The sequence below is a fragment of the Oryctolagus cuniculus genome, chromosome 20 (genome assembly GCF_051225735.1).
Source record: "Oryctolagus cuniculus isolate XC-2025 breed Fujian yellow rabbit chromosome 20, ASM5122573v1, whole genome shotgun sequence".
Taxonomy (NCBI): Eukaryota; Metazoa; Chordata; class Mammalia; order Lagomorpha; family Leporidae; genus Oryctolagus; species Oryctolagus cuniculus.
The window spans coordinates 2,620,217-2,692,305 of record NC_142886.1 but is presented as its reverse complement, the minus strand read 5'-3'; positions in this window follow the sequence as shown (position 1 = coordinate 2,692,305).

Sequence of the window (72,089 nt, the reverse complement as noted above, 5' to 3'; positions counted from 1 at the left end):
TTCCTAGAAAACTCGAATGTGTGGAGGATTTGACTCCAGGTGGAACCAATTAGTGTTTGCCAGCAGAAAACAAAAAGGGTCCTGCTAAAATGCATTCAAAACCGTAAAGTCCATAGAGAATGTCCAGAAAACACAAACACACACAGAGGCTGTAGCAAGATCTGGGATTGAGATAACTAACAATCACCAGATAGTGTCATTTTCATCCAGGAGTATCTGGAGAAATTGTTGTGGATTTCGGGTGAAATTTAACCAAAAATCACCGTGAAAGTGGTTTTGGAGAAAAGGACAATGTTTCTGTTCAGCAAATGAATCCAATGTCATGTATACAAATACAAATTTCATGTTTTCTCTGCTTTCTGGAGTTTTTTTCCTAGAAAACTCGAATGTGTGGAGGATTTGACTCCAGGTGGAACCAATTAGCCTTTGCCAGCAGAAAACAAAAAGGATCCTGCTAAAATGCATTCAACACCGTAAAGTCCATAGAGAATGTCCATAAAACACAAACACACACAGAGGCTGGATCAAGATCAGGATTGAGATAGCTACAAAACACCAGATAGTTTTGTTTTCATCCAGGAGTATCTGGACAAATTGTTGTAGTTTTGTATCGAAATTTAACCAAAAATCACCGTGAAAGTGGTTTTGGAGAAAATCACAATCTTCCTGTTTGGCAAATGCATCCAAAGTCATGTTAACAGAAGGAAATATCATGTTTTCTCAGGTTTCTGAAGCTTTCTTCCTAGAAAACTCGAATGCGTGGAGGATTTGACTCCAGGTGGAACCAATTAGTGTTTGCCATCTTAAAACAAAAACTTACATGTTTAAATGCATTCAAAACCGTAAAGTCCATAGAGAATGTCCAGAAAACACAAACAAACACGGAGGCTCTAGCAAGATCTGGGATTGAGATAGCCACAACACACCAGATAGTTTTGTTTTCATCCAGGAGTATCTGGACAAATTGTTGTGGATTTCGGGTGAAATTTAACCAAAAATCACCGTGAAAGTGGTTTTGGAGAAAAGCACAATCTTCCTGTTTGGCAAATGCATCCAATGTCATGTTTACACAAAGAAATATCATGTTTTCTCAGGTTTCTGGAACTTTCTTCCTAAAAACTCGAATGTGTGGAGGATTTGACTGCAGGTGGAACCAATTAGCCTTTGCCAGCTTAAAACAAAAACTTACATGCTGAAATGCATTCAAAACCGTAAAGTTCATAGAGAATGTCCAGAAAACACAAACACACACAGAGGCTGTAGCAAGATCTGGGATTGACATAGCTACAAATCACCAGATAGTTTTGTTTTCATCCAGGAGTATCTCGGCAAATTGCTGTAGTTTTGAATTGAAATTTAACCAAAAATCACCGTGACAGTGGTTTTGGAGAAAAGCACAATCTTCCTGTTTGGCAAATGCATCCAATGTCATGTTTACAGAAAGAAATATCATGTTTTCTCAGGTTTCTGGAACTTTCTTCCTAGAAAACTCGAATGTGTGGAGGATTTGACTCCAGGTGGAACCAATTAGCCTTTGCCAGCAGAAAACAAAAAGGATCCTGCTAAAATGCATTCAACACCGTAAAGTCCATAGAGAATGTCCCTAAAACACAAACACACACAGAGGCTGTAGCAAGATCTGGGATTGAGATAGCTACAAAACACCAGATAGTTTTGTTTTCATCCAGGAGTATCTGGACAAATTGTTGTAGTTTTGAATCGAAATTTAACCAAAAATCACCGTGAAAGTGGTTTTGGAGAAAAGCACAATCTTCCTGTTTTGCAAATGCATCCAATGTCATGGTTACAGAAAGAAATATCATGTTTTCTCAGGTTTCTGAAGCTTTCTTCCTAGAAAACTTGAATGTGTGGAGGATTTGACTCCAGGTGGAACCAATTAGTGTTTGCCAGCTTAAAACAAAAACTTACATGTTTAAATGCATTCAAAACCGTAAAGTCCATAGAGAATGTCCAGAAAACACAAACACAGAGGCTGTAGCAAGATCTGGGATTGAGATAGCCACAACACACCAGATAGTTTTGTTTTCATCCAGGAGTATCTGGACAAATTGTTGTGGATTTCGGGTGAAATTTAACCAAAAATCACCGTGAAAGTGGTTTTGGAGAAAAGCACAATCTTCCTGTTTGGCAAATGCATCCAATGTCATGTTTACAGAAAGAAATATCATGTTTTCTCAGGTTTCTGGAACTTTCTTCCTAAAAACTCGAATGTGTCGAGGATTTGACTCCAGGTGGAACCAATTAGCCTTTGCCAGCTTAAAACAAAAACTTACATGCTGAAATGCATTCAAAACCGTAAAGTTCATACAGAATGTCCAGAAAACACAAACACACACAGAGGCTGTAGCAAAATCTGGGATTGAGATAGCTACAAATCACCAGATAATTTTGTTTTCATCCAGGAGTATCTGGACAAATTGTTGTAGTTTTGAATCGAAATTTAACCAAAAATCACCGTGAAAGTGGTTTTGGAGAAAAGCACAATCTTCCTGTTTTGCAAATGCATCCAATGTCATGGTTACAGAAAGAAATATCATGTTTTCTCAGGTTTCTGAAGCTTTCTTCCTAGAAAACTGGAATGTGTGGAGGATTTGACTCCAGGTGGAACCAATTAGCCTTTGCCAGCAGAAAACAAAATGGTCCTACTAAAATGCATTCAACATCGTAAAGTCCATAGGGAATGTCCAGAAAACACAAACACACACAGAGGCTGTAGCAAGATCTGGGATTGAGATAGCTACAAATCACCAGATAATTTTGTTTTCATCCAGGAGTATCTGGACAAATTGTTGTAGAGTTGAATCGAAATTTAACCAAAAATCACCGTGAAAGTGGTTTTGGAGAAAAGCACAATCTTCCTGTTTGGCAAATGCATCCAATGTCATGTTTACAGAAAGAAATATCATGTTTTCTCAGGTTTCTGAAGGTTTCTTCCTAGAAAACTCGAATACGTGGAGGATTTGGCTCCAGGTGGAACCAATTAGTGTTTGCCAGCTTAAAACAAAAACTTACATGCTGAAATGCATTCAAAACCGTAAAGTTCATAGAGAATGTCCAGAAAACACAAACACACACAGAGGCTGTAGCAAGATCTGGGATTGAGATAGCTACAAATCACCAGATAATTTTGTTTTCATCCAGGAGTATCTGGACAAATTGTTTTAGTTTTGAATCGAAATTTAACCAAAAATCACCGTGAAAGTGGTTTTGGAGAAAAGCACAATCTTCCTGTTTGGCAAATGCATCCAAAGTCATGTTTACAGAAAGAAATATCATGTTTTCTCAGGTTTCTGGAGCTTTCTTCCTAGAAAACTCGAAGGTGTGGAGGATTTGACTCCAGGTGGAACCAATTAGTGTTTGCCAGCTTAAAACAAAAACTTACATGTTTAAATGCATTCAAAACCGTAAAGTCCATAGAGAATGTCCAGAAAACACAAACACAGAGGCTGTAGCAAGATCTGGGATTGAGATAGCCACAACACACCAGATAGTTTTGTTTTCATCCAGGAGTATCTGGACAAATTGTTGTGGATTTCGGGTGAAATTTAACCAAAAATCACCGTGAAAGTGGTTTTGGAGAAAAGCACAATCTTCCTGTTTGGCAAAAGTATCCAATGTCATGTTTACAGAAAGAAATATCATGTTTTCTCAGGTTTCTGGAACTTTCTTCCTAAAAACTCGAATGTGTCGAGGATTTGACTCCAGGTGGAACCAATTAGCCTTTGCCAGCTTAAAACAAAAACTTACATGCTGAAATGCATTCAAAACCGTAAAGTTCATAGAGAATGTCCAGAAAACACAAACACACACAGAGGCTGTAGCAAGATCTGGGATTGAGATAGCTACAAATCACCAGATAATTTTGTTTTCATCCAGGAGTATCTGGACAAATTGTTGTAGTTTTGAATCGAAATTTAACCAAAAATCACCGTGAAAGTGGTTTTGGAGAAAAGCACAATCTTCCTGTTTTGCAAATGCATCCAATGTCATGGTTACAGAAAGAAATATCATGTTTTCTCAGGTTTCTGAAGCTTTCTTCCTAGAAAACTGGAATGTGTGGAGGATTTGACTCCAGGTGGAACCAATTAGCGTTTGCCAGCAGAAAACAAAATGGTCCTACTAAAATGCATTCAACATCGTAAAGTCCATAGGGAATGTCCAGAAAACACAAACACACACAGAGGCTGTAGCAAGATCTGGGATTGAGATAGCTACAAATCACCAGATAATTTTGTTTTCATCCAGGAGTATCTGGACAAATTGTTGTAGAGTTGAATCGAAATTTAACCAAAAATCACCGTGAAAGTGGTTTTGGAGAAAAGCACAATCTTCCTGTTTGGCAAATGCATCCAATGTCATGTTTACAGAAAGAAATATCATGTTTTCTCAGGTTTCTGAAGGTTTCTTCCTAGAAAACTCGAATACGTGGAGGATTTGGCTCCAGGTGGAACCAATTAGCCTTTGCCAGCTTAAATCAAAAACTTACATGCTGAAATGCATTCAAAACCGTAAAGTTCATAGAGAATGTCCAGAAAACACAAACACACACAGAGGCTGTAGCAAGATCTGGGATTGAGATAGCTACAAATCACCAGATAATTTTGTTTTCATCCAGGAGTATCTGGACAAATTGTTTTAGTTTTGAATCGAAATTTAACCAAAAATCACCGTGAAAGTGGTTTAGTAGAAAAGCACAATCTTCCTGTTTGGCAAATGCATCCAATGTCATGTTTACAAATACAAATATCCTGTTTTCTCAGGTTTCTGGAGCTTTCTTCCTAGAAAACTCGAATGTGTGGAGGATTTGACTCCGGATGGAACCAATTAGCATTTGCCAGCAGAAAACAAAAAGGGTCCTGCTAAAATGCATTCAAAACCGTAAAGTCCATAGAGAATGTCCAGAAAACACAAACACACACAGAGGCTGTAGCAAGATCTGGGATTGAGATAACTAACAATCACCAGATAGTGTCATTTTCATCCAGGAGTATCTGGAGAAATTGTTGTGGATTTCGGGTGAAATTTAACCAAAAATCACCGTGAAAGTGGTTTTGGAGAAAAGGACAATGTTTCTGTTCAGCAAATGAATCCAATGTCATGTTTACAAATACAAATTTCATGTTTTCTCTGCTTTCTGGAGTTTTTTTCCTAGAAAACTCGAATGTGTGGAGGATTTGACTCCAGGTGGAACCAATTAGTTTTTGTCAGCTAAAAACAAAAAATTACATGCTGAAATGCATTCAAAACCATAAAGTCCATAGAGAATGTCCAGAAAACACAAACACACACGGAGGCTGTAGCAAGATCTGGGATTGAGATAGCTAAAAATCACCAGATAGTTTTGTTTTCATCCAGCAGTATCTGGACAAATTGTTGTGGATTTGTAGTGAAATATAACCAAAAATCACCGTGAAAGTGGTTTTGGAGAAAAGCACAATCTTCCTGTTTGGCAAATGCATCCAATGTCATGTTTACAAATACAAATATCATGTTTTCTCAGGTTTCTGGAGCTTTCTTCCTAGAAAACTGGAATGTGTGGAGGATTTGAATCCAGGTGGAACCAATTAGCGTTTGGCAGCTAAAAACAAAAACTTACATGCTAAAATGCATTCAAAAACGTAAAGTCCATAGAGAAAGTCCAGAAAACACAAACACACACAGAGGCTGTAGCAAGATCTGGGATTGAGATAGCCACAACACACCAGATAGTTTTGTTTTCATCCAGGAGTTTCTGGACAAATTGTTGTGGATTTCGGGTGAAATTTAAGTAAAAATCACCCTGAAAGTGGTTTTGAAGAAAAGCACAATCTTCCTGTTTGGCAAATGAATCCAATGTCATGTTTACAAATACACATATCATGTTTTCTCAGGTTTCTGGAGCTTTCAGCCTAGAAAAGTCGAATTTGTGGAGGATTTTACTCCAGGTGGAACCAATTAGCGTTTGCCAGCAGAAAACAAAAAGGGTCCTGCTAAAATGCATTCAAAACCTTAAAGTCCATAGAGAATGTCCAGAAAACACAAACACACCGAGGCTGTAGCAAACTCTGGGATTGAGATAGCTAAAAATCACCAGATAGTTTTGTTTTCATCCAGGAGTATCTGGACAAATTGTTGTGGATTTCGTGTGAAATTTAACCAAAAATCACCGTGAAAGTTGTTTGGAGAAAAGCACAATCTTCCTGTTTGGCAAATGCATCCAATGTCATGTTTACAAATACAAATATCATGTTTTCTCAGGTTTCTGGAGCTTTCTTCCTAGAAAACTCAAAGTTGTGGAGGATTTGTCTCCAGGTGGAACCAATTAGCGTTTGCCAGCAGAAAACAAAAAGGGTCCTGCTAAAATGCATTCAAAACTGTAAAGTACATAGAGAATGTCCAGAAAACACAAACAAACACAGTGGCTGTTGCAAGATCTGGGATTGAGATAGCTACAAATCACCAGATAGTTTTGTTTTCATACACCAGTATCTGGACAAATTGTTGTAATTTTGAAGTGAAATTTAACAAAAAATCACCGATAAAGTGGTTTTGGAGAGAAGCACAATGTTTCAGTTCAGCAAATGAATCCAATGTCATGTTTCCAATACAAATATGATGTTTTCTCATGTTTCTGGAGCTTTCTTCCTAGAAAACTCGAATGTGTGGAGGATTTGACTCCAGGTGCAACGAATTCGCGTTTGCCAGCAGAAAACAAAAAGGGTCCTGCTAAAATGCATTCAAAACTTGAAGTCCATAGAGAATGTCCAGAAAACACAAACACACACAGAGGCTGTAGCAAGATCTGGGATTGAGATAGCTAAAAATCACCAGTTAGTTTTGTTTTCATCCAGGAGTTTCTGAACAAATTGTTGTAGTTTTACAGTGAAATTTAACGAAAAAATCACCGTGAAAGTGGTTTTGGAGAAAAGCACGATGTTGCTGTTTGGCAAATGCATCCAATGTCATGTTTACAAATACAAATATCATGTTTTCTCAGGTTTCTGGAGCTTTCTTCCTAGAAAACTGGAAGGTGTGGAGGATTTGACTCCAGGTGGAACCAATTAGCGTTTGCCAGCAGAAAACAAAAAGGGTCCTGCTAAAATGCATTCAAAACCGTAAAGTCCATAGAGAATGTCCAGAAAACACAAACACAGAGGCTGTAGCAAGATCTGGGATTGAGATAGCCACAACACACCAGATAGTTTTGTTTTCATCCAGGAGTATCTGGACAAATTGTTGTAGTTTTGAAGTGAAATTTAACCAAAAAATCACCGTGAAAGTTGTTGTGGAGAAAAGCACAATCTTGCTGTTTGGAAAATGCATCCAATGTCATGTTTACAAATACAAATTTCATGTTTTCTCAGGTTTCTGGAGCTTTCTACCTAGAAAACTCGAAGGTGTGGAGGATTTGACTCCAGGTGGAACCAATTAGCGTTTGCCAGCTGAAAACAAAAACTTACATGCTAAAATGCATTCAAAACCGTAAAGTCCATAGAGAAGGTCCAGAAAACACAAACACACACAGAGGCTGTAGCAAGATCTGGGATTGAGATAGCCAAAACACACATGATAGTTTTGTTTTCATCCAGGAGTATCTGAACAAATTGCTGTTTATTTCGGGTGAAATTTAACCAAAAATCACCGTGAAAGTGGTTTTGGAGAAAAGCACAATCTTCCTGTTTGGCCAATGCATCCAATGTCATGTTTACAGAAAGAAATATCATGTTTTCTCATGTTTCTGGAGCTTTCTTCCTAGAAAACTGGAATGTGTGGAGGATTTGACTCCAGGTGGAACCAATTAGCGTTTGCCAGCAGAAAACAAAAAGGGTCCTGCTGAAATGCATTCAAAACCATAAAGTCATAGAGAATGGCCAGAAAACACAAACACACACAGAGGCTGTAGCAAGATCTGGGATTGAGATAGCTACAAATCACCAGATAGTTTTGTTTTCATCCAGGAGTATCTGGACAAATTGTTGTGGATTTCGGGTGAAATTTAACCAAAAATCACCGTGAAAGTGGTTTTGGAGAAAAGCACAATCTTCCTGTTCGGCAAATGCATCCAATGTCATGTTTACAGAAAGAAATATCATGTTTTCTCAGGTTTCTTGAGCTTTCTTCTTAGAAAACTCGAATGTGTGGAGGATTTGACTCCAGGTGGAACCAATTAGCGTTTGCCAGCAGAAAACAAAAAGGGTCCTGCTGAAATGCATTCAAAACCTCAAAGTCCATAGAGAATATCCAGAAAACACAAACACACACAGAGGCTGTAGCAAGATCTGGGATTGAGATAGCTACAAATCACCAGATAGTCTTGTTTTCATCCAGGACTATCTGGACAAATTGTTGTAGATTTCTGGTGAAATTTAACCAAAAATCACCGTGAAAGTGGTTTTGGAGAAAAGCACAATCTTCCTGTTCGGCAAATGTATCCAATGTCAAGTTTACAGAAAGAAATATCATGTTTTCTCAGGTTTCTGAAGCTTTCTTCCTAGAAAACTCGAATGTGTGGAGTATTTGACTCCAGGTGGAACCAATTAGCGTTTGCCAGCAGAAATCAAATAGGGTCCTGCTAAAATGCATTCAAAACCTTAAATTCCATAGAGAATATCCAGAAAACACAAACACACACAGAGGCTGTAGCAAGATCTGGGATTGAGATAGCTACAAATCACCAGATAGTTTTGTTTTCATCCAGGAGTATCCGGACAAATTGTTGTGGATTTCGGGTGAAATTTAACCAAAAATCACCGTGAAAGTGGTTTTGTATAAAAGCACAATCTTCCTTTTCGGCAAATGTATCCAATGTCAAGTTTACAGAAAGAAATATCATGTTTTCTCAGGTTTCTGAAGCTTTCTTCCTAGAAAACTCGAATGGGTGGAGGATTTGACTCCAGGTGGAACCAATTAGCGTTTGCCAGCAGAAAACAAATAGGGTCCTGCTAAAATGCATTCAAAACCTTAAAGTCCATAGAGAACATCCAGAAAGCACAAACACACACAGAGGCTGTAGCAAGATCTGGGATTGAGATAGCTACAAATCACCAGATAGTATTGTTTTCATCCAGGAGTATCTGGACAAATTGTTCTGGATTTCTTGTGAAATTTAACCAAAAATCACCGTGAAAGTGGTTTTGGATAAAATCACAATCTTCTGGTTTGTGAAATGTATCCAATGTCATGTTTACAAATGCAAATATCATGTTTTCTCAGGTTTCTGGAGCTTTCTTCCTAGAAAACTCGAATGTGTGGAGTATTTGACTCCAGGTGGAACCAATTAGCGTTTGCCAGCAGAAATCAAATAGGGTCCTGTTAAAATGCATTCAAAACCTTAAAGTCCATAGAGAATATCCAGAAATCACAAACACACAGAGGCTGTAGCAAGATCTGGGATTGAGATAGCTACAAATCACCAGATAGTTTTGTTTTCATCCAGGAGTTTCTGGACAAATTGTTGTAGTTTTGAAGTGAAATTTAACCAAAAATCACCGTGAAAGTGGTTTTGGAGAAAAGCCCAATCTTCCTGTTCTGCAAATGTATCCAATGTCAAGTTTACAGAAAGAAATATAATGTTTTCTCAGGTTTCTGAAGCTTTCTTCCTAGAAAACTCGAATGTGTGGAGGATTTGACTCCAGGTGGAACCAATTAGCGTTTGCCAGCAGAAAACAAAAAGGGTCCTGCTGAAATGCATTCAAAACCTTAAAGTCCATAGAGAATATCCAGAAAACACAAACACACACAGAGGCTGTAGCAAGATCTGGGATTGAGATAGCTACAAATCACCAGATAGTTTTGTTTTCATCCAGGAGTATCTGGACAAATTGTTCTGGATTTCTTGTGAAATTTAACCAAAAATCACCGTGAAAGTGGTTTTGGATAAAATCACAATCTTCTGGTTTGTGAAATATATCCAATGTCATGTATACAAATGCAAATATCATGTTTTCTCAGGTTTCTGGAGCTTTCTTCCTAGAAAACTCGAATGTGTGGAGTATTTGACTCCAGGTGGAAGCAATTAGACTTTGCCAGCAGAAAACAAAAAGGGTCCTGCTAAAATGCATTCAAAACCTTAAAGTCCATAGAGAATATCCAGAAAACACAAACACACACAGAGGCTGTAGCAAGATCTGGGATTGAGATTGCTACAAATCACCAGATAGTTTTGTTTTCATCCAGGAGTATCTGGACAAATTGTTGTAGTTTTGAAGTGAAATTTAACCAAAAAATCACCGTGAAAGTGGTTTTGGAGAAAAGCACAATCTTCCTGTTCGGCAAATGTATCCAATGTCATGTTTACAGAAAGAAATATCATGTTTTCTCAGGTTTCTGAAGCTTTCTTCCTAGAAAACTCGAGTGTGTGGAGTATTTGACTCCAGGTGGAACCAATTAGCGTTTGCCAGCAGAAATCAAATAGGGTCCTGCTAAAATGCATTCAAAACCTTAAATTCCATAGAGAATATCCAGAAAACACAAACACACACGGAGGCTGTAGCAAGATCTGGGATTGAGATAGCTACAAATCACCAGATAGTTTTGTTTTCATCCAGGAGTATCCGGACAAATTCTTGTGGATTTCGGGTGAAATTTAACCAAAAATCACCGTGAAAGTGGTTTTGTATAAAAGCACAATCTTCCTTTTCGGCAAATGTATCCAATGTCAAGTTTACAGAAAGAAATATCATGTTTTCTCAGGTTTCTGAAGCTTTCTTCCTAGAAAACTCGAATGGGTGGAGGATTTGACTCCAGGTGGAACCAATTAGCGTTTGCCAGCAGAAAACAAATAGGGTCCTGCTAAAATGCATTCAAAACCTTAAAGTCCATAGAGAATATCCAGAAAGCACAAACACACACAGAGGCTGTAGCAAGATCTGGGATTGAGATAGCTACAAATCACCAGATAGTATTGTTTTCATCCAGGAGTATCTGGACAAATTGTTCTGGATTTCTTGTGAAATTTAACCAAAAATCACCGTGAAAGTGGTTTTGGATAAAATCACAATCTTCTGGTTTGTGAAATGTATCCAATGTCATGTTTACAAATGCAAATATCATGTTTTCTCAGGTTTCTGGAGCTTTCTTCCTAGAAAACTCGAATGTGTGGAGTATTTGACTCCAGGTGGAACCAATTAGCGTTTGCCAGCAGAAATCAAAAAGGGTCCTGTTAAAATGCATTCAAAACCTTAAAGTCCATAGAGAATATCCAGAAATCACAAACACACAGAGGCTGTAGCAAGATCTGGGATTGAGATAGCTACAAATCACCAGATAGTTTTGTTTTCATCCAGGAGTTTCTGGACAAATTGTTGCAGTTTTGAAGTGAAATTTAACCAAAAATCACCGTGAAAGTGGTTTTGGAGAAAAGCCCAATCTTCCTGTTCGGCAAATGTATCCAATGTCATGTTTACAGAAAGAAATACATGTTTTCTCAGGTTTCCGGAACTTTCTTCCTAGAAAACTCGAATGTGTGGAGCATTTGACTCCAGGTGGAACCAATTAGCGTTTGCCAGCAGAAAACAAAAAGGGTCCTGCTGAAATGCATTCAAAACCTTAAAGTCCATAGAGAATTTCCAGAAAACACAAACACACACAAAGGCTGTAGCAAGATCTGGGATTGAGATAGCTACAAATCACCAGATAGTTTTGTTTTCATCCAGGAGTATCTGGACAAATTGTTGTGGATTTCGGGTGAAATTTAACCAAAAATCACCGTGAAAGTGGTTTTGTAGAAAAGCACAATCTTCCTGTTCTGCAAATGTATCCAATGTCAAGTTTACAGAAAGAAATATCATGTTTTCTCAGGTTTCTGGAGCTTTCTTCCTAGAAAACTCGAATGTGTGGAGGATTTGATTCCAGGTGGAACCAATTAGCCTTTGCCAGCAGAAAACAAAAAGGGTCCTGCTGAAATGCATTCAAAACCTTAAAGTCCATAGAGAATATCCAGAAAACACAAACACACACAGAGGCTGTAGCAAGATCTGTGATTGAGATAGCTACAAATCACCAGATAGTTTTGTTTACATCCAGGAGTATCTGGACAAATTGTTCTGGATTTCTTGTGAAATTTAACCAAAAATCACCGTGAAAGTGGTTTTGGATAAAATCACAATCTTCTGGTTTGTGAAATGTATCCAATGTCATGTTTACAAATGCAAATATCATGTTTTCTCAGGTTTCTGGAGCTTTCTTCCTAGAAAACTCGAATGTGTGGAGTATTTGACTCCAGGTGGAAGCAATTAGACTTTGCCAGCAGAAAACAAAAAGGGTCCTGCTAAAATGCATTCAAAACCTTAAAGTCCATAGAGAATATCCAGAAAACACAAACACACACAGAGGCTGTAGCAAGATCTGGGATTGAGATTGCTACAAATCACCAGATAGTTTTGTTTTCATCCAGGAGTATCTGGACAAATTGTTGTAGTTTTGAAGTGAAATTTAACCAAAAAATCACCGTGAAAGTGGTTTTGGAGAAAAGCACAATCTTCCTGTTCGGCAAATGTATCCAATGTCATGTTTACAGAAAGAAATATCATGTTTTCTCAGGTTTCTGAAGCTTTCTTCCTAGAAAACTCGAATGTGTGGAGGATTTGACTCCAGGTGGAACCAATTAGCCTTTGCCAGCAGAAAACAAAAAGGGTCCTGCTAAAATGCATTCAAAACCTTAAAGTCCATAGAGAATATCCAGAAAACACAAACACACACAGAGGCTGTAGCAAGATCTGGGATTGAGATAGCTACAAATCACCAGATAGTTTTATTTTCATCCAGGAGTATCTGGACAAATTGTTGTGGATTTCGGGTGAAACTTAATCAAAAATCACGGTGAAAGTGGTATTGGAGAAAAGCACAATCTTCCTGTTAGGCAAATCCATCCAATGTCATGTTTACAGAAAGAAATATCATGTTTTCTCAGGTTTCTGAAGCTTTCTTCTTAGAAAACTCGAATGTGTGGAGTATTTGACTCCAGGTGGAAGCAATTAGCGTTTGCCAGCAGAAAACAAAAAGGGTCCTGCTAAAATGCATTCAAAACCTTAAAGTCCATAGAGAATATCCAGAAAACACAAACACACACAGAGGCTGTAGCAAGATCTGGGATTGAGATTGCTACAAATCACCAGATAGTTTTGTTTTCATCCAGGAGTATCTGGACAAATTGTTGTAGTTTTGAAGTGAAATTTAACCAAAAAATCACCGTGAAAGTGGTTTTGGAGAAAAGCACAATCTTTCTTTTCAACAAAGGTATCCAATGTCATGTTTACAGAAAGAAATATCATGTTTTCTCAGGTTTCTGGAGCTTTCTTCCTAGAAAACTCGAATGTGTGGAGTATTTGTCTCCAGGTGGAACCAATTAGCGTTTGCCAGCAGAAAACAAAAAGGGTCCTGCTAAAATGCATTCAAAACCGTAAAGTCCATAGAGAATGTCCAGAAAACACAAACACACACAGAGGCTGTAGCAAGATCTGGGATTGAGATAGCTACAAATCACCAGATAGTTTTGTTTTCATCCAGGAGTATCTGGACAAATTGTTGTGGATTTCGGGTGAAACTTAACCATAAATCACGGTGAAAGTGGTTTTGGAGAAAAGCACAATCTTCCTGTTCGGCAAATACATCCAATGTCATGTTTACAGAAAGAAATATCATGTTTTCTCAGGTTTCTGAAGCTTTCTTCCTAGAAAACTCGAATGTGTGGCATATTAGACTCCAGGTGGAACCAATTAGCGTTTGCCAGCTGAAAACAAAAACTTACATGCTAAAATGCATTCAAAACCGTAAAGTCCATAGAGAATGTCCAGAAAACACAAACAAACACAGAGGCTGTAGCAAGATCTGGGATTGAGATAGCCACAACACACCAGATAGTTTTGTTTTCATCCAGAGTATCTGGACAAATTGTTTTGGATTTCGGGTGAAACTTAACCAAAAATCACCGTGAAAGTGGTTTTGGAGAAAAGCACAATCTTCCTCTTCGGCAAATGCATCCAATGTCATGTTTACAGAAAGAAATATCATGTTTTCTCAGGTTTCTGAAGCTTTCTTCCTAGAGAACCCGAATGTTGGGCGTATTAGACTCCAGGTGGAACCAATTAGCGTTTGCCAGCTGAAATCAAAAACTTACATGCTAAAATGCATTCAAAACCGTAAAGTCCATAGAGAATGTCCAGAAAACACGAACAAACACAGAGGCTGTAGCAAGATCTGGGATTGAGATAGCCACAACACACCAGATAGTTTTGATTTCATCCAGAGTATCTGGACAAATTGTTCTGGATTTCTTGTGAAATTTAACCAAAAATCACCGTGAAAGTGGTTTTGGATAAAATCACAATCTTCTGGTTTGTGAAATGTATCCAATGTCATGTTTACAAATGCAAATATCATGTTTTCTCAGGTTTCTGGAGCTTTCTTCCTAGAAAACTCGAATGTGTGGCGTATTTGACTCCAGGTGGAACCAATTAGCGTTTGCCAGCAGAAATCAAATAGGGTCCTGTTAAAATGCATTCAAAACCTTAAAGTCCATAGAGAATATCCAGAAATCACAAACACACAGAGGCTGTAGCAAGATCTGGGATTGAGATAGCTACAAATCACCAGATAGTTTTGTTTTCATCCAGGAGTTTCTGGACAAATTGTTGTAGTTTTGAAGTGAAATTTAACCAAAAATCACCGTGAAAGTGGTTTTGGAGAAAAGCCCAATCTTCCTGTTCGGCAAATGTATCCAATGTCATGTTTACAGAAAGAAATATATGTTTTCTCAGGTTTCTGGAGCTTTCTTCCTAGAAAACTCGAATGTATGGAGCATTTGACTCCAGGTGGAACCAATTAGCGTTTGCCAGCAGAAAACAAAAAGGGTCCTGCTGAAATGCATTCAAAACCTTAAAGTCCATAGAGAATATCCAGAAAACACAAACACACACAAAGGCTGTAGCAAGATCTGGGATTGAGATAGCTACAAATCACCAGATAGTTTTGTTTTCATCCAGGAGTATCTGGACAAATTGTTGTGGATTTCGGGTGAAATTTAACCAAAAATCACCATGAAAGTGGTTTTGTAGAAAAGCACAATCTTCCTGTTCTGCAAATGTATCCAATGTCAAGTTTACAGAAAGAAATATCATGTTTTCTCAGGTTTCTGAAGCTTTCTTCCTAGAAAACTCGAATGTGTGGAGGATTTGACTCCAGGTGGAACCAATTAGCCTTTGCCAGCAGAAAACAAAAAGGGTCCTGCTGAAATGCATTCAAAACCTTAAAGTCCATAGAGAATATCCAGAAAACACAAACACACACAGAGGCTGTAGCAAGATCTGGGATTGAGATAGCTACAAATCACCAGATAGTTTTGTTTACATCCAGGAGTATCTGGACAAATTGTTCTGGATTTCTTGTGAAATTTAACCAAAAATCACCGTGAAAGTGGTTTTGGATAAAATCACAATCTTCTGGTTTGTGAAATGTATCCAATGTCATGTTTACAAATGCAAATATCATGTTTTCTCAGGTTTCTGGAGCTTTCTTCCTAGAAAACTCGAATGTGTGGAGTATTTGACTCCAGGTGGAAGCAATTAGACTTTGCCAGCAGAAAACAAAAAGGGTCCTGCTAAAATGCATTCAAAACCTTAAAGTCCATAGAGAATATCCAGAAAACACAAACACACACATTGGCTGTAGCAAGATCTGGGATGGAGATTGCTACAAATCACCAGATAGTTTTGTTTTCATCCAGGAGTATCTGGACAAATTGTTGTAGTTTTGAAGTGAAATTTAACCAAAAAATCACCGTGAAAGTGGTTTTGGAGAAAAGCACAATCTTCCTGTTCGGCAAATGTATCCAATGTCATGTTTACAGAAAGAAATATCATGTTTTCTCAGGTTTCTGAAGCTTTCTTCCTAGAAAACTCGAATGTGTGGAGGATTTGACTCCAGGTGGAACCAATTAGCCTTTGCCAGCAGAAAACAAAAAGGGTCCTGCTAAAATGCATTCAAAACCTTAAAGTCCATAGAGAATATCCAGAAAACACAAACACACACAGAGGCTGTAGCAAGATCTGGGATTGAGATAGCTACAAATCACCAGATAGTTTTATTTTCATCCAGGAGTATCTCGACAAATTGTTGTGGATTTCGGGTGAAATTTAACCAAAAATCACCGTGAAAGTGGTTTTGGAGAAAAGCACAATCTTCCTGTTAGGCAAATCCATCCAATGTCATGTTTACAGAAAGAAATATCATGTTTTCTCAGGTTTCTGAAGCTTTCTTCTTAGAAAACTCGAATGTGTGGAGTATTTGACTCCAGGTGGAACAAATTAGCGTTTGCCAGCAGAAAACAAAAAGGGTCCTGCTAAAATGCATTCAAAACCTTAAAGTCCATAGAGAATATCCAGAAAACACAAACACACACAGAGGCTGTAGCAAGATCTGGGATTGACATAGCTACAAATCACCAGATAGTTTTGTTTTCATCCAGGAGTATCTGGACAAATTGTTGTAGTTTTTAAGTGAAATTTAACCAAAAAATCACCGTGAAAGTGGTTTTGGAGAAAAGCACAATCTTTCTTTTCAGCAAATGTATCCAATGTCATGTTTACAGAAAGAAATATCATGTTTTCTCAGGTTTCTGGAGCTTTCTTTCTAGAAAACTCGAATGTGTGGAGTATTTGACTCCAGGTGGAACCAATTAGCCTTTGCCAGCAGAAAACAAAAAGGGTCCTGCTAAAATGCATTCAAAACCGTAAAGTCCATAGAGAATGTCCAGAAAACACAAACACACACAGAGGCTGTAGCAAGATCTGGGATTGAGATAGCTACAAATCACCAGATAGTTTTGTTTTCATCCAGAGTATCTGGACAAATTGTTGTGGATTTCGGGTGAAACTTAACCAAAAATCACGGTGAAAGTGGTTTTGGAGAAAAGCACAATCTTCCTGTTCCGCAAATACATCCAATGTCATGTTTACAGAAAGAAATATCATGTTTTCTCAGGTTTCTGAAGCTTTCTTCCTAGAAAACTCGAATGTGTGGCGTATTAGACTCCAGGTGGAACCAATTAGCGTTTGCCAGCTGAAAACAAAAACTTACATGCTAAAATGCATTCAAAACCGTAAAGTCCATAGAGAATGTCCAGAAAACACAAACAAACACAGAGGCTGTAGCAAGATCTGGGATTGAGATAGCCACAACACACCAGATAGTTTTGTTTTCATCCAGAGTATCTGGACAAATTGTTTTGGATTTCGGGTGAAACTTAACCAAAAATCACCGTGAAAGTGGTTTTGGAGAAAAGCACAATCTTCCTCTTCGGCAAATGCATCCAATGTCATGTTTACAGAAAGAAATATCATGTTTTCTCAGGTTTCTGAAGCTTTCTTCCTAGAGAACTCGAATGTTGGTCGTATTAGACTCCAGGTGGAACCAATTAGCGTTTGCCAGCTGAAATCAAAAACTTACATGCTAAAATGCATTCAAAACCGTAAAGTCCATAGAGAATGTCCAGAAAACACGAACACACACAGAGGCTGTAGCAAGATCTGGGATTGAGATAGCCACAACACACCAGATAGTTTTGTTTTCATCCAGAGTATCTGGACAAATTGTTGTGGATTTCGGGTGAAACTTAACCAAAAATCACCGTGAAAGTGATCTTGGAGAAAAGCACAATCTTCCTGTTTGGCAAATGCATCCAATGTCATGTTTACAGAAAGAACTATCATGTTTTCTCAGGTTTCTGAAGCTTTCTTCCTAGAAAACTCGAATGTGTGGTGTATTAGACTCCAGGTGGAACCAATTAGCGTTTGCCAGCTGAAAACAAAAACTTACATGCTAAAATGCATTCAAAACCGTAAAGTCCATAGAGAATGTCCAGAAAACACAAACAAACACAGAGGCTGTAGCAAGATCTGGGATTGAGATAGCCACAACACACCAGATAGTTTTGTTTTCATTCAGAGTATCTGGACAAAATGTTGTAGTGTCCCGGTGAAATTTAAGCAAAAATCACGGTGAAAGTGGTTTTGGAGAAAAGCACAATCTTCTTGTTCGGCAAATGCAACCAATGTCATGTTTACAGAAAGAAATATCATGTTTTCTCAGGTTTCTGCAGCTTTCTTCCTAGAAAACTCGAATGTGTGGCGTATTAGACTCCAGGTGGAACCAATTAGCGTTTGCCAGCTGAAAACAAAAACTTACATGCTAAAATGCATTCAAAACCGTAAAGTCCATAGAGAATGTCCAGAAAACACGAACAAACACAGAGGCTGTACCAAGATGTGGGATTGAGATAGCCACAACACACCAGATAGATTTGTTTTCATCCTGAGTATCTGGACAAATTGTTGTAGTATCCCGGTGAAACTTAACCAAAAATCACCGTGAAAGTGGTTTTGGAGAAAAGCACAATCTTCCTGTTCGGCAAATGCATCCAATGTCATGTTTACAGAAAGAAATATCATGTTTTCTCAGGTTTCTGAAGCTTTCTTCCTAGAAAACTCAAATGTGTGGCGTATTAGACTCCAGGTGGAACCAATTAGCGTTTGCCAGCTGAAAACAAAAACTTACATGCTAAAATGCATTCCAAACCGTAAAGTCCATAGAGAATGTCCAGAAAACACAAACACACACAGAGGCTGTAGCAAGATCTGGGATGGAGATAGCCACAACACACCAGATAGTTTTGTTTTCATCCAGAGTATCTGGACAAATTGTTGTGGATTTCGGGTGAAACTTAATCAAAAATCACGGTGAAAGTGGTATTGGAGAAAAGCACAATCTTCCTGTTCGGCAAATACATCCAATGTCATGTTTACAGAAAGAAATATCATGTTTTCTCAGGTTTCTGAAGCTTTCTTCCTAGAAAACTCGAATGTGTGGCGTATTAGACTCCAGGTGGAACCAATTAGCGTTTGCCAGCTGAAAACAAAATCTTACATGCTAAAATGCATTCAAAACCGTAAAGTCCATAGAGAATGTCCAGAAAACACGAACACACACAGAGGCTGTAGCAAGATCTGGGATTGAGATAGCCACAACACACCAGATAGTTTTGTTTTCATCCAGAGTATCTGGACTAATTGTTGTGGATTTCGGGTGAAACTTAACCAAAAATCACCGTGAAAGTGATCTTGGAGAAAAGCACAATCTTCCTGTTTGGCAAATGCATCCAATGTCATGTTTACAGAAAGAACTATCATGTTTTCTCAGGTTTCTGAAGCTTTCTTCCTAGAAAACTCGAATGTGTGCTGTATTAGACTCCAGGTGGAACCAATTAGCGTTTGCCAGCTGAAAACAAAAACTTACATGCTAAAATGCATTCAAAACCGTAAAGTCCATAGAGAATGTCCAGAAAACACAAACAAACACAGAGGCTGTAGCAAGATCTGGGATTGAGATAGCCACAACACACCAGATAGTTTTGTTTTCATTCACAGTATCTGGACAAAATGTTGTAGTGTCCCGGTGAAATTTAAGCAAAAATCACGGTGAAAGTGGTTTTGGAGAAAAGCACAATCTTCTTGTTCGGCAAATGCAACCAATGTCATGTTTACAGAAAGAAATATCATGTTTTCTCAGGTTTCTGCAGCTTTCTTCCTAGAAAACTCGAATGTGTGGCGTATTAGACTCCAGGTGGAACCAATTAGCGTTTGCCAGCTGAAAACAAAAACTTACATGCTAAAATGCATTCAAAACCGTAAAGTCCATAGAGAATGTCCAGAAAACACGAACAAACACAGAGGCTGTAGCAAGATGTGGGATTGAGATAGCCACAACACACCAGATAGATTTGTTTTCATCCTGAGTATCTGGACAAATTGTTGTATTATCCCGGTGAAACTTAACCAAAAATCACCGTGAAAGTGGTTTTGGAGAAAAGCACAATCTTCCTGTTCGGCAAATGCATCCAATGTCATGTTTACAGAAAGAAATATCATGTTTTCTCAGGTTTCTGAAGCTTTCTTCCTAGAAAACTCGAATGTGTGGCGTATTAGACTCCAGGTGGAACCAATTAGCGTTTGCCAGCTGAAAACAAAAACTTACATGCTAAAATGCATTCCAAACCGTAAAGTCCATAGAGAATGTCCAGAAAACACAAACAAACACAGAGGCTGTAGCAAGATCTGGGATGGAGATAGCCACAACACACCAGATAGTTTTGTTTTCATCCAGAGTATCTGGACAAATTGTTGTGGATTTCGGGTGAAACTTAATCAAAAATCACGGTGAAAGTGGTATTGGAGAAAAGCACAATCTTCCTGTTCGGCAAATACATCCAATGTCATGTTTACAGAAAGAAATATCATGTTTTCTCAGGTTTCTGAAGCTTTCTTCCTAGAAAACTCGAATGTGTGGCGTATTAGACTCCAGGTGGAACCAATTAGCGTTTGCCAGCTGAAAACAAAAACTTACATGCTAAAATGCATTCAAAACCGTAAAGTCCATAGAGAATGTCCAGAAAACACAAACAAACACAGAGGCTGTAGCAAGATCTGGGATTGAGATAGCCACAACACACCAGATAGTTTTGTTTTCATCCAGAGTATCTGAACAAAATGTTGTAGTATCCCGGTGAAATTTAACCAAAAATCACCGTGAAAGTTGTTTTGGAGAAAAGCACAATCTTCCTGTTCGGTAGATACATCCAATGTCATGTTTACAGAAATAAATATCATGTTTTCTCAGGTTTCTGAAGCTTTCTTCCCAGAAAACTCGAATGTGTGGCGTATTAGACTCCAGGTGGAACCAATTAGCGTTTGCCAGCTGAAAACAAAAACTTACATGCTAAAATGCATTCAAAACTGTAAAGTCCATAGAGAATGTCCAGAAAACACAAACAAACACAGAGGCTGTAGCAAGATCTGGGATTGAGATAGCCACAACACACCAGATAGTTTTGTTTTCATCCAGAGTATCTGGATAAATTGTTGTGGATTTCGGGTGAAACTTAACCAAAAATCACGGTGAAAGTGGTTTTGGAGAAAAGCACAATCTTCCTGTTCGGCAAATACATCCAATGTCATGTTTACAGATTGAAATATCATGTTTTCTCAGGTTTCTGAAGCTTTCTTCCTAGAAAACTCGAATGTGTGGCGTATTAGACTCCAGGTGGAACCAATTAGCGTTTGCCAGCTGAAAACAAAAACTTACATGCTAAAATGCATTCAAAACCGTAAAGTCCATAGAGAATGTCCAGAAAACACAAACAAACACAGAGGCTGTAGCAAGATCTGGGATTGAGATAGCCACAACACACCAGATAGTTTTGTTTTCATCCAGAGTATCTGGACAAAATGTTGTAGTATCCCGGTGAAATTTAAGCAAAAATCACGGTGAAAGTGGTTTTGGAGAAAAGCACAATCTTCCTGTTCGGCAAATGCATCCAATGTCATGTTTACAGAAAGAAATATCATGTTTTCTCAGGTTTCTGAAGCTTTCTTCCTAGAAAACTCGAATGTGTGGCGTATTAGACTCCAGGTGGAACCAATTAGCGTTTGCCAGCTGAAAACAAAAACTTACATGCTAACATGCATTCAAAACCGTAAAGTCCATAGAGAATGTCCAGAAAACACAAACAAACACAGAGGCTGTAGCAAGATCTGGGATTGAGATAGCCACAACACACCAGATAGTTTTGTTTTCATCCAGAGTATCTGGACAAATTGTTGTAGTATCCCGGTGAAATTTAACCAAAAATCACCGTGAAAGTGGTCTTGGAGAAAAGCACAATCTTCCTGTTCGGCAAATGCATCCAATGTCATGTTTACAGAAAGAAATATCATGTTTTCTCAGGTTTCTGAAGCTTTCTTCCTAGAAAACTCGAATGTGTGCAGTATTAGACTCGAGGTGGAACCAATTAGCGTTTGCCAGCTGAAAACAAAAACTTACATGCTAAAATGCATTCCAAACCGTAAAGTCCATAGAGAATGTCCAGAAAACACAAACAAACACAGAGGCTGTAGCAAGATCTGGGATTGAGATAGCCACAACACACCAGATAGTTTTGTTTTCATCCAGAGTATCTGGACAAATTGTTGTGGATTTCGGGTGAAACTTAACCAAAAATCACGGTGAAAGTGGTTTTGGAGAAAAGCACAATCTTCCTGTTCGGCAAATGCATCCAATGTCATGTTTACAGAAAGAAATATCATGTTTTCTCAGGTTTCTGAAGCTTTCTTCCTAGAAAACTCGAATGTGTGGCGTATTAGACTCCAGGTGGAACCAATTAGCGTTTGCCAGCTGAAAACATAAACTTACATGCTAAAATGCATTCAAAACCGTAAAGTCCATAGAGAATGTACAGAAAACACAAACAAACACAGAGGCTGTAGCAAGATCTGGGATTGAGATAGCCACAACACACCAGATAGTTTTGTTTTCATCCAGAGTATCTGAACAAATTGTTGTGGATTTCAGCTGAAACTTAACCAAAAATCACGGTGAAAGTGGTTTTGGAGAAAAGCACAATCTTCCTGTTCGGCAAATGCATCCAATGTCATGTTTACAGAAAGAAATATCATGTTTTCTCAGGTTTCTGAAGCTTTCTTCCTAGAAAACTCAAATGTGTGGCGCATTAGACTCCAGGTGGAACCAATTAGCGTTTGCCAGCTGAAAACAAAAACTTACATGCTAAAATGCATTCAAAACCGTAAAGTCCATAGAGAATGTCCAGAAAACACAAACAAACACAGAGGCTGTAGCAAGATCTGGGATTGAGATAGCCACAACACACCAGATAGTTTTGTTTTCATCCAGAGTATCTGGACAAATTGTTGTGGATTTCGGGTGAAACTTAACCAAAAATCACGGTGAAAGTGGTTTTGGAGAAAAGCACAATCTTCCTGTTCGGCAAATGCATCCAATGTCATGTTTACAGAAAGAAATATCATGTTATCTCAGGTTTCTGAAGCTTTCTTCCCAGAAAACTCAAATGTGTGGCATATTAGACTCCAGGTGGAACTAATTAGCGTTTGCCTGCTGAAAACAAAAACTTACATGCTAAAATGCATTCAAAACCGTATAGTCCATAGAGAATGTCCAGAAAACACAAACAAACACAGAGGCTGTAGCAAGATCTGGGATTGAGATAGCCACAACACACCAGATAGTTTTGTTTTCATCCAGAGTATCTGGACAAAATGTTGTAGTATCCCGGTGAAATTTAACCAAAAATCACGGTGAAAGTGGTTTTGGAGAAAAGCACAATCTTCCTGTTCGGCAAATGCATCCAATGTCATGTTTACAGAAAGAAATATCATGTTTTCTCAGGTTTCTGAAGCTTTCTTCCTAGAAAACTCGAATGTGTGGCGCATTAGACTCCAGGTGGAACCAATTAGCGTTTGCCAGCTGAAAACAAAAACTTACATGCTAAAATGCATTCAAAACCGTAAAGTCCATAGAGAATGTCCAGAAAACACGAACACACACAGAGGCTGTAGCAAGATCTGGGATTGAGATAGCCACAACACACCAGATAGTTTTGTTTTCATCCAGAGTATCTGGACAAATTGTTGTGGATTTCGGGTGAAACTTAACCAAAAATCACCGTGAAAGTGATCTTGGAGAAAAGCACAATCTTCCTGTTTGGCAAATGCATCCAATGTCATGTTTACAGAAAGAACTATCATGTTTTCTCAGGTTTCTGAAGCTTTCTTCCTAGAAAACTCGAATGTGTGGTGTATTAGACTCCAGGTGGAACCAATTAGCGTTTGCCAGCAGAAAACAAAAAGGGTCCTGCTAAAATGCATTCAAAACCGTAAAGTCCATAGAGAATGTCCAGAAAACACAAACAAACACAGAGGCTGTAGCAAGATCTGGGATTGAGATAGCCACAACACACCAGATAGTTTTGTTTTCATTCAGAGTATCTGGACAAAATGTTGTAGTGTCCCGGTGAAATTTAAGCAAAAATCACGGTGAAAGTGGTTTTGGAGAAAAGCACAATCTTCTTGTTCGGCAAATGCAACCAATGTCATGTTTACAGAAAGAAATATCATGTTTTCTCAGGTTTCTGCAGCTTTCTTCCTAGAAAACTCGAATGTGTGGCGTATTAGACTCCAGGTGGAACCAATTAGCGTTTGCCAGCTGAAAACAAAAACTTACATGCTAAAATGCATTCAAAACCGTAAAGTCCATAGAGAATGTCCAGAAAACACGAACAAACACAGAGGCTGTACCAAGATGTGGGATTGAGATAGCCACAACACACCAGATAGATTTGTTTTCATCCTGAGTATCTGGACAAATTGTTGTAGTATCCCGGTGAAACTTAACCAAAAATCACCGTGAAAGTGGTTTTGGAGAAAAGCACAATCTTCCTGTTCGGCAAATGCATCCAATGTCATGTTTACAGAAAGAAATATCATGTTTTCTCAGGTTTCTGAAGCTTTCTTCCTAGAAAACTCAAATGTGTGGCGTATTAGACTCCAGGTGGAACCAATTAGCGTTTGCCAGCTGAAAACAAAAACTTACATGCTAAAATGCATTCCAAACCGTAAAGTCCATAGAGAATGTCCAGAAAACACAAACACACACAGAGGCTGTAGCAAGATCTGGGATGGAGATAGCCACAACACACCAGATAGTTTTGTTTTCATCCAGAGTATCTGGACAAATTGTTGTGGATTTCGGGTGAAACTTAATCAAAAATCACGGTGAAAGTGGTATTGGAGAAAAGCACAATCTTCCTGTTCGGCAAATACATCCAATGTCATGTTTACAGAAAGAAATATCATGTTTTCTCAGGTTTCTGAAGCTTTCTTCCTAGAAAACTCGAATGTGTGGCGTATTAGACTCCAGGTGGAACCAATTAGCGTTTGCCAGCTGAAAACAAAATCTTACATGCTAAAATGCATTCAAAACCGTAAAGTCCATAGAGAATGTCCAGAAAACACGAACACACACAGAGGCTGTAGCAAGATCTGGGATTGAGATAGCCACAACACACCAGATAGTTTTGTTTTCATCCAGAGTATCTGGACTAATTGTTGTGGATTTCGGGTGAAACTTAACCAAAAATCACCGTGAAAGTGATCTTGGAGAAAAGCACAATCTTCCTGTTTGGCAAATGCATCCAATGTCATGTTTACAGAAAGAACTATCATGTTTTCTCAGGTTTCTGAAGCTTTCTTCCTAGAAAACTCGAATGTGTGGTGTATTAGACTCCAGGTGGAACCAATTAGCGTTTGCCAGCTGAAAACAAAAACTTACATGCTAAAATGCATTCAAAACCGTAAAGTCCATAGAGAATGTCCAGAAAACACAAACAAACACAGAGGCTGTAGCAAGATCTGGGATTGAGATAGCCACAACACACCAGATAGTTTTGTTTTCATTCAGAGTATCTGGACAAAATGTTGTAGTGTCCCGGTGAAATTTAAGCAAAAATCACGGTGAAAGTGGTTTTGGAGAAAAGCACAATCTTCTTGTTCGGCAAATGCAACCAATGTCATGTTTACAGAAAGAAATATCATGTTTTCTCAGGTTTCTGCAGCTTTCTTCCTAGAAAACTCGAATGTGTGGCGTATTAGACTCCAGGTGGAACCAATTAGCGTTTGCCAGCTGAAAACAAAAACTTACATGCTAAAATGCATTCAAAACCGTAAAGTCCATAGAGAATGTCCAGAAAACACGAACAAACACAGAGGCTGTAGCAAGATGTGGGATTGAGATAGCCACAACACACCAGATAGATTTGTTTTCATCCTGAGTATCTGGACAAATTGTTGTATTATCCCGGTGAAACTTAACCAAAAATCACCGTGAAAGTGGTTTTGGAGAAAAGCACAATCTTCCTGTTCGGCAAATGCATCCAATGTCATGTTTACAGAAAGAAATATCATGTTTTCTCAGGTTTCTGAAGCTTTCTTCCTAGAAAACTCGAATGTGTGGCGTATTAGACTCCAGGTGGAACCAATTAGCGTTTGCCAGCTGAAAACAAAAACTTACATGCTAAAATGCATTCCAAACCGTAAAGTCCATAGAGAATGTCCAGAAAACACAAACAAACACAGAGGCTGTAGCAAGATCTGGGATGGAGATAGCCACAACACACCAGATAGTTTTGTTTTCATCCAGAGTATCTGGACAAATTGTTGTGGATTTCGGGTGAAACTTAATCAAAAATCACGGTGAAAGTGGTATTGGAGAAAAGCACAATCTTCCTGTTCGGCAAATACATCCAATGTCATGTTTACAGAAAGAAATATCATGTTTTCTCAGGTTTCTGAAGCTTTCTTCCTAGAAAACTCGAATGTGTGGCGTATTAGACTCCAGGTGGAACCAATTAGCGTTTGCCAGCTGAAAACAAAAACTTACATGCTAAAATGCATTCAAAACCGTAAAGTCCATAGAGAATGTCCAGAAAACACAAACAAACACAGAGGCTGTAGCAAGATCTGGGATTGAGATAGCCACAACACACCAGATAGTTTTGTTTTCATCCAGAGTATCTGAACAAAATGTTGTAGTATCCCGGTGAAATTTAACCAAAAATCACCGTGAAAGTTGTTTTGGAGAAAAGCACAATCTTCCTGTTCGGTAGATACATCCAATGTCATGTTTACAGAAATAAATATCATGTTTTCTCAGGTTTCTGAAGCTTTCTTCCCAGAAAACTCGAATGTGTGGCGTATTAGACTCCAGGTGGAACCAATTAGCGTTTGCCAGCTGAAAACAAAAACTTACATGCTAAAATGCATTCAAAACTGTAAAGTCCATAGAGAATGTCCAGAAAACACAAACAAACACAGAGGCTGTAGCAAGATCTGGGATTGAGATAGCCACAACACACCAGATAGTTTTGTTTTCATCCAGAGTATCTGGACAAATTGTTGTGGATTTCGGGTGAAACTTAACCAAAAATCACGGTGAAAGTGGTTTTGGAGAAAAGCACAATCTTCCTGTTCGGCAAATACATCCAATGTCATGTTTACAGATTGAAATATCATGTTTTCTCAGGTTTCTGAAGCTTTCTTCCTAGAAAACTCGAATGTGTGGCGTATTAGACTCCAGGTGGAACCAATTAGCGTTTGCCAGCTGAAAACAAAAACTTACATGCTAAAATGCATTCAAAACCGTAAAGTCCATAGAGAATGTCCAGAAAACACAAACAAACACAGAGGCTGTAGCAAGATCTGGGATTGAGATAGCCACAACACACCAGATAGTTTTGTTTTCATCCAGAGTATCTGGACAAAATGTTGTAGTATCCCGGTGAAATTTAAGCAAAAATCACGGTGAAAGTGGTTTTGGAGAAAAGCACAATCTTCCTGTTCGGCAAATGCATCCAATGTCATGTTTACAGAAAGAAATATCATGTTTTCTCAGGTTTCTGAAGCTTTCTTCCTAGAAAACTCGAATGTGTGGCGTATTAGACTCCAGGTGGAACCAATTAGCGTTTGCCAGCTGAAAACAAAAACTTACATGCTAACATGCATTCAAAACCGTAAAGTCCATAGAGAATGTCCAGAAAACACAAACAAACACAGAGGCTGTAGCAAGATCTGGGATTGAGATAGCCACAACACACCAGATAGTTTTGTTTTCATCCAGAGTATCTGGACAAATTGTTGTAGTATCCCGGTGAAATTTAACCAAAAATCACCGTGAAAGTGGTCTTGGAGAAAAGCACAATCTTCCTGTTCGGCAAATGCATCCAATGTCATGTTTACAGAAAGAAATATCATGTTTTCTCAGGTTTCTGAAGCTTTCTTCCTAGAAAACTCGAATGTGTGGCGTATAAGACTCCAGGTGGAACCAATTAGCGTTTGCCAGCTGAAAACAAAAACTTACATGCTAAAATGCATTCAAAACCGTAAAGTCCATAGAGAAGGTCCAGAAAACACAAACAAACACAGAGGCTGTAGCAAGATCTGGGATTGAGATAGCCACAACACACCAGATAGTTTTGTTTTCATCCAGAGTATCTGGACAAATTGTTGTGGATTTCGGGTGAAACTTAACCAAAAATCACGGTGAAAGTGGTTTTGGAGAAAAGCACAATCTTCCTGTTCGGCAAATGCATCCAATGTCATGTTTACAGAAAGAAATATCATGTTTTCTCAGGTTTCTGAAGCTTTCTTCCTAGAAAACTCGAATGTGTGGCGTATTAGACTCCAGGTGGAACCAATTAGCGTTTGCCAGCTGAAAACATAAACTTACATGCTAAAATGCATTCAAAACCGTAAAGTCCATAGAGAATGTACAGAAAACACAAACAAACACAGAGGCTGTAGCAAGATCTGGGATTGAGATAGCCACAACACACCAGATAGTTTTGTTTTCATCCAGAGTATCTGAACAAATTGTTGTGGATTTCAGCTGAAACTTAACCAAAAATCACGGTGAAAGTGGTTTTGGAGAAAAGCACAATCTTCCTGTTCGGCAAATGCATCCAATGTCATGTTTACAGAAAGAAATATCATGTTTTCTCAGGTTTCTGAAGCTTTCTTCCTAGAAAACTCGAATGTGTGGCGCATTAGACTCCAGGTGGAACCAATTAGCGTTTGCCAGCTGAAAACAAAAACTTACATGCTAAAATGCATTCAAAACCGTAAAGTCCATAGAGAATGTCCAGAAAACACAAACAAACACAGAGGCTGTAGCAAGATCTGGGATTGAGATAGCCACAACACACCAGATAGTTTTGTTTTCATCCAGAGTATCTGGACAAATTGTTGTGGATTTCGGGTGAAACTTAACCAAAAATCACGGTGAAAGTGGTTTTGGAGAAAAGCACAATCTTCCTGTTCGGCAAATGCATCCAATGTCATGTTTACAGAAAGAAATATCATGTTATCTCAGGTTTCTGAAGCTTTCTTCCCAGAAAACTCAAATGTGTGGCATATTAGACTCCAGGTGGAACTAATTAGCGTTTGCCTGCTGAAAACAAAAACTTACATGCTAAAATGCATTCAAAACCGTATAGTCCATAGAGAATGTCCAGAAAACACAAACAAACACAGAGGCTGTAGCAAGATCTGGGATTGAGATAGCCACAACACACCAGATAGTTTTGTTTTCATCCAGAGTATCTGGACAAAATGTTGTAGTATCCCGGTGAAATTTAACCAAAAATCACGGTGAAAGTGGTTTTGGAGAAAAGCACAATCTTCCTGTTCGGCAAATGCATCCAATGTCATGTTTACAGAAAGAAATATCATGTTTTCTCAGGTTTCTGAAGCTTTCTTCCTAGAAAACTCGAATGTGTGGCGCATTAGACTCCAGGTGGAACCAATTAGCGTTTGCCAGCTGAAAACAAAAACTTACATGCTAAAATGCATTCAAAACCGTAAAGTCCATAGAGAATGTCCAGAAAACACAAACAAACACAGAGGCTGTAGCAAGATCTGGGATTGAGATAGCCACAACACACCAGATAGTTTTGTTTTCATCCAGAGTATCTGGACAAATTGTTGTGGATTTCGGGTGAAACTTAACCAAAAATCACGGTGAAAGTGGTTTTGGAGAAAAGCACAATCTTCCTGTTCGGCAAATGCATCCAATGTCATGTTTACAGAAAGAAATATCATGTTTTCTCAGGTTTCTGAAGCTTTCTTCCTAGAAAACTCGAATGTGTGGCGTATTAGACTCCAGGTGGAACTAATTAGCGTTTGCCAGCTGAAAACAAAAACTTACATGCTAAAATGCATTCAAAACCGTATAGTCCATAGAGAATGTCCAGAAAACACAAACAAACACAGAGGCTGTAGCAAGATCTGGGATTGAGATAGCCACAACACACCAGATAGTTTTGTTTTCATCCAGAGTATCTGGACAAATTGTTGTGGATTTCGGGTGAAACTTAACCAAAAATCACGGTGAAAGAGGTCTTGGAGAGAAGCACAATCTTCTTGTTCGGCAAATGCATCCAATGTCATGTTTACAGAAAGAAATATCATGTTTTCTCAGGTTTCTGCAGCTTTCCTCCTAGAAAACTCGAATGTGTGGCGTAAGAGACTCCAGGTGGAACCAATTAGCGTTTGCCAGCTGAAAACAAAAACTTACATGCTAACATGCATTCAAAACCGTAAAGTCCATAGAGAATGTCCAGAAAACACAAACAAACACAGAGGCTGTAGCAAGATCTGGGATTGAGATAGCCACAACACACCAGATAGTTTTGTTTTCATCCAGAGTATCTGGACAAATTGTTGTGGATTTCGGGTGAAACTTAACCAAAAATCACGGTGAAAGTGGTTTTGGAGAAAAGCGCAATCTTCCTGTTCGGCAAATGCATCCAATGTCATGTTTACAGAAAGAAATATCATGTTATCTCAGGTTTCTGAAGCTTTCTTCCCAGAAAACTCAAATGTGTGGCATATTAGACTCCAGGTGGAACTAATTAGCGTTTGCCTGCTGAAAACAAAAACTTACATGCTAAAATGCATTCAAAACCGTATAGTCCATAGAGAATGTCCAGAAAACACAAACAAACACAGAGGCTGTAGCAAGATCTGGGATTGAGATAGCCACAACACACCAGATAGTTTTGTTTTCATCCAGAGTATCTGGACAAAATGTTGTAGTATCCCGGTGAAATTTAACCAAAAATCACGGTGAAAGTGGTTTTGGAGAAAAGCACAATCTTCCTGTTCGGCAAATGCATCCAATGTCATGTTTACAGAAAGAAATATCATGTTTTCTCAGGTTTCTGAAGCTTTCTTCCTAGAAAACTCGAATGTGTGGCGCATTAGACTCCAGGTGGAACCAATTAGCGTTTGCCAGCTGAAAACAAAAACTTACATGCTAAAATGCATTCAAAACCGTAAAGTCCATAGAGAATGTCCAGAAAACACAAACAAACACAGAGGCTGTAGCAAGATCTGGGATTGAGATAGCCACAACACACCAGATAGTTTTGTTTTCATCCAGAGTATCTGGACAAATTGTTGTGGATTTCGGGTGAAACTTAACCAAAAATCACGGTGAAAGTGGTTTTGGAGAAAAGCACAATCTTCCTGTTCGGCAAATGCATCCAATGTCATGTTTACAGAAAGAAATATCATGTTTTCTCAGGTTTCTGAAGCTTTCTTCCTAGAAAACTCGAATGTGTGGCGTATTAGACTCCAGGTGGAACTAATTAGCGTTTGCCAGCTGAAAACAAAAACTTACATGCTAAAATGCATTCAAAACCGTATAGTCCATAGAGAATGTCCAGAAAACACAAACAAACACAGAGGCTGTAGCAAGATCTGGGATTGAGATAGCCACAACACACCAGATAGTTTTGTTTTCATCCAGAGTATCTGGACAAATTGTTGTGGATTTCGGGTGAAACTTAACCAAAAATCACGGTGAAAGTGGTCCTGGAGAGAAGCACAATCTTCTTGTTCGGCAAATGCATCCAATGTCATGTTTACAGAAAGAAATATCATGTTTTCTCAGGTTTCTGCAGCTTTCCTCCTAGAAAACTCGAATGTGTGGCGTAAGAGACTCCAGGTGGAACCAATTAGCGTTTGCCAGCTGAAAACAAAAACTTACATGCTAACATGCATTCAAAACCGTAAAGTCCATAGAGAATGTCCAGAAAACACAAACAAACACAGAGGCTGTAGCAAGATCTGGGATTGAGATAGCCACAACACACCAGATAGTTTTGTTTTCATCCAGAGTATCTGGACAAATTGTTGTGGATTTCGGGTGAAACTTAACCAAAAATCACGGTGAAAGTGGTTTTGGAGAAAAGCACAATCTTCCTGTTCGGCAAATGCATCCAATGTCATGTTTACAGAAAGAAATATCATGTTTTCTCAGGTTTCTGAAGCTTTCTTCCTAGAAAACTCGAATGTGTGGTGTATTAGACTCCAGGTGGAACCAATTAGCGTTTGCCAGCTGAAAACAAAAACTTACATGCTAAAATGCATTCAAAACCGTAAAGTCCATAGAGAATGTCCAGAAAACACAAACAAACACAGAGGCTGTAGCAAGATCTGGGATTGAGATAGCCACAACACACCAGATAGTTTTGTTTTCATCCAGAGTATCTGGACAAATTGTTGTGGATTTCGGGTGAAACTTAACCAAAAATCACGGTGAAAGTGGTTTTGGAGAAAAGCACAATCTTCCTGTTTGGCAAATGCATCCAATGTCATGTTTACAGAAAGAAATATCATGTTTTCTCAGGTTTCTGCAGCTTTCTTCCTAGAAAACTCGAATGTGTGGCGTATTAGACTCCAGGTGGAACCAATTAGCGTTTGCCAGCTGAAAACATAAACTTACATGCTAAAATGCATTCAAAACCGTAAAGTCCATAGAGAATGTACAGAAAACACAAACAAACACAGAGGCTGTAGCAAGATCTGGGATTGAGATAGCCACAACACACCAGATAGTTTTGTTTTCATCCAGAGTATCTGGACAAATTGTTGTGGATTTCAGCTGAAACTTAACCAAAAATCACGGTGAAAGTGGTTTTGGAGAAAAGCACAATCTTCCTGTTCGGCAAATGCATCCAATGTCATGTTTACAGAAAGAAATATCATGTTTTCTCAGGTTTCTGAAGCTTTCTTCCTAGAAAACTCGAATGTGTGGCGCATTAGACTCCAGGTGGAACCAATTAGCGTTTGCCAGCTGAAAACAAAAACTTACATGCTAAAATGCATTCAAAACCGTAAAGTCCATAGAGAAGGTCCAGAAAACACAAACAAACACAGAGGCTGTAGCAAGATCTGGGATTGAGATAGCCACAACACACCAGATAGTTTTGTTTTCATCCAGAGTATCTGGACAAATTGTTGTGGATTTCGGGTGAAACTTAACCAAAAATCACGGTGAAAGTGGTTTTGGAGAAAAGCACAATCTTCCTGTTCGGCAAATGCATCCAATGTCATGTTTACAGAAAGAAATATCATGTTTTCTCAGGTTTCTGTAGCTTTCTTCCTAGAAAACTCGAATGTGTGGCGTATTAGACTCCAGGTGGAACCAATTAGCGTTTGCCAGCTGAAAACAAAAACTTACATGCTAACATGCATTCAAAACCGTATAGTCCATAGAGAATGTCCAGAAAACACAAACAAACACAGAGGCTGTAGCAAGATCTGGGATTGAGATAGCCACAACACACCAGATAGTTTTGTTTTCATCCAGAGTATCTGGACAAATTGTTGTAGTATCCCGGTGAAATTTAACCAAAAATCACGGTGAAAGTGGTCTTGGAGAAAAGCACAATCTTCCTGTTCGGCAAATGCATCCAATGTGATGTTTACAGAAAGAAATATCATGTTTTCTCAGGTTTCTGAAGCTTTCTTCCTAGAAAACTCGAATGTGTGGCGTATTAGACTCCAGGTGGAACCAATTAGCGTTTGCCAGCTGAAAACAAAAACTTACATGCTAAAATGCATTCAAAACCGTAAAGTCCATAGAGAATGTCCAGAAAACACAAACAAACACAGAGGCTGTAGCAAGATCTGGGATTGAGATAGCCACAACACACCAGATAGTTTTGTTTTCATCCAGAGTATCTGGACAAATTGTTGTGGATTTCGGGTGAAACTTAACCAAAAATCACGGTGAAAGTGGTTTTGGAGAAAAGCACAATCTTCCTGTTCGGCAAATGCATCCAATGTCATGTTTACAGAAAGAAATATCATGTTTTCTCAGGTTTCTGAAGCTTTCTTCCTAGAAAACTCGAATGTGTGGCGCATTAGACTCCAGGTGGAACCAATTAGTGTTTGCCAGCTGAAAACAAAAACTTACATGCTAAAATGCATTCAAAACCGTAAAGTCCATAGAGAATGTCCAGAAAACACAAACAAACACAGAGGCTGTAGCAAGATCTGGGATTGAGATAGCCACAACACACCAGATAGTTTTGTTTTCATCCAGAGTATCTGGACAAATTGTTGTGGATTTCAGCTGAAACTTAACCAAAAATCACGGTGAAAGTGGTTTTGGAGAAAAGCACAATCTTCCTGTTCGGCAAATGCATCCAATGTCATGTTTACAGAAAGAAATATCATGTTTTCTCAGGTTTCTGAAGCTTTCTTCCTAGAAAACTCGAATGTGTGGCGTAAGAGACTCCAGGTGGAACCAATTAGTGTTTGCCAGCTGAAAACAAAAACTTACATGCTAAAATGCATTCAAAACCGTAAAGTCCATAGAGAATGTCCAGAAAACACAAACAAACACAGAGGCTGTAGCAAGATCTGGGATTGAGATAGCCACAACACACCAGATAGTTTTGTTTTCATCCAGAGTATCTGGACAAAATGTTGTAGTATCCCGGTGAAATTTAACCAAAAATCACGGTGAAAGTGGTTTTGGAGAAAAGCACAATCTTCCTGTTCGGCAAATGCATCCAATGTCATGTTTACAGAAAGAAATATCATGTTTTCTCAGGTTTCTGAAGCTTTCTTCCTAGAAAACTCGAATGTGTGGCGCATTAGACTCCAGGTGGAACCAATTAGCGTTTGCCAGCTGAAAACAAAAACTTACGTGCTAAAATGCATTCAAAACCGTAAAGTCCATAGAGAATGTACAGAAAACACAAACAAACACAGAGGCTGTAGCAAGATCTGGGATTGAGATAGCCACAACACACCAGATAGTTTTGTTTTCATCCAGAGTATCTGGACAAAATGTTGTAGTATCCCGGTGAAATTTAACCAAAAATCACGGTGAAAGTGGTTTTGGAGAAAAGCACAATCTTCCTGTTTGGCAAATGCATCCAATGTCATGTTTACAGAAAGAAATATCATGTTTTCTCAGGTTTCTGAAGCTTTCTTCCTAGAAAACTCGAATGTGTGGCGTATTAGACTCCAGGTGGAACCAATTAGCGTTTGCCAGCTGAAAACAAAAACTTACATGCTAAAATGCATTCAGAACCGTAGAGTCCATAGAGAATGTCCACAAAACACAAACAAACACAGAGGCTGTAGCAAGATCTGGGATTGAGATAGCCACAACTCACCAGATAGTTTTGTTTTCATCCAGAGTATCTGGACAAATTGTTGTGGATTTCAGCTGAAACTTAACCAAAAATCACGGTGAAAGTGGTTTTGGAGAAAAGCACAATCTTCCTGTTCGGCAAATGCATCCAATGTCATGTTTACAGAAAGAAATATCATGTTTTCTCAGGTTTCTGAAGCTTTCTTCCTAGAAAACTCGAATGTGTGGCGTATTAGACTCCAGGTGGAACCAATTAGCGTTTGCCAGCTGAAAACAAATACTTACATGCTAACATGCATTCAAAACCGTAAAGTTCATAGAGCATGTCCAGAAAACACAAACAAACACAGAGGCTGTAGCAAGATCTGGGATTGAGATAGCCACAACACACCAGATAGTTTTGTTTTCATCCAGAGTATCTGGACAAATTGTTGTAGTATCCCGGTGAAATTTAACCAAAAATCACGGTGAAAGTGGTCTTGGAGAAAAGCACAATCTTCCTGTTTGGCAAATGCATCCAATGTCATGTTTACAGAAAGAAATATCATGTTTTCTCAGGTTTCTGAAGCTTTCTTCCTAGAAAACTCGAATGTGTGGCGTATTAGACTCCAGGTGGAACCAATTAGCGTTTGCCAGCTGAAAACAAAAACTTACATGCTAAAATGCATTCCAAACCGTAAAGTCCATAGAGAATGTCCAGAAAACACAAACACACACAGAGGCTGTAGCAAGATCTGGGATTGAGATAGCCACAACACACCAGATAGTTTTGTTTTCATCCAGAGTATCTGGACAAAATGTTGTAGTATCCCGGTGAAACTTAACCAAAAATCACGGTGAAAGTGGTCTTGGAGAAAAGCACAATCTTCCTGTTCGGCAAATGCATCCAATGTCATGTTTACAGAAAGAAATATCATGTTTTCTCAGGTTTCTGCAGCTTTCTTCCTAGAAAACTCGAATGTGTGGCGTATTAGACTCCAGGTGGAACCAATTAGCGTTTGCCAGCTGAAAACAAAAACTTACATGCTAAAATGCATTCAAAACCGTAAAGTCCATAGAGAATGTCCAGAAAACACAAACAAACACAGAGGCTGTAGCAAGATATGGGATTGAGATAGCCACAACACACCAGATAGTTTTGTTTTCATCCAGAGTATCTGGACAAATTGTTGTGGATTTCAGCTGAAACTTAACCAAAAATCACGGTGAAAGTGGTTTTGGAGAAAAGCACAATCTTCCTGTTCAGCAAATGTATCCAATGTCATGTTTACAGAAAGAAATATCATGTTTTCTCAGGTTTCTGAAGCTTTCTTCCTAGAAAACTCGAATGTGTGGCGCATTAGACTCCAGGTGGAACCAATTAGCGTTTGCCAGCTGAAAACAAAAACTTACGTGCTAAATCATTGCGGAGGTCCGGCAAGATGGCGGAATAGGAAGGGAGCACACTGATAGTCCGGGGAGAGATAGTTTAATAAAAGTGGAGATACTGCAGGTTCAAGGAAGAGTAGGGGAGGAAACAGCAGAAGAAACTCTTCCGGAACGCGTGACTCACAGCGGACCTGCGTGGAGAGCGTGGGAGCCCACAGTTCGGGACATCAGCGGCAGACTCAACACACCAGCGCTGGAACGCGAGGTGAGCCGAACCTCAATAGCCCGAGACACCGGCAGGCAAGTGGAGAGAGGAGACTAGAGGGAACGACCCCCGGTGGGGGAAGTTCACAAGGCTAACTGGAAGAGAGAGAGAGAGAGAAAAAAGGGTGACTAGTACGGACACGGGTTTCTCTCTCTCCGCTCACCTCTCAAGGGCGAGCAAGACAAAGAGCAGGCGCCATCTTGGACATACGTCATAAGCAGAGCGACCTCAGGTCTGCACCGGCCCTGAGCCTAGCAGAAAAACTTGACTCTGGGCGGGGCGAATTAACAGGAGATTAGGAGCTAGTAAATTTGTGGTGCTACTGAACTGAGACTGTGAAAAAAGAGACGGTGGGGGAGAGAACTCACGGAATTCACGTGAGCACTCTCCAGAGACGCTACAATTCCGTAACTTTGGCAACCCAGTGGGAGGCTGAAGGAGAATTTGAGCCCACTCCGAGGGCCGAACAGATTCCCTGTGGGGATCTTGGGAAAGAGCTTCTGATCTCTGGCTCCTGTGGGTATATCATTTGCCTGCTAACTACCTCCAACTTCGTTCAGCTGTGCGGAATTACTTCCCTTTTGAATCAAAAAAAAAAAAAAAGAGAGAGAGAGAGAGATTTACCACGCCTAACCTGGGAGTGTCACCTTTGGCACACCAAACAGAGCTCTCAGGCCACACCCATCTCAAGCCCTAAGGCTCCATCAAAAACAGATAGTCCACTTAATCTAGAGTCATAGTATAACAAGAAAAAGCACCACAGTGAAGAAACCAAATATCTCCAATATGCCAAATAACAAACGCAAAAACCGAGGTAATAAAAACAAGGAAGTCACCATGACGGCCTCAAATGAAAAAGACACCCCAATTCAAGATTATGAAGATGATGACATAGAAGAAATGCAAGAAGCAGATCTCAAAAAATTGATAAGAACATTAAGAAGTTCTCAAAAACAAATTCTGGAACTACACAAATCCTTACTGGACAAGATAGAAAATCTCTCTCGTGAAAATGAAATATTAAGGAGGAATCAAAATGAAACGAAACAACTAGTACAACAGGAAACTGTGATAGTGACTGAAGTGAAGAATTCAATAGATCAAATGAAAAACACAATAGAGAGCCTTACAAACAGAATGGGTGAAGCAGAAGAGAGAATATCGGACTTAGAAGACAGAGAACAGGAAAGGATACAGTCAGACCAAAGAAAAGAAGAGGAAATTAGAAATCTGAAACATATTGTTGGGAATCTTCAGGATACTATTAAAAAACCCAACATTCGGGTTCTAGGAGTTCCTGAAGGCATGGAGAGGGAGAAAGGATTAGAAGGCCTTTTTAGTGAGATATTAGCAGAAAATTTCCCAGGTTTGGAGAAGGACAGAGAAATCCTAGTACAGGAAGCCCACAGAACCCCTAATAAACACGACCAAAAGAGATCCTCACCACGACACGTTGTAATTAAACTCTCCACAGTGAAACATAAAGAAAAGATCCTAAAATGTGCAAGAGAGAAACGTCAGATTACTCTCAGAGGATCTCCAATCAGACTCACAGCTGACTTCTCATCAGAAACTCTAAAAGCTAGGAGGGAATGGCGAGATATAGCCCAGGTACTAAGAGAGAACAACTGCCAGCCCAGAATATTATATCCTGCAAAGCTATCATTTGTGAATGAAGGTGAAATAAAGACTTTTCATTGCAAACAGAAATTGAAAGAATTTGTTGCCACTCGTCCAGTCCTGCAAAAGATGCTTAAAGATGTGTTACACACAGAAACACAGAAACACGGTCATCAATATGAAAGAAGGTAAAGGAAGGAAACCAAGGAAGGAAACCTCACAGCAAAAGACCACAGGGAATTCAAAGCATATATTAGAACTTATCTTTGGCAAATGGCAGGGCAAAGTTACCACTTATCATTAGTCACTTTGAACGTGAATGGCCTGAACTGTCCAGTTAAAAGACACCAATTGGCTGATTGGGTTAAGGAACAAAACCCATCTATTTGCTGCTTACAAGAAACACATCTTTCCAACAAAGATCCATACAGACTAAAAGTGAAAGGCTGGAAAAAGATATACCATGCCAACAGAAATGAAAAAAGAGCGGGCGTAGCCATCTTAATATCGGACAACATAAACTTTACCACAAAAACTGTTAAGAGAGACAAAGAGGGACACTATATCATGATTAAGGGATCAATTCAACAGGAAGATATAACAATTATCAATGTATATGCACCTAACTACAGGGCACCAGTTTATCTAAAAGATTTATTAACGGACTTAAAGGGAGACTTAGACCCCAATACAGTAGTACTGGGGGACTTCAATACTCCACTCTCAGAAATAGACAGATCATCCGGTCAGAAGATCAACAAGGATACAGTAGATTTAAACGACACTATAGCCCAAATGGATCTAACAGATATATACAGAACTTTCAATCCTACAGCTAAAGATTTTACATTCTTCTCAGCAGTACATGGAAGCTTCTCTAGGATTTACCACATACTAGGCCATAAAGCAAGCCTCACCAAATTCAAAAGAATTAGAATCATACCATGCAGCTTCTCAGACCATAAAGGAATGAAGTTGGAAATTACCAACTCAGGAATCCCTAGAGCATACGCAAACACATGGAGATTGAACAACATGCTCCTGAATGAACAATGGGTCAAAGAAGAAATCAAAAGAGAAATCAAAAACTTTCTGGAAGTAAATGAGGATAACAGCACAACATACCAAAACTTATGGGACACAGCAAAAGCAGTGTTAAGAGGAAAGTTTATATCAATAGGTGCCTACATCAAGAAATTGGAAAGACACCAAATAGATGAGCTTTCAATTCACCTCAAGGATCTAGAAAACCTACAGCAAATCAGACCCAAATCTAGTAGGAGAAGAGAAATAATTAAAATCAGAGAAGAAATTAACAGGATTGAATCAAGAAAAACATTGCAAAAAATCAGCCAAACGAAGAGCTGGTTTTTTGAAAAAATAAACAAAATTGACACCCCATTGGCCCAACTAACTAAAAAAAGAAGAGAAAAGACCCAAATCAATAAAATCAGAGATGAAAAAGGAAACGTAACAACAGACACCACAGAAATAAAAAGAATCATCAGAAATTACTACAAAGACTTGTATGCCAGCAAACAGGGAAACCTATCAGAAATGGATAGATTCCTGGACACATGCAACCTGCCTAAATTGAACCAGGAAGACATCGAAAACCTAAACAGACCCATAACTGAGACAGAAATTGAAACAGTAATAAAGGCCCTCCCAACAAAGAAAAGCCCAGGACCAGATGGATTCACTGCTGAATTCTACCAGACGTTTAAAGAAGAACTAACTCCAATTCTTCTCAAACTATTCAGAACAATCGAAGAAGAGGGAGTCCTCCCAAATTCTTTCTATGAAGCCAGCATCACCTTAATTCCTAAGCCGGAAAAAGATGCAGCACTGAAAGAGAATTACAGACCAATATCCCTGATGAACATAGATGCAAAAATCCTCAATAAAATTCTCGCCAATAGAATGCAACAACACATCAGAAAGATCATCCACCCAGACCAAGTGGGATTTATCCCTGGTATGCAGGGATGGTTTAATGTGCGCAAGACAATCAATGTGATACACCACATTAACAGACTGCAGAAGAAAAACCATATGATTATCTCAATAGATGCCGAGAAAGCATTTGATAAAATACAACACCCGTTCATGATGAAAACTCTAAGCAAACTGGGTTTGGAAGGAACATTCCTCAATACAATCAAAGCAATCTATGAAAAACCCACAGCCAACATCCTATTGAATGGGGAAAAGTTGGAAGCATTTCCACTGAGATCTGGTACCAGACAGGGATGCCCACTCTCACCACTGCTATTCAATATAGTTCTGGAGGTTCTAGCCAGAGCTATTAGGCAAGAAAAAGAAATTAAAGGGATACAAATTGGGAAGGAAGAACTCAAACTATCCCTCTTTGCAGATGACATGATTCTGTATTTAGGGGACCCAAAGAACTCTACTAAGAGACTATTGGAACTCATAGAAGAGTTTGGCAAAGTAGCAGGGTATAAAATCAATGCACAAAAATCAACAGCCTTTGTATACACAGACAATGCCATGGCTGAGGAAGAACTTCTAAGATCAATCCCATTCACAATAGCTACAAAAACAATCAAATACCTTGGAATAAACTTAACCAAAGACGTTAAAGATCTCTACGATGAAAATTACAAAACCTTAAAGAAAGAAATAGAAGAGGATACCAAAAAATGGAAAAATCTTCCATGCTCATGGATTGGAAGAATCAATATCATCAAAACGTCCATTCTCCCAAAAGCAATTTACAGATTCAATGCAATCCCAATCAAGATACCAAAGACCTTCTTCTCAGATCTGGAAAAAATGGTGCTGAAATTTATATGGAGGCACAAGAGACCTCGAATAGCTAAAGCAATCTTGTACAACAAAAACAAAGCCGGAGGCATCACAATACCAGATTTCAGGACATACTACAGGGCAGTTGTAATTAAAACAACATGGTACTGGTACAGAAACAGATGGATAGACCAATGGAACAGAATTGAAACACCAGAAATCAACCCAAACATCTACAGCCAACTTATATTTGATCAAGGATCTAAAACTAATTCCTGGAGCAAGGACAGTCTATTCAATAAATGGTGCTGGGAAAATTGGATTTCCACGTGCAGAATCATGAAGCAAGACCCCTACCTTACACCTTACACAAAAATCCACTCCACATGGATTAAAGACCTAAATCTACGACCTGACACCATCAAGTTACTAGAGAACATTGGAGAAACCCTTCAAGATATTGGCACAGGCAAAGAATTTCTGGAAAAGACCCGGGAGGCACAGGCAGTCAAAGCCAAAATCAACTATTGGGATTGCATCAAATTGAGAAGTTTCTGTACTGCAAAAGAAACAGTCAGGAGAGTGAAAAGACAACCGACAGAATGGGAAAAAATATTTGCAAACTATGCAACAGACAAAGGGTTAATAACCAGAATCTACAAAGAGATCAAGAAACTCCACAAAAACAAAACCAACAACCCACTTAAGAGATGGGCCAAGGACCTCAATAGACATTTTTCAAAAGAGGAAATCCAAATGGCCAACAGGCACATGAAAAAATGTTCAAGGTCATTGGCAATCAGGGAAATGCAAATCAAAACCACAATGAGGTTTCACCTCACCCCGGTTAGAATGGCTCACATGCAGAAATCTACCAACAACAGATGCTGGCGAGGATGTGGGGAAAAAGGGACACTAACCCACTGTTGGTGGGAATGCAAACTGGTCAAGCCACTATGGAAGTCAGTCTGGAGATTCCTCAGAAACCTGAAGATAACCCTACCGTTCGACCCAGCCATCCCACTCCTTGGAATTTACCCAAAGGAATTTAAATTGGCAAATAAAAAAGCGGTCTGCACCCTAATGTTTATTGCAGCTCAATTCACAATAGCTAAGACCTGGAACCAACCTAAATGCCCATCAACGATAGACTGGATAAAGAAATTATGGGATATGTACTCTTTAGAATACTATACCGCAGTAAGAAACAACGAAATCCAGTCATTTGCAACAAAATGGAGGAATCTGGAACACATCATGCTGAGTGAAATAAGCCAGTCCCAAAGGGACAAATACCATATGTTCTCCCTGATCGGTGATGACTGACTGAACACCAAGAGGGAAACCTGTTGGAGTGAGGTGGACACTATGGGAAATGGTGGCTTGATCAGCATAGCCCTGACTGTTAATGAACAACTAAATACATTATACCTCTTAGTAGTTTTTTTATCTGTTCTACTTAATATGACTGGTTTAGATCTGTAATTGATGCACAGTTATTCTTAAGTGTTGAAAATTAACTGAAATGTGATCCCTGTTGAACATGGTGGTGGGAATGGGAGAGGGAAGAGATGTATAATTTGGGACATGCTCAGGCTGACTTGCCCCAAGTGGTGGAGTTGGAAGCATACCAGGGGATTCCAATTCAATCCCATCGAGGTGGCATGTACCAATGCCATCTCACTGTTCCAGGTGATCAGTTTCAGTTCACAGTTGGTCATGGTGAAGGGACTGGGAGTCAAAGGGAGCACATAGACAAGTCTAGTACCTGCTAATGCTAACTGATGGAGTAAATAAAGGGGAGAGTGATCCAACATGGGAAGTGAGATACTCAGCAGACTCATAGAATGGCAGATGTCCTAAATAGCACTCTGGCCTCAGAATCAGCCCTAAAGGCATTCGGAGCTGGCTGAAAAGCTCATGAGAGTATTTCAGGCATGGAAAGCCAAGACACTCTGGCAAAAGATCTCTGCGAGTGAGATCCCAGTGGAAAGAACAGGCCATCAAAGAAGGAGGTACCTTTCTCTGAAGGGAGGAGAGAACCTCCACTTTGACTATGACCTTGTCTAAACAAGATAAGAGTCGGAGAACTCAGAGGGCTTCCATAGCCTTGGAAACTCATGACTGGAGCATAGGGGGATTGCTGATGCCATAGACAGGAGTGTCAATTGGTAAAGTCAGCAACAGGAGTCACTGTGCACTTACTCCTCATGTAGGATCTCTATCCTTAATGTGCTGTGCATTGGGATTTAATGCTATAACGAGTACTCAAACAATATATTTCACTTTGTGTTTCTATGGGGGTGCAAACTGTTGAAATCCTTACTTAATGCATACTAAACTGATCCTCTGTAAAAAAAAAAAAAGAAAGAAATTATCAATTCCCAACTTGACTCTCACTGGGATTAAACATGACAATAGGTCTGATCTGATTTCATCATCATTTAAAAAAAATCATCTATTATTTTTCACTTTATGTTTCTGTGTGGGAGCAAACTGTTGAAATCCATACTTAATGTATACTAAGCTGATCTTCTGTATATTAAGATAATCGAAAATGAATCTTGATGTGAATGGAAGGGGAGAGGGAGTGGGAAAGGGGAGGGTTGTGGGTGGGAGGGACGGTATGGGGGGAAAGCCATTGTCATCCATAAGTCGTACTTTGGAAATTTATATGCATTAAATAAAAGTTAAAAAAAAAAAAAAAACTTACGTGCTAAAATGCATTCAAAACCGTAAAGTCCATAGAGAATGCACAGAAAACACAAACAAACACAGAGGCTGTAGCAAGATCTGGGATTGAGATAGCCACAACACACCAGATAGTTTTGTTTTCATCCAGAGTATCTGGACAAAATGTTGTAGTATCCCGGTGAAATTTAACCAAAAATCACGGTGAAAGTGGTTTTGGAGAAAAGCACAATCTTCCTGTTTGGCAAATGCATCCAATGTCATGTTTACAGAAAGAAATATCATGTTTTCTCAGGTTTCTGAAGCTTTCTTCCTAGAAAACTCGAATGTGTGGCGTATTAGACTCCAGGTGGAACCAATTAGCGTTTGCCAGCTGAAAACAAAAACTTACGTGCTAAAATGCATTCAAAACCGTAAAGTCCATAGAGAATGTCCAGAAAACACAAACAAACACAGAGGCTGTAGCAAGATCTGGGATTGAGATAGCCACAACACACCAGATAGTTTTGTTTTCATCCAGAGTATCTGGACAAAATGTTGTAGTATCCCGGTGAAATTTAACCAGAAATCACCGTGAAAGTGGTTTTGGAGAAAAGCACAATCTTCTTGTTCGGCAAATGCATCCAATGTCATGTTTACAGAAAGAAATATCATGTTTTCTCAGGTTTCTGAAGCTTTCTTCCTAGAAAACTCGAATGTGTGGCGTATTAGACTCCAGGTGGAACCAATTAGCGTTTGCCAACTGAAAACAAAAACTTACATGCTAAAATGCATTCAAAACCGTAAAGTCCATAGAGAATGTCCAGAAAACACAAACACACACAGAGGCTGTAGCAAGATCTGGGATTGAGATAGCCACAACACACCAGATAGTTTTGTTTTCACCCAGAGTATCTGGACAAAATGTTGTGGATTTCGGGTGAAACTTAAACAAAAATCACCGAGAAAGTGGTTTTGGAGAAAAGCACAATCTTTCTGTTCAGCAAATTAATCCAATGTCATGTTTACAAATACAAATATGTTTTCTCAGGTTTCTGGAGCTTTCTTCCTAGAAAACTCGAATGTGTGGAGGATTTGACTCCAGGTGGAACCAATTAGCGTTTGCGAGCAGAAAACAAAACGGGTCCTGTTAAAATGCATTCAAAACCTTAAAGTCCATAGAGAATATCCAGAAAACACAAACACACACAGAGGCTGTAGCAAGATCTGGGATTGAGATAGCTACAAATCACCAGATAGTTTTGTTTTCCTCCAGGAGTATGTGGACAAATTGTTGTGGATTCCAGGTGAAATTTAACCAAAAATCACCGTGAAAGTGGTTTTGGAGACAAGCACAATCTTTCTGTTCAGCAAATGAATCCAATGTCATCTTTGCAAATACAAATATCATGTTTTCTCAGGTTTCTGGGGCTTTCTTCCTAGAAAACTCGAATGTGTGGAGTATTTGACTCCAGGTGGAACCAATTAGCGTTTCCCAGCTGAAAACAAAAACTTACATGCTAAAATGCATTCAAAAGCGTAACGTCCATAGAGAATGTCCAGAAAACACAAGCACACACAGAGGCTGTAGCAAGATCTGGGATTGAGATAGCCACAACACACAAGATAGTTTTGTTTTCCTCCAGGAGTATCTGGACAAATTGTTGTAGTTTTGAAGTGAAATTTAACCAAAAAATCACCGTGAAAGTGGTTTTGGGAAAAGGACAATCTTTCTGTTCAGCAAATGAATCCAATATCATGTTTACAAATACAAATATAATGTTTTCTCAGGTTTCTGGAGCTTTCTTCCTAGAAAACTCAAATGTGTGGAGTATTTGACTCCAGGTGGAACCAATTAGCGTTTGCCAGCAGAAAACAAAAAGGGTCCCGCTAAAATGCATTCAAAACCTTAAAGTCCACAGAGAATATCCAGAAAACACAAACACACACAGAGGCTGTAGCAAGATCTGGGATTGAGATAGCTACAAATCACCAGATAGCTTTGTTTTCATCCAGGAATATCTGGACAAATTGTTGTGGATTTAGGGTGAAATTTAACCAAAAAATCACCGTGAAAGTGGTTTTGGAGTAAGGCGCAATCTTCCTGTTCAGCAAATGTATCCAATGTCATGTTTACAGAAAGAAATATCATGTTTTCTCAGGTTTCTGAAGCTTTCTTCCTAGAAAACTCGAATGTGTGGAGTATTTGACTCCAGGTGGAACCAATTAGCGTTTGCCAGCAGAAAACAAAAAGGGTCCTGCTAAAATGCATTCAAAACCTTAAAGTCCATAGAGAATATCCAGAAAACACAAACACACACAGAGGCTGTAGCAAGATCTGGGATTGAGATAGCCACAACACAAAAGATAGTTTTGTTTTCATCCAGGAATATCTGGACAAATTGTTGTGGATTTCGGGTGAAATTAACCAAAAATCACCGTGAAAGTGGTTTTGGAGAAAAGCACAATCTTCCTGTTCGGCAAATGTATCCAATGTCATGTTTACAGAAAGAAATATGATGTTTTCTCAGGTTTCTGAAGCTTTCTTCCTAGAAAACTCGAATGTGTGGAGGATTTGACTCCAGGTGGAACCAATTAGCGTTTGCCAGCAGAAAACAAAAAGGGTCCTGCTAAAATGCATTCAAAACCTTAAAGTCCATAGAGAATATCCAGAAAACACAAACACACACAGAGGCTGTAGCAAGATCTGGGATTGAGATAGCTACAAATCACCAGATGGTTTTGTTTTCATCCAGGAGTATCTCGACAAATTGTTGTGGATTTTGGGTGAAATTTAAGGAAAAATCACCGTGAAAGTTGTTTTGGAGAAAAGCTCAATCTTCCTGTTCGCCAAATGTATCCAATGTCATGTTTACAGAAAGAAATATCATGTTTTCTCAGGTTTCTGAAGCTTTCTTCCTAGAAAACACGAATGTGTGGAGTATTTGACTCCAGGTGGAACCAATTAGCGTTTCCCAGCTGAAAACAAAAACTTACATGCTAAAATGCATTCAAAACCTTATAGTCCGTAGAGATTGTCAAGAAAACACAAACACACACAGAGGCTGTAGCAAGATCTGGGATTGAGATAGCCACAACACACAAGATATATTTGTTTTCCTCCAGGAGTATCTGGACAAATTGTTGTGGATTTTGGGTGAAATTTAACCAAAAATCAACGTGAAAGTGGTTTTGGAGAAAAGCACAACATTCCTGTTCGGCAAATGTATCCAATGTCATGTTTACAGACAGAAATATCATGTTTTCTCAGGTTTCTGAAGCTTTCTTCCTAGAAAACTAGAATGTGTGGAGTATTTGAATCAAGGTGGTACCAATTAGCGTTTGCCAGCAGAAAACAAAAAGGGTCCCGCTAAAATGCATTCAAAACCGAAAAGTCATAGAGAATGGCCAGAAAACACAAACACACACAGAGGCTGTAGCAAGATCTGGGATTGAGATAGCTACAAATCACCAGATAGTTTTGTTTTCATCCAGGAGTATCTGGACAAATTCTAGTAGTTTTGAAGTGAAATTTAACCAAAAAATCACCGTGAAAGTGGTTTTGGAGAAAAGCACAATCTTTCTGTTCTGCAAATGAATCCAATGTCATGTTTACAAATACAAATATCATGTTTTCTCAGGTTTCTGGAGCTTTCTTCCTAGAAAACTCGAATGTGTGGTGTATTTGACTCCAGGTGGAACCAATTAGCGTTTGCCAGCAGAAAACAAAAAGGGTCCTGCTAAAATGCATTCAAAACCTTAAAGTCCATAGAGAATATCCAGAAAACACAAACACACACAGAGGCTGTAGCAAGATATGGGATTGAGATAGCTACAAGTCACCAGATAGTTTGGTTTTCATCCAAATTATCTAGACAAAATGTTGTTGTATCCGGGTGAAATTTAACTAAAAAATCACCGTGAAAGTGGTTTTGGAAAGAGCACAATCTTCCTGTTCGGCAAATGTATCCAATGTCATGTTTACAGAAAGAAATATCATGTTTTCTCTGGTTTCTGAAGCTTGCTTTCTAGAAAACTCGAATGTGTTACGTATTTGACTCCAGGTGGAACCAATTAGCGTTTGCCAGCAGAAATCAAAAAGGGTCCTGCTAAAATGCATTCAAAATCTTAAAGTCCATAGAGAATATCCAGAAAACACAAATACACACAGAGGCTGTAGCAAGATCTGGGATTGAGATAGCTACAAATCACCAGATAGTTTTGTTTTCATCCAGGAGTATCTGGACAAATTGTTGTGGATTTCGGGTGAAATTTATCCAAAAATCACCGTGAAAGTGGTTTTGGAGGAAAGCACAATCTTTCTGTTCTGCAAATGAATCCAATGTCATGTTTACAAATACAAATATCATGTTTTCTAAGGTTTCTGGAGCTCTCTTCCTAGAAAACTCGAATGTGTGGAGGATTTGACTCCAGGTGGAACCAATTAGCCTTTGCCAACAGATAACAAAAAGGGTCCTGCTAAAATGCATTCAAAACCTTAAAGTCCATAGAGAATATCCAGAAAACACAAACACACACAGAGGCTGTAGCAAGATCTGGGATTGAGATAGCTACAAATCACCAGATAGTTTTGTTTTCATCCAGGAGTATCTGGACAAATTGTTGTAGTTTTGAAGTGAAATTTAATCAAAAAATCACCGTGAAAGTGGCTTTGGAGAAAAGCACAATCTTTCTTTTCGGCAAATGAATCCAATGTCATGTTTACAGAAAGAAATATCATGTTTTCTCAGGTTTCTGAAGCTTTCTTCGTAGAAAACTCGAATGTGTGGAGTGTTTGACTCCAGGTGGAACCAATTAGCGTTTGCCAGCAGAAAACAAAAAGCGTCCTGCTAAAATGCATTCAAAACCTTAAAGTCCACAGAGAATATCCAGAAAACACAAACACACACAGAGGCTGTAGCAAGATCTGGGATTGACATAGCTACAAATCACCAGATAGTTTTGTTTTCATCCAGCAGTATCTGGACAAATTGTTGTAGTATCCTGGTGAAATTTAACCAAAAATGACCGTGAAAGTGGTTTTGGAGAAAAGCGCAATCTTCCTGTTCAGCAAATGTATCCAATGTCATGTTTACAGAAAGAAATATCATGTTTTCTCAGGTTTCTGAAGCTTTCTTCGTAGAAAACTCGAATGTGTGGAGTATTTGACTCCAGGTGGAACCAATTAGCGTTTGCCAGCAGAAAACAAAAAGCGTCCTGCTAAAATGCATTCCAAACCTTAAAGTCCATAGAGAATATCCAGAAAACACAAACACACACAGAGGCTGTAGCAAGATCTGGGATTGAGATAGCTACAAATCACCAGATAGTTTCGTTTTCATCCAGGAGTATCTGGACAAATTGCTGCAGTTTTGAAGTGAAATTTAACCAAAAAATCATCGAGAAAGTCGTTTTGGAGAAAAGCACAATCTTTCTGTTCAGCAAATGAATCCAATGTCATGTTTACAAATACAAATATCATGTTTTCTCAGGTTTCTGAAGCTCTCTTCCTAGAAAACTCGAATGTGTGGAGTATTGACACCAGGTGGAACCAGTTAGCGTTTGCCAGCAGAAAACAAAAAGGGTCCTGCTAAAATGTATTCAAAACCTTAAAGTCCATAGAGAATATCCAGAAAACACAAACACACACAGAGGCTGTAGCAAGATCTGGGATTGACATAGCTACAAATCACCAGATAATTTTGTTTTCATCCAGGAGTATCTCGACAAATTGCTGTAATTTTGAAGTGAAATTTAACCAAAAAATCACCGTGAAAGTGGTTTTGAAGAAAAGCACAATCTTCCTGTTCAGCAAATGTATCCAATGTCATATTTACAGAAAGAAATATCATGTTTTCTCAGGTTTTTGAAGCTTTCTTCCTAGAAAACTCGAATGTGTGGAGTATTTGACTCCAGGTGGAACCAATTAGCGTTTGCCAGCAGAAAACAAAAAGGGTCCTGCTAAAATGCATTCAAAACCTTAAAGTCCATAGAGAATGTCCAGAGAACACAAACACACACAGAGGCTGTAGCAAGATCTGGGATTGAGATAGCTACAAATCACCAGATAGTTTTGTTTTCATCCAGCAACATCTGGACAAATTGTTGTGGATTTCGGGAGAAATTTAACCAAAAAGCACCGTGAAAGTGGTTTTGGAGAAAAGCACAATCTTCCTGTTCGGCAAATGTATCCAATGTCATGTTTACAGTAAGAAATATCATGTTTTCTCAGGTTTCTGAAGCTTTCTTCCTAGAAAACTCGAATGTGTGGAGTATTTGAGTCCAGATGGAACCATTAGCGTTTGCCAGCAGAAAACAAAAAGAGTCCTGCTAAAATGCATTCAAAACCTTAAACTCCATAGAGAATATCCAGAAAACACAAACACACACAGAGGCTGTAGCAAGATCTGCGATTGAGATAGCTACAAATCACCAGATAGTTTTGTTTTCATCCAGCAGTATCTGGACAAATTGTTGTAGTTTTGAAGTGAAATTTCACCAAAAAATCACCGTGAAAGTGGTTTTGGAGAAAAGCACAATCTTCCTGTTCAGCAAATGCATCCAATGTCATGTTTACAAATACAAATAGTATGTTTTCTCAGGTTTGTGGAGCTTTCTTCCTAGAAAACTTGAATGTGTGGAGTATTTGACTCCAGGTGGAACCAATTAGCGTTTGCCAGCAGAAAACAAAAAGGGTCCTGCTAAAATGCATTCAAAACCTTAAAGTCCATAGAGAATATCCAGAAAACACAAACACACACAGAGGCTGTAGCAAGATCTGGGATTGACATAGCTACAAATCACCAGAGAGTTTTGTTTTCATCCAGCAGTATCTGGACAAATTGTTGTAGTTTTGAAGTGAAATTTCACCAAAAAATCACCGTGAAAGTGGTTTTGGAGAAAAGCACAATCTTCCTGTTCAGCAAATGCATCCAATGTCATGTTTACAAATACAAATAGTATGTTTTCTCAGGTTTGTGGAGCTTTCTTCCTAGAAAACTCGAATGTGTGGAGTATTTGTGTCCAGATGGAACCAATTAGCTTTGCAAACAGAAAACAAAAAGGGTCCTGCTAAAATGCATTCAAAACCTTAAAGTCCATAGAGAATATCCAGAAAACACAAACACACACAGAGGCTGTAGCAAGATCTGGGATTGAGATAGCTACAAATCACCAGATAGTTTTGTTTTCATCCAGGAGTATCTGGACAAATTGTTGTAGTTTTGAAGTGAAATTTCACCAAAAAATCACCGTGAAAGTGGTTTTGGAGAAAAGCACAATCTTTCTGTTCAGCAAATGAATCCAATGTCATGTTTGCAAATACAAATATCATGTTTTCTCAGGTTTCTGGAGCTTTCTTCCTAAAAAACTCGAATGTGTGGAGTATTTGACTCCAGGTGGAACCAGTTAGCGTTTGCCAGCAGAAAACAAAAAGGGTCCTGCTAAAATGCAATCAAAACCTTAAAGTCCATAGAGAATATCCAGAAAACACAAACACACACAGAGGCTGTAGCAAGATCTGGGATTGACATAGCTACAAATCACCAGATAGTTTTGTTTTCATCCAGGAGTATCTCGGCAAATTGTTGCAGTTTTGAAGTGAAATTTAACCAAAAAATCATCGTGAAAGTGGTTTTTAAGAAAAGCACAATCTTCCTGTTCGGCAAATGTATCCAATGTCATGTTTACAGTAAGAAATCTCATGTTTTCTCAGGTTTCTGAAGCTTACTTCCTAGAAAACTCGAATGTGTGGAGTATTTGAGTCCAGATGGAACCAATTAGAGTTTGCCAACAGAAAACAAAAAGTGTCCTGCTAAAATGCATTCAAAACCTTAAAGTCCATAGAGAATATCCAGAAAACACAAACACACACAGAGGCTGTAGCAAGATCTGCGATTGAGATAGCTACAAATCTCCAGAGAGTTTTGTTTTCATCCAGGAGTATCTGGACAAATTGTTGTGGATTTCGGGTGAAATGTAACCAAAAATCACCGTGAAAGTGGCTTTGCAGAAAAGCACAATCTTTCTTTTCGGCAAATGAATCCAATGTCATGTTTACAGAAAGAAATATCATGTTTTCTCAGGTTTCTGAAGCTTTCTTCGTAGAAAACTCGAATGTGTGGAGTATTTGACTCCAGGTGGAAACAATTAGCGTTTGCCAGCAGAAAACAAAAAGCGTCCTGCTAAAATGCATTCAAAACCTTAAAGTCCATAGAGAATATCCAGAAAACACAAACACACAGAGACTGCAGCAAGATCTGATATTGAGATAGCTACAAATCACCAGATAGTTTTGTTTTCATCCAGGAGTATCTGGACAAATTGTTGTAGTTTTGAATTGAAATTTAACCAAAAAATCATCGTGAAAGTCGTTTTGGAGAAAAGCACAATCTTTCTGTTCAGCAAATGAATCCAATGTCATGTTTACAAATACAAATATCATGTTTTCTCAGGTTTCTGAAGCTCTCTTCCTAGAAAACTCGAATGTGTGGAGTATTTGACACCAGGTGGAACCAGTTAGCGTTTGCCAACAGAAAACAAAAAGGGTCCTGCTAAAATGTATTCAAAACCTTAAAGTCCATAGAGAATATCCAGAAAACACAAACACACACAGAGGCTGTAGCAAGATCTGGGATTGACATAGCTACAAATCACCAGATAGTTTTGTTTTCATCCAGGAGTATCTCGACAAATTGTTGTAGTTTTGAATTGAAATTTAACCAAAAAATCATCGTGAAAGTCGTTTTGGAGAAAAGCACAATCTTTCTGTTCAGCAAATGAATCCAATGTCATGTTTACAAATACAAATATCATGTTTTCTCAGGTTTCTGAAGCTTTCTTCCTAGAAAACTCGAATGTGTGGAGTATTTGTGTCCAGATGGAACCAATTAGCCTTTGCAAACAGAAAACAAAAAGGGTCCTGCTAAAATGCATTCAAAACCTTAAAGTCCATAGAGAATATCCAGAAAACACAAACACACACAGAGGCTGTAGCAAGATCTGGGATTGACATAGCTACAAATCACCAGAGAGTTTTGTTTTCATCCAGCAGTATCTGGACAAATTGTTGTAGTTTTGAAGTGAAATTTCACCAAAAAATCACCGTGAAAGTGGTTTTGGAGAAAAGCACAATCTTCCTGTTCAGCAAATGCATCCAATGTCATGTTTACAAATACAAATAGTATGTTTTCTCAGGTTTGTGGAGCTTTCTTCCTAGAAAACTCGAATGTGTGGAGTATTTGTGTCCAGATGGAACCAATTAGCTTTGCCAGCAGAAAACAAAATGGGTCCTGCTAAAATGCATTCAAAACCTTAAAGTCCACAGAGAATATCCAGAAAACACAAACACACACAGAGGCTGTAGCAAGATCTGGGATTGACATAGCTACAAATCACCAGATAGTTTTGTTTTCATCCAGCAACATCTGGACAAATTGTTGTGGATTTCGGGAGAAATTTAACCAAAAATCACCGTGAAAGTGGTTTTGGAGAAAAGCACAATCTTCCTGTTCGGCAAATGTATCCAATGTCATGTTTACAGTAAGAAATATCATGTTTTCTCAGGTTTCTGAAGCTTTCTTCCTAGAAAACTCGAATGTGTGGAGTATTTGAGTCCAGATGGAACCATTCGGGTTTGCCAGCAGAAAACAAAAAGAGTCCTGCTAAAATGCATTCCAAACCTTAAAGTCCATAGAGAATATCCAGAAAACACAAACACTCACAGAGGCTGTAGCAACATCTGCGATTGAGATAGCTACAAATCACCAGAGAGTTTTGTTTTCATCCAGGAGTATCTGGACAAATTGTTGTGGATTTCGGGTGAAATTTAACCAAAAATCACCGTGAAAGTGGTTTTGCAGAAAAGCACAATCTTCCTGTTCGGCAAATGTATCCAATGTCATGTTTACAGAAAGAAATATCATGTTTTCTCAGGTTTCTGAAGCTTTCTTCCTTGAAAACTCGAATGTGTGGAGTGTTTGACTCCAGGTGGAACCAATTAGCGTTTGCCAGCAGAAAACAAAAAGGGTCCTGCTAAAATGCATTCAAAACCTTAAAGTCCACAGAGAATATCCAGAAAACACAAACACACACAGAGGCTGTAGCAAGATCTGGGATTGACATAGCTACAAATCACCAGATAGTTTTGTTTTCATCCAGCAGTATCTGGACAAATTGTTGTAGTTTTGAAGTGAAATTTAACCAAAAATGACCGTGAAAGTGGTTTTGGAGAAAAGCGCAATCTTCCTGTTCAGCAAATGTATCCAATGTCATGTTTACAGAAAGAAATATCATGTTTTCTCAGGTTTCTGAAGCTTTCTTCGTAGAAAACTCGAATGTGTTGAGTATTTGACTCCAGGTGGAACCAATTAGCGTTTGCCAGCAGAAAACAAAAAGGGTCCTGCTAAAATGCATCCCAACCTTAAAGTCCATAGAGAATATCCAGAAAACACAAACACACACAGAGGCTGTAGCAAGATCTGGGATTGAGATAGCTACAAATCACCAGATAGTTTTGTTTTCATCCAGGAGTATCTGGACAAATTGTTGTAGTTTTGAAGTGAAATTTAACCAAAAAATGACTGTGAAAGTGGTTTTGGAGAAAAGCACAATCTTTCTGTTCGGCACATGCAGCCAATGTCATCTTTGAAAATACAAATATCATGTTTTTTCAGGTTTCTCTAGCTTTCTTCCTAGAAAACTCGAATGTGTGGAGTATTTGACTCCAGGTGGAACCAATTAGCGTTTGCCAGCAGAAAACAAAATGAGTCCTGCAAAAAGGCATTCAAAACCTTAAAGTCCATAGAGAATATCCAGAAAACACAAACACACACAGAGGCTGTAGCAAGATCTGGGATTGAGATAGCTACAAATCACCAGATAGTTTTGTTTTCATCCAGGAGTATCTGGACAAATTGTTGTAGTTTTGAAGTGAAATTAAACCAAAAAATCACCGTGAAAGTGGTTTTGGAGAAAAGCACAATCTTTCTGTTCAGCAAATGAATCCAATGTCATGTTTACAAATACAAATATTATGTTTTCTCAGGTTTCTGTAGCTCTCTCCCTAGAAAACTCGAATGTGTGGAGTATTTGACTCCAGGTGGAACCAGTTAGCGTTTGCCAGCAGAAAACAAAATGGGTCCTGCTAAAATGCATTCAAAACCTTAAAGTCCATAGAGAATATCCAGAAAACACAAACACACACAGAGGCTGTGGCAAGATCTGGGATTGACATAGCTACAAATCACCAGAGAGTTTTGTTTTCATCCAGCAGTATCTGGACAAATTGTTGTAGTTTTGAAGTGAAATTTAACCATAAAATCACCGTGAAAGTGGTTTTGGAGAAAAGCACAATCTTTCTATTCAGCAAATGAATCCAATGTCATGTTTACAAATACAAATAATATGTTTTCTCAGGTTTCTGAAGCTCTCTTCCTAGAAAACTAGAATGTGTGGAGTATTTGACTCCAGGTGGAACCAGTTAGCGTTTGCCAGGAGAAAACAAAAAGGGTCCTGCTAAAATGCATTCAAAACCTTAAAGTCCATAGAGAATATCCAGAAAACACAAACACACACAGAGGCTGTAGCAAGATCTGGGATTGACATAGCTACATATCACCAGATAGTTTTGTTTTCATCCAGGAGTATCTCGACAAATTGTTGTAGTTTTGAATTGAAATTTAACCAAAAAATCACCGTGAAAGTGGTTTTGAAGAAAAGGACAATCTTCCTGTTCGGGAAATGTATCCAATGTCATGTTTACAGAAAGAAATATCATGTTTTCTCAGGTTTCTGGAGCTTTCTTCCTTGAAAACTCGAATGTGTGGAGTGTTTGACTCCAGGTGGAACCAATTAGTGTTTGCCAGCAGAAAACAAAAAGGGTCCTGCTAAAATGCATTCAAAACCTTAAAGTCCATAGAGAATATCCAGAAAACACAAACACACACAGAGGCTGTAGCAAGATCTGGGATTGAGATAGCTACAAATCACCAGATAGTTTTGCTTTCATCCAGGAGTATCTGGACAAATTGTTGTGGATTTCGGGTGAAATTTAACCAAAAATGACCGTGAAAGAGGTTTTGGAGAAAAGCATAATCTTCCTGTTGGGCAAATGTATCCAATGTCATGTTTACAGAAAGAAATATCATGTTTTCTCAGGTTTCTGAAGCTTTCTTCCTAGAAAACTCGAATGTGTGGAGTATTTGACTCCAGGTGGAACCAATTAGCGTTTGCCAGCAGAAAACAAAAAGGGTCCCGCTAAAATGCATTCAAAACCTTAAAGTCCATAGAGAATATCCAGAAAACACAAACACACACAGAGGCTGTAGCAAGATCTGGGATTGAGATAGCTACAAATCACCAGATAGTTTTGTTTTCATCCAGGAGTATCTGGAAAAATTGTTGTAGTTTTGAAGTGAAATTTAACCAAAAAATGATAGTGACAGTGGTTTTGCAGAAAAGCACAATCTCTCTGTTCAGCAAATGAATCCAATGTCATGTTTACAAATACAAATATTATGTTTTCTCAGGTTTCTGGAGCTTTCTTCCTAGAAAACTTGAATTTGTGGAGTATTTGACTCCAGGAGGAACCAATTAGCGTTTGCCAGCAGAAAACAAAAAGGGTCCTGCTAAAATGCATTCAAAATCTTTACGTCCATAGAGAATGTCCAGAGAACACAAACACACACAGAGGCTGTAGCAAGATCTGGGATTGACATAGCTACAAATCACCAGATAGTTTTGCTTTCATCCAGGAGTATCTGGACAAATTGTTGTGGATTTCGGGTGAAATTTAACCAAAAATCACCGTGAAAGTGGTTTTGGAGAAAAGCACAATCTTCCTGTTCGGCAAATGTATCCAATGTCATGTTTACAGAAAGAAATATCATGTTTTCTCAGGTTTCTGGAGCTTTCTTCCTAGAAAACTCGAATGTGTGGAGTGTTTGACTCCAGGTGGAACCAATTAGCGTTTGCCAGCAGAAAACAAAAAGGGTCCTGCTAAAATGCATTCAAAACCTTAAAGTCCACAGAGAATATCCAGAAAACTCAAACACACACAGAGGCTGTAGCAAGATCTGGGATTGACATAGCTACAAATCACCAGATAGTTTTGTTTTCATCCAGCAGTATCTGGACAAATTGTTGTAGTTTTGAAGTGAAATTTAACCAAAAATGACCGTGAAAGTGTTTTTGGAGAAAAGCGCAATCTTCCTGTTCTGGAAATGTATCCAATGTCATGTTTACAGAAAGAAATATCATGTTTTCTCAGGTTTCTGAAGCTTTCTTCCTAGAAAACACGAATGTGTGGAGTGTTTGACTCCAGGTGGAACCAATTAGCGTTTGCCAACAGAAAACAAAAAGGGTCCCGCTAAAATGCATTCCAAACCTTAAAGTCCATAGAGAATATCCAGAAAACACAAACACACACAGAGGCTGTAGCAAGATCTGGGATTGACATAGCTACAAATCACCAGAGAGTTTTGTTTTCATCCAAATTATCTAGACAAAATGTTGTTGTATCCGGGTGAAATTTAACTAAAAAATCACCGTGAAAGTGGTTTTGGAGAAAAGCACAATCTTTCGGTTCAGTAAATGAATCCAATGTCATGTTTACAAATACAAATATTATGTTTTCTCAGGTTTCTGGAGCTTTCTTCCTAGAAAACTTGAATGTGTGGAGTATTTGACTCCAGGTGGAACCAATTAGCGTTTGCCAGCAGAAAACAAAAAGGGTCCTGCTAAAATGCATTCAAAACCTTAAAGTCCATAGAGAATGTCCAGAGAACACAAACACACACAGAGGCTGTAGCAAGATCTGGGATTGAGATAGCTACAAATCACCAGATAGTTTTGTTTTCATCCAGCAACATCTGGACAAATTGTTGTGGATTTCGGGAGAAATTTAACCAAAAATCACCGTGAAAGTGGTTTTGGAGAAAAGCACAATCTTCCTGTTCGGCAAATGTATCCAATGTCATGTTTACAGTAAGAAATATCATGTTTTCTCAGGTTTCTGAAGCTTTCTTCCTAGAAAACTCGAATGTGTGGAGTATTTGAGTCCAGATGGAACCATTAGCGTTTGCCAGCAGAAAACAAAAAGAGTCCTGCTAAAATGCATTCAAAACCTTAAACTCCATAGAGAATATCCAGAAAACACAAACACACACAGAGGCTGTAGCAAGATCTGCGATTGAGATAGCTACAAATCACCAGATAGTTTTGTTTTCATCCAGGAGTATCTGGACAAATTGTTATGGATTTCGGGAGAAATTTAACCAAAAATCACCGTGAAAGTGGTTTTGGAGAAAAGCACAATCTTCCTGTTCAGCAAATGTATCCAATGTCATGTTTACAGAAAGAAATATCATGTTTTCTCAGGTTTCTGGAGCTTTCTTCCTAGAAAACTCGAATGTGTGGAGTGTTTGACTCCAGGTGGAACCAATTAGCGTTTGCCAGCAGAAAACAAAAAGGGTCCTGCTAAAATGCATTCAAAACCTTAAAGTCCACAGAGAATATCCAGAAAACACAAACACACACAGAGGCTGTAGCAAGATCTGGGATTGACATAGCTACAAATCACCAGATAGTTTTGTTTTCATCCAGCAGTATCTGGACAAATTGTTGTAGTTTTGAAGTGAAATTTAACCAAAAATGACCGTGAAAGTGGTTTTGGAGAAAAGCGCAATCTTCCTGTTCAGCAAATGTATCCAATGTCATGTTTACAGAAAGAAATATCATGTTTTCTCAGGTTTCTGAAGCTTTCTTCCTAGAAAACTCGAATGTGTGGAGTGTTTGACTCCAGGTGGAACCAATTAGCGTTTGCCAACAGAAAACAAAAAGGGTCCCGCTAAAATGCATTCCAAACCTTAAAGTCCATAGAGAATATCCAGAAAACAAAAACACACACAGAGGCTGTAGCAAGATCTGGGATTGACATAGCTACAAATCACCAGATAGTTTTGTTTTCATCCAAATTATCTAGACAAAATGTTGTTGTATCCGGGTGAAATTTAACTAAAAAATCACCGTGAAAGTGGTTTTGGAGAAAAGCACAATCTTTCGGTTCAGTAAATGAATCCAATGTCATGTTTACAAATACAAATATTATGTTTTCTCAGGTTTCTGGAGCTTTCTTCCTAGAAAACTTGAATGTGTGGAGTATTTGACTCCAGGTGGAACCAATTAGCGTTTGCCAGCAGAAAACAAAAAGGGTCCTGCTAAAATGCATTCAAAACCTTAAAGTCCATAGAGAATGTCCAGAGAACACAAACACACACAGAGGCTGTAGCAAGATCTGGGATTGAGATAGCTACAAATCACCAGATAGTTTTGTTTTCATCCAGCAACATCTGGACAAATTGTTGTGGATTTCGGGAGAAATTTAACCAAAAATCACCGTGAAAGTGGTTTTGGAGAAAAGCACAATCTTCCTGTTCGGCAAATGTATCCAATGTCATGTTTACAGTAAGAAATATCATGTTTTCTCAGGTTTCTGAAGCTTTCTTCCTAGAAAACTCGAATGTGTGGAGTATTTGAGTCCAGATGGAACCATTAGCGTTTGCCAGCAGAAAACAAAAAGAGTCCTGCTAAAATGCATTCAAAACCTTAAACTCCATAGAGAATATCCAGAAAACACAAACACACACAGAGGCTGTAGCAAGATCTGCGATTGAGATAGCTACAAATCACCAGATAGTTTTGTTTTCATCCAGGCGTATCTGGACAAATTGTTATGGATTTCGGGAGAAATTTAACCAAAAATCACCGTGAAAGTGGTTTTGGAGAAAAGCACAATCTTCCTGTTCAGCAAATGTATCCAATGTCATGTTTACAGAAAGAAATATCATGTTTTCTCAGGTTTCTGGAGCTTTCTTCCTAGAAAACTCGAATGTGTGGAGTGTTTGACTCCAGGTGGAACCAATTAGCGTTTGCCAGCAGAAAACAAAAAGGGTCCTGCTAAAATGCATTCAAAACCTTAAAGTCCACAGAGAATATCCAGAAAACACAAACACACACAGAGGCTGTAGCAAGATCTGGGATTGACATAGCTACAAATCACCAGATAGTTTTGTTTTCATCCAGCAGTATCTGGACAAATTGTTGTAGTTTTGAAGTGAAATTTAACCAAAAATGACCGTGAAAGTGGTTTTGGAGAAAAGCACAATCTTTCTTTTCAACAAAGGTATCCAATGTCATGTTTACAGAAAGAAATATCATGTTTTCTCAGGTTTCTGAAGCTTTCTTCCTAGAAAACTCGAATGTGTGGAGTGTTTGACTCCAGGTGGAACCAATTAGTGTTTGCCAACAGAAAACAAAAAGGGTCCCGCTAAAATGCATTCCAAACCTTAAAGTCCATAGAGAATATCCAGAAAACAAAAACACACACAGAGGCTGTAGCAAGATCTGGGATTGACATAGCTACAAATCACCAGATAGTTTTGTTTTCATCCAAATTATCTAGACAAAATGTTGTTGTATCCGGGTGAAATTTAACTAAAAAATCACCGTGAAAGTGGTTTTGGAGAAAAGCACAATCTTTCGGTTCAGTAAATGAATCCAATGTCATGTTTACAAATACAAATATTATGTTTTCTCAGGTTTCTGGAGCTTTCTTCCTAGAAAACTTGAATGTGTGGAGTATTTGACTCCAGGTGGAACCAATTAGCGTTTGCCAGCAGAAAACAAAAAGGGTCCTGCTAAAATGCATTCAAAACCTTAAAGTCCATAGAGAATGTCCAGAGAACACAAACACACACAGAGGCTGTAGCAAGATCTGGGATTGAGATAGCTACAAATCACCAGATAGTTTTGTTTTCATCCAGCAACATCTGGACAAATTGTTGTGGATTTCGGGAGAAATTTAACCAAAAATCACCGTGAAAGTGGTTTTGGAGAAAAGCACAATCTTCCTGTTCGGCAAATGTATCCAATGTCATGTTTACAGTAAGAAATATCATGTTTTCTCAGGTTTCTGAAGCTTTCTTCCTAGAAAACTCGAATGTGTGGAGTATTTGAGTCCAGATGGAACCATTAGCGTTTGCCAGCAGAAAACAAAAAGAGTCCTGCTAAAATGCATTCAAAACCTTAAACTCCATAGAGAATATCCAGAAAACACAAACACACACAGAGGCTGTAGCAAGATCTGCGATTGAGATAGCTACAAATCACCAGATAGTTTTGTTTTCATCCAGGAGTATCTGGACAAATTGTTATGGATTTCGGGAGAAATTTAACCAAAAATCACCGTGAAAGTGGTTTTGGAGAAAAGCACAATCTTCCTGTTCAGCAAATGTATCCAATGTCATGTTTACAGAAAGAAATATCATGTTTTCTCAGGTTTCTGGAGCTTTCTTCCTAGAAAACTCGAATGTGTGGAGTGTTTGACTCCAGGTGGAACCAATTAGCGTTTGCCAGCAGAAAACAAAAAGGGTCCTGCTAAAATGCATTCAAAACCTTAAAGTCCACAGAGAATATCCAGAAAACACAAACACACACAGAGGCTGTAGCAAGATCTGGGATTGACATAGCTACAAATCACCAGATAGTTTTGTTTTCATCCAGCAGTATCTGGACAAATTGTTGTAGTTTTGAAGTGAAATTTAACCAAAAATGACCGTGAAAGTGGTTTTGGAGAAAAGCGCAATCTTCCTGTTCAGCAAATGTATCCAATGTCATGTTTACAGAAAGAAATATCATGTTTTCTCAGGTTTCTGAAGCTTTCTTCCTAGAAAACTCGAATGTGTGGAGTGTTTGACTCCAGGTGGAACCAATTAGCGTTTGCCAACAGAAAACAAAAAGGGTCCCGCTAAAATGCATTCCAAACCTTAAAGTCCATAGAGAATATCCAGAAAACAAAAACACACACAGAGGCTGTAGCAAGATCTGGGATTGACATAGCTACAAATCACCAGATAGTTTTGTTTTCATCCAAATTATCTAGACAAAATGTTGTTGTATCCGGGTGAAATTTAACTAAAAAATCACCGTGAAAGTGGTTTTGGAGAAAAGCACAATCTTTCGGTTCAGTAAATGAATCCAATGTCATGTTTTCAAGTACCAATATTATGGTTTATCAGATTTCTGGAGCTTTCTTCCTAGAAAACTTGAATGTGTTGAGTATTTGACTCCAGGTGGAACAAATTAGCCTTTGCCAGCAGAAAACAAAAAGGGTCCTGCTAAAATGCATTCAAAACCTTAAAGTCCGGGATTCCAATTCAATCCCATCGAGGTGGCATGTACCAATGCCATCTCACTGTTCCAGGTGATCAGTTTCAGTTCACAGTTGGTCATGGTGAAGGGACTGGGAGTCAAAGTGCACTTAGACAAGTCTAGTACCTGCTAACGCTAACTGATGGTGTAAACAAAGGGGAGAGTGATCCAAAATGGGAAGTGAGATACTCAGCAGACTCATAGAATGGCAGATGTTCTAAATAGCACTCTGGCCTCAGAATCAGCCCTAAAGGCATTCGGAGCTGGCTGAAAAGCTCATGAGAGTATTTCAGGCATGGAAAGCCAAGACACTCTGGCAAAAGATCTCTGCGAGTGAGATCCCAGTGGAAAGAACAGGCCATCAAAGAAGGAGGTACCTTTCTCTGAAGGGAGGAGAGAACCTCCACTTTGACTATGATCTTGTCTAAACAAGATAAGAGTCGGAGAACTCAGAGGGCTTCCATAGCCTTGGAAACTCATCACTGGAGCATAGGGAGATTACTGATGCCATAGACAGGAGTGTCAATTGGTAAAGTCAACAACAGGAGTCACTGTGCACTTACTCCTCATGTAGGATCTCTGTCCTTAATGTGCTGTACATTGAGATTTAATGCTATAATGAGTACTCAAAAAATATATTTCACTTTGTGTTTCTATGGGGGTGCAAAGTGTTGAAATCCTTACTTAATGCATACTAAACTGATCCTCTGTAAAAAAAAAAAAAAAAAAAAAAAAAAAAGAAAAGAAATTATCAGTTCCCAACTTGACTCTCACTGGGATTAAACATGACAATAGGTCTGCTCTGATTTCATCATCATTTAAAAAAATCATCTATCATTTTCCACTTTATGTTTCTGTGTGGGAGCTAACTGTTGAAATCCATACTTAATGTATACTAAGCTGATCTTCTGTATATTAAGATAATCGAAAATGAATCTTGATGTGAATGGAAGGGGAGAGGGAGTGGGAAAGGGGAGGGTTGTGGGTAGGAGGGACGGTATGGGGGGAAAGCCATTGTAATCCATAAGTCGTACTTTGGAAATTTATATGCATTAAATAAAAGTTAAAAAAAAAAAGAATATCCAGAAAACACAAACACACACAGAGGCTGTAGCAAGATCTGGGACTGAGATAGCTACAAATCACCAGATAGTTTTGTTTTCTTCCAGGAGTATCTGGACAAATTGTTGTGGATTTCGGGTGAAATTTAACCAAAAATCACCGTGAAAGTGGTTTTGGAGAAAAGCACAATCTTCCTGTTCAGCAAATGTATCCAATGTCATGTTTACAGAAAGAAATATCATGTTTTCTCAGGTTTCTGAAGGTTTATTCTTGGAAAACTCGAATGTGTGGAGTGTTTGACTCCAGGTGGAACCAATTAGCGTTTACCAGCAGAAAACAAAAAGGGTCCTGCTAAAATGCATTCAAAACCTTAAAGTCCATAGAGAATATCCAGAAAACACAAACACACACAGAGGCTGTAGCAAGATCTGGGATTGAGATAGCTACAAATCACCAGATGGTTTTGTTTTCATCCAGGAGTATCTGGACAAATTGTTGTAGTTTTGAAGTGAAATTTCACCAAAAAATCACCGTGAAAGTGGTTTTGGAGAAAAGCACAATCTTTCTGTTCAGAAAATGAATCCAATGTCATGTTTACAAATACAAATATTATGTTTTACGAGGTTTATGGAGCTTTCTTCCGAGAAAACTCGAATGTGTGGAAGATTTGACTCCAGGTGGAACCAATTAGCGTTTGCCAGCAGAAAACAAAAAGGGTCCCGCTAAAATGCATTCAAATCCTTAAAGTCCGTAGAGAATATCCAGAAAACACAAACACACACAGAGGCTGTAGCAAGATCTGGGATTGAGATAGATACAAATCACCAGATAGTTTTGTTTTCATCCAGCAGTATCTGGACAAATTGTTGTAGTTTTGAAGTTAAATTTAACCAAAAATCACCGTGAAAGTGGTTTTGGAGAAAAGCACAATCTTCCTGTTCGGCAAATGTATCCATGTCATGTTTACAGAAAGAAATATCATGTTTTCTCAGGTTTCTGAAGCTTTCTTCCTAGAAAACTCGAATGTGTGGAGTATTTGACTGCAGGTGGAACCAATTAGCATTTGCCAACAAAAAACAAAAAGGGTCCTGCTAAAATGCATTCAAAAACTTAAAGTCCATGGAGAATATACAGAAAACACAAACACACACAGAGGCTGTAGCAAGATCTGGGATTGAGATAGCTAGAAATCACCGCATAGTTTTGTTTTCATCCAGGAGTATCTGGACAAATTGTTGTAGTTTTGAAGTGAAATTTAACCAAAAATCACCGTGAAAGTGGTTTTGGAGAAAAGCACAATCTTTCTGTTCAGCAAATGCATCCAACGTCATGTTTACAAATACAAATATTATGTTTTCTCAGGTTTCTGAAGCTTTCTTCCTAGAAAACTCGAATGTGTGGAGTATTTGACTCCAGGTGGAACCAATTAGCGTTTGCCAACAGAAAACAAAAAGTGTCCTGCTAAAATGCATTCAAAACCATAAAGTCCATAGAGAATATCCAGAAAACACAAACACACTCAGAGGCTGTAGCAAGTTCTGGGATTGAAATAGCTACAAATCACCAGATAGTTTTGTTTTCATCCAAACTCTCTGGACAAAATGTTGTTGTATCCGGGTAAAATTTAAGAACAAAATCACCGTGAAAGTGGTTTTGGAGAAAAGCACAATCTTTCTGTTCAGCAAATGCATCCAATGTCATGTTTACAAATACAAATATTATGTTTTCTCAGGTTTCTGGAGCTTTCTTCCTAGAAAACTCGAATGTGTGGAGTGTTTGACTCCAGGTGGAACCAATTAGCGTTTGCCAGCAGAAAACAAAAAGGGTCCTGCTAAAATGCATTCAAAACCTTAAAGTCCACAGAGAATATCCAGAAAACACAAACACACACAGAGGCTGTAGCAAGATCTGGGATTGAGATAGCTACAAATCACCAGATAGTTTTGTTTTCATCCAGCAGTATCTGGACAATTTGTTGTAGTTTTGAAGTGAAATTTAACCAAAAATGACCGTGAAAGTGGTTTTGGAGAAAAGCGCAATCTTCCTGTTCAGCAAATGCATCCAATGTCATGTTTACAGAAAGAAATATCATGTTTTCTCAGGTTTCTGAAGCTTTCTTCCTGGAAAACTCGAAGTGTGGAGGATTTCACTCCAGGTGGAACAAATTAGCGTTTGCCAACAGAAAACAAAAAGGGTCCTGCTAAAATGCATTCAAAACCATAAAGTCCATAGAGAATATCCAGAAAACAGAAACACACACAGAGGCTGTAGCAAGATCTGGGATTGAAATAGCTACAAATCACCAGATAGTTTTGTTTTCATCCAAATTCTCTGGACAAAATGTTGTTGTATCCGGGTGAAATTTAACAAAAAAATCACCGTGAAAGTGGTTTTGGAGAAAAGCACAATCTTTCTGTTCAGCAAATGCATCCAATGTCATGTTTACAAATACAAATATTATGTTTTCTCAGTTTTCTGGAGCTTTCTTCCTAGAAAACTCGAATGCGTGGAGGATTTGACTCCAGGTGGAACCAATTAGCGTTTGCCAGCAGAAAACAAAAAGGGTCCTGCTAAAATGCATTCAAAACCTTAAAGTCCATAGAGAATATCCAGAAAACATAAACACACACAGAGGCTGTAGCAAGATCTGGGATTGAGATAGCTACAAATCACAAGATAATTTTGTTTTCATCCAGGAGTATCTGGACAAATTGTTGTGGATTTTGGGTGAAATTTAACCAAAAATCACCGTGAAAGTGGTTTGGGAGAAAAGCACAAACTTCCTGTTGGGCAAATGTATCCAATGTCATGTTTACAGAAAGAAATATCATGTTTTCTCAGGTTTCTGAAGCTTTCTTCATAGAAAACTCGAATGTGTAGAGTATTTGACTCCAGGTGGAACCAATTAGCGTTTGCCAGCAGAAAACAAAAAGGGTCCTGCTAAAATGCATTCAAAACCTTAAAGTCCATGAAGAATATCCAGAAAACACAAACACACACAGAGGCTGTAGCAAGATCTGGGATTGACATAGCTACAAATTACCAGATAGTTTTGTTTTCATCCAGGAGTATCTGGACAAATTGTTGTAGTTTTGAAGTGAAATTTAACCAAAAATCACCATGAAAGTGGTTTTGGAGAAAAGCACAATCTTCCTGTTTGGCAAATGTATCCAATGTCATGTTTACAGAAAGAAATATCATGTTTTCTCAGGTTTCTGAAGCTTTCATCCTAGAAAACTCGAATGTGTGGAGTATTTGACTCCAGGTGGAACCAATTAGCCTTTGCCAACAGAAAACAATAAGGGTCCTGCTAAAATGCATTCAAAACCTTAAAGTCCATAGAGAATATCCAGAAAACACAAACACACACAGAGGCTGTAGCAAGATCTGGGATTGAGATAGCTACAAATCACCAGATAGTTTTGTTTTCATCCAGGAGTATCTGGACAAATTGTTGTAGTTTTGAAGTGAAATTTAACCAAAAAATCACCATGAAAGTGGTTTTGGAGAAAAGCACAATCTTTCTGTTCAGCAAATGCATCCAATGTCATGTTTACAAATACAAATATTACGTTTTCTCAGGTTTCTGGAGCTTTCTTCCTAGAAAACTCGAATGTGTGGAGGATTTGACTCCAGGTGGAACCAATTAGTGTTTGCCAGCATAAAACAAAAAGAGTCCTGCTAAAATGCACTCAAAACCTTAAAGTCCATAGAGAATATCCAGAAAACACAAACACACAAAGAGGCTGTAGAAAGATCTGCGATTGAGATAGCTACAAATCACCAGATAGTTTTGTTTTCATCCAGGAGTATCTGGACAAATTGTTGTGGATTTTGGGTGAAATTTAACCAAAAATCACCGTGAAAGTGGTTTTGGAGAAAAGCACAATCTTCCTCTTCGGCAAATGTATCCAATGTCATGTTTACAGAAAGAAATATCATGTTTTCTCAGGTTTCTGAAGCTTTCTTCCTAGAAAACTCGAATGTGTGGAGTGTTTGACTCCAGGTGGAACCAATTAGCGTTTGCCAGCAGAAAACAAAAAGGGTCCTGCTAAAATGCATTCAAAACCTTAAAGTCCACAGAGAATATCCAGAAAACACAAACACACACAGAGGCTGTAGCAAGATCTGGGATTGAGATAGCTACAAATCACCAGATAGTTTTGTTTTCATCCAGGAGTATCTGGACAAATTGTTGTAGTTTTGAAGTGAAATTTAACCAAAAATGACCGTGAAAGTGGTTTTGGAGAAAAGCGCAATCTTTCTGTTCAGCAAATGCATCCAATGTCATGTTTACAGAAAGAAATATCATGTTTTCTCAGGTTTCTGAAGCTTTCTTCCTAGAAAACTCGAAGTGTGGAGTATTTGACTCCAGGTGGAACCAATTAGCGTTTGCCAGCAGAAAACAAAAAGGGTCCTGCTAAAATGCATTCAAAACCATTAAGTCCATAGAGAATATCCAGAAAACACGAACACACACAGAGGCTGTAGCAAGATCTGGGATTGAAATAGCTACAAATCACCAGATAGTTTTGTTTTCATCCAGGAGTATCTGGACAAATTGTTGTAGTGTTGACGTGAAATTTAACCAAAAAAATCACCGTGAAAGTGGTTTTGGAGAAAAGCAGAATCTTTCTGTTCAGCAAATGAATCCAACGTCATGTTTACAAATATAAATATTATGTTTTCTCAGGTTTCTGAAGCTTTCTTCCTAGAAAACTCGAATGTGTGGAGTATTTGACTCCAGCTGGAACCAATTAGCATTTGCCAGCAGAAAACAAAAAGGGTCCTGCTAAAATGCATTCAAAACCTTAAAGTCCACAGAGAATATCCAGAAAACACAAACACACACAGAGGCTGTAGCAAGATCTGGGATTGAGATAGCTACAAATCACCAGATAGTGTTGTTTTCATCCAGGAGTATCTGGACAAATTGTTGTAGTTTTGAAGTGAAATTTAACCAAAAATCAGTGTGAAAGTGGTTTTGGAGAAAAGCGCAATCTTTCTGTTCAGCAAATGCATCCAATGTCATGTTTACAGAAAGAAATATCATGTTTTCTCAGGTTTCTGAAGCTTTCTTCCTAGAAAACTCGAATGTGTGGAGGATTTCACTCCAGGTGGAACCAATTAGCGTTTGACAACAGAAAACAAAAAGGGTCCTGCTAAAATGCATTCAAAACCTTAAATTCCATAGAGAATATCCAGAAAACACAAAACACACAGAGGCTGTAGCAAGATCTGGGATTGAGATAGCTACAAATCACCAGATAGTTTTCATCCAAACTCTCTGGAAAAAATGTTGTTGTATCCGGGTGAAATTTAACCAAAAAATCACCATGAAAGCGGTTTTGGAGAAAAGCACAATCTTTCTGTTCAGCAAATGCATCCAATGTCATGTTTACAGAAAGAAATATCATGTTTTCTCAGGTTTCTGGAGCTTTCATCCTAGAAAACTCGAATGTGTGGAGTATTTGACTCCAGGTGGAACCAATTAGCCTTTGCCAACAGAAAACAAAAAGGGTCCTGCTAAAATGCATTCAAAACCTTAAAGTCCATAGAGAATATCCAGAAAACACAAACACACACAGAGGCTGTAGCAAGATCTGGGATTGAGATAGCTACAAATCACCAGATACTTTTGTTTTCATCCAGGAGTATCTGGACAAATTGTTGTGGATTTCGGGTGAAATTTAACCAAAAATCACCGTGAAAGTGGTTTTGGAGAAAAGCACAAACTTCCTGTTGGGCAAATGTATCCAATGTCATGTTTACAGAAAGAAATATCATGTTTTCTCAGGTTTCTGAAGCTTTCTTTCTAGAAAACTCGAATGTGTGGAGTATTTGACTCCAGGTGGAACCAATTAGCGTTTGCCAGCAGAAAACAAAAAGGGTCCTGCTAAAATGCATTCCAAACCTTAAAGTCCATGGAGAATATACAGAAAACACAAACACACACAGAGGCTGTAGCTCGATCTGGGATTGAGATAGCTACAAATCACCAGATAGTTTTGTTTTCATCCAGCAGTATCTGGACAAATTGTTGTAGTTTTGAAGTGAAATTTAACAAAAAATCACCGTGAAAGTAGTTTTGGAGAAAAGCACAATCTTCCTGTTTGGCGAATGTATCCAATGTCATGTTTACAGAAAGAAATATCATGTTTTCTCAGGTTTCTGAAGCTTTCATCCTAGAAAACTCGAATGTGTGGACTATTTGACTCCAGGTGGAACCAATTAGGCTTTGCCAACAGAAAACAAAAAGGGTCCTGCTAAAATGCATTCAAAACCTTAAAGTCCATAGAGAATATCCAGAAAACACAAACACACACGGAGGCTGTAGCAAGATCTGGGATTGAGATTGCTACAAATCACCAGATAGTTTTGTTTTCATCCAGGAGTATCTGGACAAATTGTTGTAGTTTTGAAGTGAAATTTAACCAAAAAATCACCGTGAAAGTGGTTTTGGAGAAAAGCACAATCTTTCTGTTCAGCAAATGCATCCAATGTCATGTTTACAAATACAAATATTATGTTTTCTCAGGTTTCTGGAGCTTTCTTCCTAGAAAACACGAATGTGTGGAGTATTTGACTCCAGGTGGAACCAATTAGGGATTGCCAGCAGAAAACAAAAAGAGTCCTGCTAAAATGCACTCAAAACCTTAAAGTCCATCGAGAATATCCAGAAAACAAAAACACACACAGAGGCTGTAGCAAGATCTGCGATTGAGATAGCTAAAAATCACCAGATAGTTTTGTTTTCATCCAGGAGTATCTGGACAAATTGTTGTGGATTTCGGGTGAAATTTAACCAAAAATCACCGTGAAAGTGGTTTTGGAGAAAAGCACAATCTTTCTGTTCAGCAAATGCATCCAATGTCATGTTTACAGAAAGAAATATCATGTTTTCTCAGGTTTCTGGAGCTTTCTTCCTAGAAAACTCGAATGTGTGGAGTATTTGACTCCAGGTGGAACCAATTAGCGTTTGCCAGCAGAAAACAAAAAGGGTCCTGCTAAAATGCATTCAAAACCTTAAAGTCCTTAGAGAATATCCAGAAAACACAAACACACACAGAGACTGTAGCAAGATCTGGGATTGAGATAGCTACAAATCACCAGATGGTTTTGTTTTCATCCAGGAGTATCTGGACAAATTGTTGTGGGTTTCGGGTGAAATTTAACCAAAAAATCATCGTGAAAGTGGTTTTGGAGAAAAGCACAATCTTCCTGTTCGGCAAATGAATCCAATGTCATGTTTACAAATACAAATATTATGTTTTATGAGGTTTCTGGAGCTTTCTTCCTAGAAAACTCGAATGTGTGGAGGATTTGACTCCAGGTGTAACCAATTAGCGTTTGCCAACAGAAAACAAAAAGGGTCCTGCTAAAATGCATTCAAAACCATAAAGTCCATAGAGAATATCCAGAAAACAGAAACACACACAGAGGCTGTAGCAAGATCTGGGATTGAAATAGCTACAAATCACCAGATAGTTTTGTTTTCATCCAGGAGTATCTGGACAAATTGTTGTAGTTTTGAAGTGAAATTTAACCAAAAAATCACCGTGAAAGTGGTTTTGGAGAAAAGCACAATCTTTCTGTTCAGCAAATGCATCCAATGTCATGTTTACAAATACAAATATTATGTTTTCTCAGGTTTCTGGAGCTTTCTTCCTAGAAAACTCGAATGTGTGGAGTATTTGACTCCAGGTGGAACCAATTAGGGATTGCCAGCAGAAAACAAAAAGAGTCCTGCTAAAATGCACTCAAAACCTTAAAGTCCATCGAGAATATCCAGAAAACAAAAACACACACAGAGGCTGTAGCAAGATCTGCGATTGAGATAGCTACAAATCACCAGATAGTTTTGTTTTCATCCAGGAGTATCTGGACAAATTGTTGTGGATTTCGGGTGAAATTTAACCAAAAATCACCGTGAAAGTGGTTTTGGAGAAAAGCACAATCTTTCTGTTCAGCAAATGCATCCAATGTCATGTTTACAGAAAGAAATATCATGTTTTCTCAGGTTTCTGGAGCTTTCTTCCTAGAAAACTCGAATGTGTGGAGTATTTGGCTCCAGGTGGAACCAATTAGCGTTTGCCAGCAGAAAACAAAAAGGGTCCTGCTAAAATGCATTCCAAACCTTAAAGTCCTTAGAGAATATCCAGAAAACACAAACACACACAGAGACTGTAGCAAGATCTGGGATTGAGATAGCTACAAATCACCAGATGGTTTTGTTTTCATCCAGGAGTATCTGGACAAATTGTTGTGGGTTTCGGGTGAAATTTAACCAAAAAATCATCGTGAAAGTGGTTTTGGAGAAAAGCACAATCTTCCTGTTCGGCAAATGAATCCAATGTCATGTTTACAAATACAAATATTATGTTTTATGAGGTTTCTGGAGCTTTCTTCCTAGAAAACTCGAATGTGTGGAGGATTTGACTCCAGGTGGAACCAATTAGCGTTTGCCAACAGAAAACAAAAAGGGTCCTGCTAAAATGCATTCAAAACCATAAAGTCCATAGAGAATATCCAGAAAACAGAAACACACACAGAGGCTGTAGCAAGATCTGGGATTGAAATAGCTACAAATCACCAGATAGTTTTGTTTTCATCCAAACTCTCTGGAAAAAATGTTGTTGTATCCGGGTGAAATTTAACCAAAAAATCACCGTGAAAGTGGTTTTGGAGAAAAGCACAATCTTTCTGTTCAGCAAATGCATCCAATGTCATGTTTACAAATACAAATATTATGTTTTCTCAGTTTTCTGGAGCTTTCTTCCTAGAAAACTCGAATGCGTGGAGGATTTGACTCCAGGTGGAACCAATTAGCGTTTGCCAGCAGAAAACAAAAAGGGTCCTGCTAAAATGCATTCAAAACCGTAAAGTCCATAGAGAATATCCAGAAAACATAAACAAACACAGAGGTTGTAGCAAGATCTGGGATTGAGATAGCCACAACACACCAGATAGTTTTGTTTTCATCCAGGAGTATCTGGACAAATTGTTGTGGATTTTGGGTGAAATTTAACCAAAAATCACCGTGAAAGTGGTTTTGGAGAAAAGCACAAACTTCCTATTGGGCAAATGTATCCAATGTCATGTTTACAGTAAGAAATATCATGTTTTCTCAGGTTTCTGAAGCTTTCTTCCTAGAAAACTCGAATGTGTGGAGTATTTGACTCCAGGTGGAACCAATTAGCGTTTGCCAGCAGAAAACAAAAAGGGTCCTGCTAAAATGCATTCAAAACCTTAAAGT